The sequence below is a fragment of the Passer domesticus genome, chromosome 1 (genome assembly GCF_036417665.1).
Source record: "Passer domesticus isolate bPasDom1 chromosome 1, bPasDom1.hap1, whole genome shotgun sequence".
Lineage (NCBI taxonomy): Eukaryota > Metazoa > Chordata > Aves > Passeriformes > Passeridae > Passer > Passer domesticus.
Window position 1 is genome coordinate 1,217,588 of NC_087474.1, and position 72,089 is coordinate 1,289,676.

General features: G+C 44.1%; 2 long non-coding RNA genes across 2 annotated transcripts; both read right to left on the minus strand.

Annotated features, from left to right (window-relative positions):
• Positions 1-26,386: 26,386 nt before the first annotated feature.
• On the minus strand, positions 26,387-57,046 carry LOC135286788 (uncharacterized). The gene is made up of 4 exons (XR_010350838.1): positions 56,960-57,046; positions 54,309-54,549; positions 49,852-49,879; positions 26,387-26,707 (listed from the first exon to the last, which is right to left on the minus strand). It is a non-coding gene; the product is annotated as an uncharacterized LOC135286788 (long non-coding RNA).
• A 7,593-nt stretch (positions 57,047-64,639) lies between these two features.
• LOC135286794 (uncharacterized) lies at positions 64,640-67,789 on the minus strand. The gene is made up of 3 exons (XR_010350844.1): positions 67,512-67,789; positions 65,448-65,543; positions 64,640-64,924 (listed from the first exon to the last, which is right to left on the minus strand). It is a non-coding gene; the product is annotated as an uncharacterized LOC135286794 (long non-coding RNA).
• Positions 67,790-72,089: the final 4,300 nt, after the last annotated feature.

Sequence of the window (72,089 nt, forward strand, 5' to 3'; positions counted from 1 at the left end):
CTCCTGATAGCCAAATTAATTTCTAATTGCCATGGTCGCTATCTCAAACTGGGTCTTTGATGATTATGACTCTCAAATCCTTTCATTTTAAGGCAGGAAATAGGATTGGTTTGGGAGAGAGGGGGGAAGGAGTAGGAAAACAAACAAATGATGCAGCTTCTTGTGGGCTGGTGGAAAATGATTCATTTGGCCATACACACACCTCACACCCCAGGTGTTTTATCCAGCATTTACTGGTGAAAAAAATATCATGGAATCATAGAATGGTTTGGGTTGGAAAGGACTGGAAAGATCATCTCATTCCAAACTTCCTGCTATGGGCAGGGATATTTTCCACTATCCCAGGGTGATCCAAGCCTCAGTGTCCAGCCTGGCCTTGGACATTTCCAGGGATCCAGGGGCAACCACAGCTCCTCTGGGAAAGCTCTGCCAGAGCCTTCCCATCCTCAGAGGGAACAATTCCTTCCCAATACCCCATCCTTCCCTGCCCTCTGCCAGTGGGAAGCCATTCCCTGTGTCCTGTCCCTCCATCCCTTGGAAATATTCCCTCTCCATCTTTCCTGGTGACTCCTTCAGGTCCTGGAAGGGCACACTGAGGTCACCCCAAAGCTTCTCCTCTCCAGACTGAACATTCCCAATTCTCTCAGACTTTCCATCCCTGGGATCACCTTGGTGGGCCTCATGAATGCCTCCCCCTCCCCTTTTCCATCCATCAGGTGAAAACTCCACCCTGATGTTGACATGGAGCTTATTCTCAGGTCATGAACTTTATTAATAATAAAAAGTGAATTATTGAGGAATTCTCAACACTCTGCCTGCCCCAGTCGTTTTTTCTCACCTTGTACTGATCAAAAACTGCTCCAGAATTCCCCAAATTCCCCAGCTGCTTAGCAGGTGTCTGAGTTTATGGCATCACAGAAACATCCAACCCCCCCAGACTCTCCAAGACTCATTTAGAATAATATGAAAATAATGTAATCAGCTTCAGCATGCCAGGAAAGCAATACCCTGTCTGAGGGTGAATTCCACAATTCCAGCTGTCAGGAGGCTCTGAATTTCAAATACAGTAAAACTTTTACAGCCAAACCCCAGAGCCAAATTCCTCCCATCATTAATTTTTTCAAGGAAGCAACCAGTAGTGGAGTCTGAGGCGCAGATTTATTGAGAAAAGCATAAAAAAAGATAAGTGCATTAATAAATCTGGCTCACTTATTAGGTCAGCAATATTATGGATGCGATTCCCCAGAGAACCTGAAATGAAGAATTTGAATTAAGAATTAATTATTCTTAATTAATACTAAGAATATCCCTGTATCCTGAGACTTTTCCTTTCTCACGTATTCCCTAAGCCTGAACATCTGCAAGTTGTTCCCTGGAAAGCTGAGGTGGCCAATGTTCCTTTTGGTAGGAAAAGGGTTGTGGAATTAGGGAAAAAATGGTTCTGGAGGATTTTTCTTGAAGTCATGGCATTTTTGGAGGCAGGTTATAACAGCAATGACGAGGATCCCTGCTATTCCATGAGTAACATCTGAAAAATATTTGGAATTGGAGTTTTTTAGGGCGATTAAAGATATTGCATGGGAAAAAAGCCCTATTAATTTCTCTAAGTGCTATGTTTATTAAACTCATGTTATGGGAATACTGAAGTGTAATTCCCTCATGGGCAGTTTTTGCTGGAATTCTGATCCTTCCCATTGTTTTCCTCTAACTCTGAATGGTTGGTTCACCTCTTGTTCCTGAAATGTGGTGGCCAACACTGAATTCACTGAAGCCTTCATCCCTGTCCTCGTTTTCTCCCAAATAAAACCTTATTTAACCAGTGCACAGCAAGGTTTTAGAGGTTTATCATCTCTATGACTCTACATTCTTTAAAAATAATCTCATTTTCAGTAGTTTGATTATATTTGTTTATATTTGTCTGTACAAGCATTTCCTCCGTGCTTAATCTGATCAGAAAAAGACATTTAGGGGTTTTTTTTTGGGTAGTTTCAGTCTATAAAATGTCTCAGAAGTAATCCAGCAGTTCCATGTCCTCAAAAATAATCCCATTCTCAAGTGATCACTCTGAACACCGTGACCCTAACGACCAAATCAATTAACTGTGTAATTACACAAATGGAAAACTAATGAAAAACTGGGATTTTTCCATGCCTGTGGAAGAGGAACCCTATGTTTGTGTGATTGTTAAATGAGATCTCCAGTCCAGAATCCATGAGAGGAAAACTTCCCCATCCGTGGCTGATGTGGGCATCAATGTGGATGTGTGGAAGAGGAGGGGAATGAATCCATGCACAGCACCAAGGAGAGGGGAAATATTAATATTAACCATATTAAATATTAAAATCCATTTCACTCTTTTCCACTAAGGTAGGATTTTCCCCTGTATCTCTTTCCCACCACTTTATTATTTTATTTAACTTCCAACACACCTTGCAATGATTTGCGGATGTTTCTCTTACACAGAAAAAAAAAATCAAAAATAACTTCCAGTAAAGAAGGTTGGGAAATTTTTTTTCACAGTGAAAACATCAGAAATACAAGTTTTCATGTGTTGGGACTTGAATTTTGGAATTCTGACAGACAGAAGGGTTGATGGGCCATCTCCCACAGGTCCTTGAAACACTTAATTTTCAGTGTCTTAATGAAGTGTGGAGCACTCCCAACTGCAAATCAAGGGAAACTTCCTCAAATAAATAAATAATCTGGGATTAATCTGCTTTAGAGGGAAATTTATCTTATCCCAGGATGCTCATCCAAGACATTTGAGATGAAGCACCTCTGACTGTGCTCTTTTCTCCCCAGTGCAAATGAGTAGCTCAGAGAAAGAAATTATTTCTAGGCAGATAAAGCTGGAGGAAGATTAATAAGGTAAAAATGCTCAGAGCTTTGCCAAAGCAGGAACTCCGAGCTCAGCCTGGACACCAAAATAATTGGATATTTTCACATTAATCTCAATTATTTATCGGCTTCCCATTTATAAAATCAGGATAAATTCACGTCTCAGAGGGATTTTCCAAAGGTGATTAACACTGGAAAACCATTCAGGAATGCCAAAAAAAAAAAAAATTAAATAAAGCCCAGGAGGAAATGGACTGTTTTGTCTTTAGAATAGCCTTTGAACTATGGGGAGAAAATACTCCTGGAAGCAACTTGTGCAGAATAAACTCCAGTTTTATAAGGAATTCTGCTGCTCTCTTGGTATTGTTCTCACCATGGGAGGCTCCCATTTAAATATAGGAGGCTACTGGATCATTAAGCATGAAGATAATGTGCAATAAAAGGGAGAAAGGTAAGGTTTCATCAGCTGTTTTTATTCTGGCTTATCTTAATGACTGAGAAATTCACTTTGCACCTGGCAGTCCATTGGGGTTTTATCACTAAGTTTGTGTGCGTGTGTTGGGCTGTGTGTGCATTGTGGGAAAAACAGAATAATAAAAATTAGACAAGAAGAGACAAGAATTAGACAAGAATAGAGAGCACAAAATGTTCTGAATACTTTCACCTTCAGGATATTTTTTCCTTCTTTCTCAGGAATAAAATCTTAATTGTGGCCTGTTTTCCAAAATTATGAAAACAAAGCAAAAATAAAAGTAAATTCAACTGTGGTTGGGCACCTCCAAAACAACAGCTTTAATTATTGTTAGTAAAGGAGGCTTGAGATATTTTAAAGTTCTCGATCACCTCTGAAAATGGTTTTCATTGTCACGGTGGAAAGTTGTGATTCTGAGTGTCTCATTCGATATAGATATGATATACATTGTTATATATGTGATATATATGTATTTTATAAATGTGTGTGTTCAATATATATTTCTATATTTATATTTGTATAATACAGGAATTGTATTATGCATAATCAATATAGTTAATACTATGTAATATTAATGATATTATTATCATTAATAATACTATAAAGTAGATTATCTATATGTTATAAATGTGCGTCATTATATTTATATATTTTATTTTCTATTTATTCATTTAATTAATATATCTATATTGATGCATTCTTATATATTAATATAATACTTATACTATTACTTATATATTAATATATAATATATTAGATATAGTGTTATTTAATTTATACTTATATATCTTTCTTTATATATTTATACATTTGTATATTTATATACTTATATATTCATATACTTATATATTTATGTGTTTATATATAGAAATATATACATTTCTTTATATATTTTTCTATTTTTATATTTATCTTTACCACCAGCAAGTTCAGGTTCATATATATGATACATACAGAAGTCCTGGAATTCCTAAGCAAACGGGAAAAACTCCTCCCCAAATCTAAATCTAAATAGAAATACACTTTAAATAAAAATAAATATATTTTAAATATAAATATATCTATATATTTATATGCTTATATATTTATATACTTATATAAAATATATAAATTTCTTTCTATATTTACATATTTATGTATATTTTTTATTTTTATATTTATATATTTATCTTTACCGCCAGCAAGTTCAGGTTCATATATACAATACATACAGAAGTCCTGGAATTCCTAAGCAAATGGAAATAACCTCTCCCTAAATCTAAATCTAAATCTAAATCTAAATCTAAATCTAAATCTAAATCTAAATCTAAATCTAAATCTAAATATATTTTAAGTAAATATAAATATATTTTAAATATAAATATATTTATATGTTTATAAACTTACATACAAATATATACATTTCTTTATATATTTATATATTTATATATTTATATATTTATATATTTATATATTTATATATTTATATACTTATCTATTTATATACTTATCTATTTATATACTTATCTATTTATGTATTTATATAAAATATATACATTTCTTATTATATTTTTATATTTTTATATTTTTATATTTATATGCTTATCTTTACCACCAGCAAGTTCAGGTTCATATATACAATACATACAGAAGTCCTGGAATTCCTAAGCAACCGGAAATAACCCCTCCCTAAATCTAAATCTAAATCTAAATCTAGATCTAAATCTAAATCTAAATCTAAATCTAAATCTAAATCTAAATCTATTTTAAATAGAAATATATGTATATATTTATATACTTATATAAAAATATGTACTTTTATTTCTATATTTCTATATTTCTATATTTATATTTACCGCCAGCAAGTTCAGGTTCATATATACAATACATACAGAAGTCTTGGAATTCCTAAGCAATCAGGAACAACCCCTCCCCAAATCCTAGGAATCAAGACCCAGCAATAAACCACGGAATCAATGGCGAGTGCCCTTATTGCCATGGAAACCCAGCCAACCCAAACACCGGGAGGCCGCCATTCCCAGAATCCTCACGTGCCAATACAATTATTGTCCGACCCCGATGTCCCTCTCCTGCCTTCCCACCTCAGCTGAGGTAATAGGGACTGCAGGATTAATAACAGCATCCATCTAAATTTGGAGCTGCAGGGCCACGGGAGCAGCCTGGGTGGGAACGGGGCGATTTCAGTTTGTTTTGTGCTGTTTCCAGGCTCGGCCCCGTATTTGTCTGGCATTGCCTGGGTGTTGCCATAGTGACCTTTGATAAATCCATGTTATGGATGCTGTGAAACATAAAGCAGGGAGGGGAAGTCCATGGAATCAAGCAGGGGGCTGGGAGCTTCAAAGGCATTTTGGTCAGATTTAGTGCTCTCATCCGTTCTAATAAATGCTTTGCTCTTAATTAAAAACTGCATGTCTGCGAGCCTGGAAATTCATTCCACTTTGGAGGAGTTTCTATGGGAAAATCCATATTGTCCAAAGCAGTTGGCTGGATTTGATCAGTCTGTGTAATTTATATTTATTTAATGGGGGTAAAATTCTACCTTTGCCTCACCGTTACCGTTCTTTCTAAACATTTCTTAAATCAGGAGAGAAAATAAGAAGTTCAGGTCATTCCTCATCCTGAAGGGCAAAGACTTTGCATTTTTATGAGTGGCCACCTAAAAATTGGAAGTTCAGTCCAATCTGGGGAGAAATGAATATTGGGAAAAGGGTTTTCCCAAGTTCCTCAGGGAATGGTCACATTTCCAAGGCTGCCAGAATTCCAAGAGCACTTGGACACCCTCCCTTAGGGTGGAATTGTTGGGGTGTCTGAGCAGGGCAGGGAGCAGGACTTGATGTTCCCTGTGGGTCTCTTACAAATCGGGATATTCTGATTCCATGATTCCATGAACCACGAGCAGATTTAGTTACTTTGAGAGAGCTTATTCTACTCTAAGTCTTACACATTCAATCCAGGATACGATTCGACATTTAAGTTTTGAATGGCAAACCCCAAACCAAGTGCATCAACAGCTGTTGCTGCCATCAGGAATGAACACCCCATTTTATCCCTAAAAACTGGGGACATCCAAAATTTCACAGCGTGACAAAGGCAGGGCCCAAGTGAAGCTCTTGACGAATCTCTGGGCCTCTGTTCTGAAGAATTTAAAAGCCTGTATTCGTTCTGCACAATTCTTTAAGAAATTCACTGAAGCACCTCTCTGATGAGCTTCTGTATTCCTCCTGGGAGCACAGTTTATCCCAGCAATCATAAATCACCACCCAAAAATGGGGTGAATGCTCCACATGTCTTCACAGAGCTGCCAGCCAGAGCTGTGCTGATTAACTCAGCTGAGTGCTGAGGGGAGAATTAATCTCCCTTAACTGCAGCCATTTCAAATGTAAGCCCCTGCTTTAAGCCAGGTTTCCTGCTTTTATCAGGGAAAGGTCACTCAGGAGGGCACTCATCCCATCTATTTTGGGCAATTAGCTAAGGATGGATGAATCCCACAGAGGGGTCTGTGGCAACAGAGTAAATTTTGGGTGATGATCTCCCTCCCAAAGACCAGCAGCAGTGTCATGTTCTCCTCATTATTTATATTATCAGGGAGGGCTCTCCAGCTTTGCTGTCCTCTGCCTGGCACTGCTTCCTCATCCAGTGCTGGATTCAGCTGGGACCAGTTCCCAATGTTGTGTTTTGAGTTTGTTTGTTTGTTTGTTTTAAATTATAGAATGACAGAATTATTTGGGATTTTTAAATATCATCAAGTCCAACCCTTCTGCCTTAGGGACATTTTTTGCTAGACCAAGTTGTTCAAAACCTGATCTTAAGCACTTCCAGTGATGGGGCATCCACAACTTTTCTGGACAGCCTCTTCAGAGTGCTTCACCATCCTCATCATAAAAAGAATTCTTCTTTTCAATGTCTAAGCCAACCTCTCCCAGTTTAACTCCTGCCCCTTGTCCTGTCAATACAGACCTTGGAAAAAAGTCTTAGGATCATGGAATGGTCCTGTAAGGGTAATTCCTTACTGGATGCCAGGAAACCAGTTAAAAGCAGGAGTCATCTCATACACCTCAAACGCACAAAATCTTCCCCTGGAAATTCCTTGTCCTCTGCCATAAATCAGGTTTTACTGCCATGCTGGTGGCAAAGCAGGGATCTGAGGGTGGGATGGAAATGAATCCAAGAGTGGCTGGAAGAATTCAGAGGAAGCGTGAGCAAGGCCTGGAAATCACACACTGCAATGTTAAATTAAGAAAATTCCACTGTTTACCAGAAAATTGAGATTAGGATGGGTGTGAGTCACTGGCTCTCAGGGCTTCCACAGAACACAATCTTCTCATGATGGAGAGGTTGTTAAGACTTTGAAAAATGTTCTTTGGCTTGAGAAACTCCAGGGAAAACTTAGAGACCCTTCCAGTGCCTAAAGGGGCTCCAGGAGAGCTGGAGAGGGACTGGGGACAAGGGATGGAAGGACAGGAAAAGGGGGAATGGCTTTAAAGTGAAAGAGAGGAGATTTAGAGTGGGATATTGGGAAGGAATTCCTGGCTGGGAGAGTGGGCAGGCCCTGGCACAGGTTCCCAGAGAAGCTGTGGCTGCCCTTGGATCCCTGGAAGTGTCCAAGGCCAGGTTGGATGGGGCTTGGAGCAGCCTGGGATGGTGGAATGTGTCCCAAGATGAATTTTAAGGCCCCTTCCCGCCCCATTCCAAAATCCTACAACCTCATTCTGCCAGGCTGGAAAAAAACAACAGCAACAGAACCCCCAAACCCCCTAAAATCCTAAATTCTGTGTAGCAGAGGTGACAAGAAATGGAGATGTCAACAAGGGAAACAATGGATTTCCCAATGGAAGAAGGGTTTCAGTTGATACCAAATTCTATGGAGAAGTCCCCAAGTGAGGCAGCAGACAAGAGAGAGCCGAAAACCTTGTCTCTCTTTGTCCCGTTTTGTGCCAACAGAGGCGACTGTTGTTTTCTTTGTTTTTATTTTGCTTTCCAACCTGTCCCACCAGAAATGAGAAGCAAAGCCTTGCTCTAGTCACCAATAGGACACTAGGTGGCCCACAAGCCACACACAGGCTGTCCCACGCACTCCCACTCCCACTCCCAGGGTGGGACCCTCGGGAGGGGCTGCAGCACCCATCAGTGGGAGCTCTGCGTGGTACTGCCAGGGATATTGCCCATTACACGATTTGTACATATTTAGGCTTAGCCACCCTAAGCTGATTGCAGGTACTTAAAATTGCTTTTGTGCCATGAACACTTAACGCTAAACCTCTTTTAATTTGCACCGTGCTACTCAGAGAGATCATATCATTCTTCTGCTCCACGCAAATTCCCAATCTGGCAATCCTAGCCTGCTCGGGTATTTTTTTTAAATAATAATTAAAAAGAAGAATTTAATAAGGATTTGAGTTTCTTTATTGAGCTTTTATTGTCCAGTCTTGTAATTGAATCACTCTGCTGTGACAGAGAGACTGAGGCTGTTATTAGCAAATTCTATAAACAATGGGCTTGATCCCTTTATGAAAAAGCATTGTAGGGGGAATAGTTAATCTGGGCTCAAAAAAAAATGAAGCTCTGGGAGGGGAAGGAGGGGGAAATACAATTGCAGATTCCAAATATTTAAAACTGTTTCTGCACTTGGCCATTCCAGCCCCCTCCTCCCTCTACTTCCCTTCTCCCACCACCTGGCTGCTCAAATCCCTTTTTGTTCTTTGTGCCCTGAGTCTCTGAGGCAGAACTTGTTTGCAACACGATCACCAGGGAGGAAATTTTGTCTCCAGAGCAAAGCCTCCCATCTGAGAGGGCCACGTTGGTGCTGCTTTTCTGGGCAACTCTGGATTTTTGATGGCAAAATGTCATCAAAATGGCAAATTCCAGCACAAATGGAAAGCTGGGACTCCAAGCAGATCCAAAGGAAGGGGAAGTTGTGTTCATCAGATATTTAATTTGGACATCTTCATTGAAATTGGCCATTCTGGTCCCCCTTGGTAGCCAGCAGAGTTCTAGTCAGAAATGTTGGTGGCAGTGGATGCACTTCATCCCATTCCAAAGCAGAAAATTGGACAAACCTATGGATATTCCCTAATCATGCTACTCTTGAGCACAATATCCATGGGTTATAAAAGATCCAAGGGCCTGCTCTTTAGTCAGTGTGTTAGTGGTAGATATGCTTGAAATGAGTGTGGAATTTCTACCGGCATCAAGTTTTCCAACTGGAACCTTGTGTCCTGGGTGTTTATTTATGTAAATAATAAATGAGGATTTCTGCTGGAGCAACAGCTCCGTGCTCTGATGTTCCAGGGCACATTCAAGGTACACAGGGAGTCAGACAAACCCCTGGCTGTAAAGCTGATTTTGCCAACACTGGAAAAAGGTCACTATTTCATTGTCTGAGTCCTCTGCTCAGTTCATAACTTCTCCAGGGCAAAGTCTGCCCCTTGCTGTGCTTTTCCGCAGGTCACTCCAGGACCTGGATCTTGTCTGTGGTCACGTAGCACCACTGTTGAACAGCAGGTATTAATGATAATAAATAATTGATCAGGTCTGTGGTGATAATGAGGTTGAAGAAATGTTGATCAATACGTTATCATGAGAGTTCTAAATGTGAACTTTAACCCAGAGCCTGCAGAAATCAGTGGAGCTCTCCATGACATTTAGACCAACTTCCAATGACCTTGTTTAACCAAAACTAAGACCTTATTTTCTTCTTTGAGGCATCAAAGGTAAGGCTGAATGTGCATTTATGGAAGAAAGGAGATGATTGTGTGAATAATAAGCAAGAAAACAAAAAAGGGGCCGAAATATTAATATCTTGATGAAGCTGGAAGACAAGCAGTTATTTTTTTGTATTAAATAGGTACCTTTGAGTAAGGCAGGGAAGCTGGAACACCATCAAATTTGGGAAAGATGGAGGATTGGGTGAGGGTTAAGAAACTGGGAACAAAATGACAGCTGGTAAAAAGGATTCATTCTAGGGACAGCAAATCAGATTTGAGTTTTGTTTTTTTTTTTATGGAGAGTGGATCATATTCCTATTTTATCTTGGTGCATCTCTTCTGATGCATCAAATATGAAGGCAAAAGTGTCAAGGGGTATAAAAAAATCTCTGGTAACTGTGACAGAAGCAAGGGGAAGAGAAGGAAGTTTTTCTACCAAATACTGACAAAGCAAATAGCTTTAGCAATTTTAGCTTTATTTGAGTCAGATTTTTGGTGCAGAAATGGGGTTGGTGAAGGGGATGCAGCTGCTCAGAGGTGCAGCACAAGGAGGGGCAGTCACAAGTTGTACAAAGGGAAATTACAGCTGGATTAATGAAAAATAACCTCGAAACTCAGCTGGATAAGGGCACAGTCTGTGTATAGAGAGCTGGGAAAGTGTATGGGAAAAATTCAATAAGAGTGGGAAGCAAATCTGTGAATGCAGCCCTAAAACAGGAATGGGTGGAAAACTTCAGTGATAAAAGATTTTTTTGCTCTGAATTGTACTTGTATCTCAGTGAGCTACTAAAGCCTGAATGGAGAGAAAAATTGGCCTTTCCCACGAGGAGAAATGACCTGATTTATGAGTTCCATCCAAATTCTGAACCCTAATACATAGGTTTGGACAACATATAAATCTGAACACACATGCCAGGCATTTTTCCTGTCTAATGTATAGAAAAAAAAATTAAGCCAATTATTTTACTGTGATGAAATTGAAAATTTGATCTCGGGGTTTCTATGGTCACAGACCTGTTTATAGGTTTGGTGCTCCCCCAGCAGTTAAAGGGGAGCCTGGTGACCAATAGGAAAGCAAGAGCTCATTCTCCACATTCCATTAGCTTCAGAATTCCACATTAAACGATGGCTTTAGTGCCATGTGGTGAAGTCTGATATGAAGAAGAACAGGGGAAAAATTAATTTATGCTCCGCCGGGCACTTGCACACACATTTATGTGTGAAATATCTGTGTATTCACATATATTTTGCACAATTAACCTGTCTGGTTTCCTTTAGGAAATAACAAATGTTGATGAAGTGAAGCAAAAATTTTCAACTTTTGCACTGTTAAGGTTTGGTTCAGTCTGGATTTGGGGTTGGGATTTTTGTTTTAAATTGAACTCCATGGACGGCCTTGCTGCAATTCTAATTTTCTGGAGTCAGCCTGGAAACCACAAAGTGGAATTCTTTCCAGGCACTGTGACTTCCAACACGTAACCTAAATAACAATGCTGTTTTTACCTAATGGTCTAAACATCTTAAGTACTAAATGAGGGATAAATTTGCCATGAGGTCAAGAGTTAAAAACTCTGAAGTAAAAGAGCGTTGAGAACGCGCATGTGAAAGACAGCGGTAATATGATTTCCATACATCAATTTTCTTTTCAGATTACAATTCCACCAGCAAAAATTCCCTGGGTTTACGTTATGGCTGTTCCAAGTTTATCTTAAACCACAAACTAAAAAGGTTCTGGTGTTCATGTGCTCTGCCTTCACCTGGTTCTTCTGACAGAGCATGAAAAGCCAAATTGAACTTTCTTAGGCAGAACAGATCAGGCAAAAATTGTCTCCTCAGTATCAATAATCCAAAAGTGGAGGAAGTTTAAAAAAAAATTCCTAATTGAGCTTCTACACGTTGGAAAAAAGTTTGTAAAATATGTACTTTGATACAGAAAAAGAGTGAGAAAATTTAATTTTTTTGGTTATAAGGAGGGTAGAAAGCTGCAAAGCTCTGGGTGAAATAAAGAATCTCTAAAATTATATTGTCATCTTGGAATACTTGGCTTTGGTGAGAATATGGACATTGACACCTGCATGGCTTAAATTAAAAGGTGGTATCACCTGGTCCATTAATGTTTATGATATAAATGGAGTATTGCTCCCAGGGGTGAATTCTACTTTTCCCATGAGTTCTGCTCACACTAAAGCTTTCTTCTAAGGAAGCACATCCTACAAACCTGTCTAAAATTAACTCCAGGGTTGTGTTTTTAGGGAGGTTTCAGACTTACACTCGGTCTAAGGTTTTAATCCAGATGTGAAGGGTAAAACACAGCTTTGAACAATCCTTATTTCACTTTCTAGCATGGATTTTCTCCATCCTTGAGCCATTCCACATCAACTCTGAGGCCATTGCTGGGTCCCAACATTGACTGGAAATCTCCAATAATGGGGAGTGTTATGATTATCCAGAGTGATCCTGGCTGGACTATCTCCATGCTTCCCCAATTTAAGCAATTTCAGGTTGATCCGATTAGGTCTGGCACACAAAGATGGGGACAGGCTGAGTCAGAATTTGGCTGGAAGGTGAAACTTTTCCCTACCAGACCCAACCGCCGCCGCTCCGGGATGTGGTGCGGGTAATTCCAGAGGTGTTTTGCTTTTTCCAGTGCCTTTATTTTTCCCCTCAAGTTCCCTGCTCTGGCCTGGACACATCAATGCTGAGCTCTCACAGCTGGGAAGTCACTCAGTGTTGAACAACCCTGAAGCCCAGGCAGTGTGGTGGGAAGAAGGAATGAAGGATCGCTTCCAAAGGAGGTCAAAGGACCACAATCCATGCTCTCATCCTTTTTTCCATGGGACCAGCACTGACAATTCCTCTGCCTTCTCCTGCAATGCCTCAGCTGATCAAAGAAGGGAATGCTGGGAGCAGAGCATTTATGGAATAAAGGATTTATTGGAATAAAGGGTTTATCTCAGAGAGGCACATTCTGAATTCATAATTCCATGTTTTTTAAGCTGTTCCCTATCTTGTGCTCCTTAGTAAAGATTCCAATGAACTCCTACTGAGGTCTAACCAACTCTCCAATGAGGAGCACTTCAAGAGTTCCACTGGCACTGGGAAGTTCATCCCAATGCCATTCCAAGAGTGGAAGTGAGGAAAAACGAGAAAAAAAGGTTGAAATTTTTGCCAAAAGTTGCATCTCTTTGGCAAGGAAGACAAACCAATGTTTGCTGTTTTCCAAAATTCAGCATATTTTGATAGAAATGTTTCTACTTCAAAACACAAAGGATTTCCTGTGATTCAAAATGAAATTTTGCCTCATGTGTTTTACATAAAATAATGAAACAAAAAATTAATCCCACTTGGGCACCTCCTACAATGTTCTGAATTCATTGTTGTTACATCTTAAATTTCTTTTAGAAGAAAAAGGCATTTTGCAGAGGAAACAAGCTAGAAATATTTTCAAGCAGAAATTGGTGGTGAAAGCTCAGTGAAGAAGAGCCATGGAGACAAGAACCATGGGAGCTGCATTGATGGGAATTCGCTGATGGAGAGGAAATCTCAAGAATTAAGTAGGAACATGAAGTTTATATGATTTGAAACAAAAAATCCAAAATTTTGGGCAAGTTTTGCCTGCAATCCCAGAAGTTATCCTTGGTACACAAAACTTTTCTTATCCTGTCATGGAATCATTGTTTGATGTAGGAATTATCTCTTTAAAGATGGAAATAATGGAGAACAAAGAACCTGCTGGAGAGCACAAGGACAGAAGAGGAAATGGCAAAATTCCTGAAGTGGTGTGCGAAGTGAATTAAGCTACAGGGGGAACTTCAATTAATCAAATAGATTTTGGATAGCAACTGTAACCAAACATATCCCAGATCTCTCCAGTGGGAAAAAAAGGATCAGCCGGAAAAGATCTGAATTTGAAAGCTTTGGGTGTTTGCTGCCTGATCTGTAAATCTGGCATGGCTGATAAACATCTCCATGTTCAGGTGAGGAGAGAAGATTTCACCTGTCTAAGGTTCACATATCTCAGGGAAATAATTTAAGCAGACGATGACTGGGATGAAAATCTGGGATCTGACCAACCAGAGAAGAAGGTATGGCATTGGTTTTTAATTTTCCTGAGGAACGAATTGCAGGATATCAGCTCCAAAAACATTTGAATATAAATATTTTATTCATATTAAGAGCATTTCATCAGTGCCATGGGATTTTTGTCAATCCGTGGTGTGGTCTGGTCACAGAGTTCCTGGAAAATCACTGGAGACAAGCACATCTCCAAGGGATGATTATTTTTAGTTATGTTAGATACCTACTGGAATTTGGGAAGAAACATCTTCCAGAGATGTTTATTTCTCCATGTCCTATCCAAAAAACTTGGCAAGGATTTTTTCCATTCTTTGATGGACCAGCTTTCAAAAAAAAGGTGTAGAAGAAGTAGATGTTGCATGTTTCTGAATCAAGTTGCTAAAATAATTTATTTACAACTTCAATAACAAAGCCTAAGAAATTTACTCATTTGCCTTTCCCCAAATTCCAACTTTATTTTCTTAAGAAACCTGAAATAAAGTAGAATTTTTTGGTCAACTTGATTGAGTCTACCACCACTTATTCAGCCAAAATAGATCATAATCTAGTTTTTAAAAGCTGAAATTTCTGTTTGGTTCAAAAAATATGTATTTTGAATCAAATATTCTCTGACAGACACATTTAGGCCCAAACCGCACAAAATTATAGGAAAAACCCATCACGGACGTCTGGGAAGCTTTGGCAGCTCAACTGGCAGTAATTTTAGTGGCTGTAGAAGTGTCTGGTTGAGCATCTCCAGGCTGTGCTAGTCCTGGAGGTCAGAAAATAGCCATACTTTCCATGTTCAGGTGACAACATCCGTGAGTCATGAAAAACACATTCGTACGTTGAGGATTGAAGAGGGGAACATTCCAATCTTCCCCTGAATCCCCTGGTTCTTGTTGAGTTAAGAATCTGAAGGACCAGAAGGAAAAGTTTGGAGACCAGAAGGTCTGTGCTGGTTGTGAAGGATGTTCAGGGGAACAGAGGGGAGGAGCTCACATCACTCACCAGGAAGAAGGACCAGGTGCCTTTGCAGGTGGATTGAAGAATTCTGGGAGCTGTGTTATTTGAGTCAGGGAAGAGGAATGGCAGGGGTGGTGTCAGGTCAGCTGGGGAGAGTGGAAAAATCCAGCAGCACCACGGCAAAATCTAATCTGGGATATCTGAGAAGGAAATTTTTCATCTTCAACTCCCCTTTGCATTGTCATGATGAAACCAGGACAAAATTCCATAAACGGCTGGAGCTCCCTGGGTGTTTGGGGATCCCTGCTCATTAGAACAGTGTGGGTTTAATCTGAATGGCACCAAGAGCCACGACCTTTGAATTTGACTTGGCAGAGCCAGGAGGACTATCAGTGTTCTGGGAAATCAGCTTGAATTCAATTGCAGCTCTAATCTAAAATACCCGTGCCTGACCCGTTTTATTGCACTGAGCTCAGCACCAATCCAGGGCTCTGGGGGAAAATGCGTTGGAGCTCTCACGTAGCCTGAGGAGACATCTGGTTCAGCAGATTTCCTCATCATCTTGGGGATGAATTCCATCACAAAGATCCTGGGAAGAAATTAGATTGGAATTAAGATGGATTCTCACCTAACCCGACCCATCGAAATGTTGGATGTCTATTCAAAATGAACCATCTCAAGTCTGCAGACAATGGAAAGACTGGAATGTCCAGAGGAAGGTTCTTTCCCTATATTTTAGGTTCAGATTAATACTTTTTAGCTTTTTCCACTGAATATATGTGATGTAGAGAGTTCTGTTGACTAAACATCTAAATTTTATATTACTGTAGTTAGGTGAGATAATAAATCTATTTTAGGGCAACGCAAATCTCTTTTTTTGAAACATTCAAAGTGTTTTTGGTCACGTTTTCAGGTGTTCCTGATCAAAAGCACTTTATATATAATTAAGATGAATAATCTTAATGAAGATAAATAATCTTATGTAATTGCAAGGGAATGGAGACTTCAGGTAAAATTCCACGTGTCACAACACAAACATTTAATGTATCCATGGTGATGACACTGCTGAGCAGAACTTACCAAATGCTTCTGTTGCTGTGGGAAGGAGGGACAGATTCCGTCTTTCTGCAGCTTCATGTGACTCTGGAATCACGTTTCTGGATGCTGGATGCAATTAAATTCATCAGCTATAAAGATCTCAGTGCCCCTAACCACACGCTGACACATTTTCAACCGTCAGGTTTTACCAAGCCTTTTCCCAAGAAATTACTAATTTTGAAAACATTTTCATTTTTGTCTTAAGGTACCAATGGTTTCCATTTATTCTCATTCACTGGAACTGGATGCAAACTCCTGTGCTCATTTTATGACTGATTACGGCACAAATTCTGTTCCAAATATGAGGAAAATCTCCTTTACTTGGAGGGTGAAGAGCATTGGGCCAGGTTGGAATAGAAACATTGTGGAGTCTCCTCTGCAGAGTCAAAATACAACTGAGCACGATCCTGTGGAACCAACTCCAGGAGAACTTGCTTTAGGATGAGGGTTGACCTAGGTGTTCTCCAAAGGTCCCTTCCAATCCCAACCATGCTAGGATTGGGATTCTGGGAAAACAGCTTTGGTTTCTCTGACATTGTGAGATTCAGTCAAAAATTGACAGGATACACTCTGGAATACATCAAAATTTCGGACATACTCAAGATGAATACATATTCTCTGTAAAAGTTTGGTTTGTAGGTTTATTTAACAAACAGCTCCCACCAGTTTCATCCCAAATTTCTGTGATATAAGATAAAGTTCAACAATCCTTTGGCTCTCAGACGCAAATTACCCATGAAGAGGTGCCCCCTGGATCTCAGGTAAAGGTGAGCATCATCCAAACACACATTCTGAGTCAGGGCAGGCTGCTCAAATCATGACTTGTGAGTTAAAGGGAACTGGGTGCCAAGAGAAGCTGTGGCTGCCCCCGGATCCCTGGAAGTGTCCAAGGGCAGGCTAGACAGGGCTTGGATCACCCTGGGATAGTGGAAAATGTCCCTGCCCATGGCAGGGGTGGAACTGGATGATCTTTAAGGTTTCTTCCAACCCAAAGCATTCCCAATTCCATGATGTGGGGCTGGGTAATGCTAAGAGTGAAGGATCTATCACCCCATTATCATCTCAAGTCACCTCAGGTAAAATATGAAACAAAATATTTTCTTCATCCCAAATGAAATGGAGATTTTGGGCTGAATTCCTTTGTACAAGGGTGGGAGTTTACTGCTCTTTGGAAAAGCTTCCAGTCTCTGGATTTAACTCTTTTTCAAAGTCCCTTTCAAAACTTCTAAGGAATAAGTATTTTAAGGTACTTTACAATATTTGCCATGGCTGAGTGTCTTGCCCTTCCCATATGACACTCAGCACCTGTGTGAGGGCAGCTGGATGGAGCCCCTGAGGCAGGGATTGTCTTCAGACCAAGCTGCCCACATTTATTTGTGCCTCCAGCAGGGAGTTGGGTGACTAAGCTGCCATCAAAGACAGAGCTTGGCTGGGGTGGGAGATCTGCTCCTCTCACCAGCATCCCTCTCCATTGTCCATGTTCCCACACCAGGACTGGCTCCTCTTCCTCCTCCATCTTTCCAAACCCCTAGAGAATTCACCTACATCCTGTAACAGGCAATTTTTTCTCCCCATTGAGCAGACCACTGCAGACCTGTCAGCCTCAGGACTCACTTCCAGGGTGTCTGTCCTTCCCACATCTCCCAAGCACCCATTCCCAGCATTGTTTCCTAATTGTGTGCAGATTTCTGACCAACAGCCCCCCTCTCTTCCACTCCTCTTCCTCAACTCATAATTGATCAGACACTGAACAGCTGCTGGCTATTTTCTCTTCCCGAGAAGCACACAGTAATTGTATGTATGGGCTCCAAATCCCTAAACATTTGGAAAGGAGAAGGACTTGAACAGGAGCCAGTTCTTTTTTCAGTGCTGGTACCAGCAGCAGTGGCAGGCATTTCAATCAGATCAGGAGGGGTAGTGAGGGTGGGTGTGTTGGGGTTGTCAGATTTGCTGAGATTCACTTGGAGTGGGAAGGAAAAGAAGGGGAAAATGCTCAAGAGAGAAAAAACTGAAACCAGCAATCAACAAACCAAGGCAGCTCGCACAGTTGGAGTCTGTCCCGGCTGCAGAGCACTGAGATTACTCCCCAAACCAAAGGGCATTGTTTGTGTCCATGCTCACTCACATTTCCCAAAGTGTGGATTGCTCCATGCCAAACAGGCCAGCTTGATCCCGGTTTAACCTCGGGGTGATCCATTGGGAGCATTGCCATCTTCAGGTCCTGTTCCAATCCCTCTGGAGAGGAAGAGGCCTCAGCAGAGGCAGCTCTCACCTGTGCTGGAGGTGTTTCTCCTGCTCTTGTTTGCTGTGTGGGAAGTGAAAGCCAACGCCTTCCTCATTAGGACATCTCAGCTTTGGGACAGGAGTTGAAGGGATGAATTCAAGTGACCCGTGTGTGACAAAGCAAATTGAGAATGTCAGAAGCAGAGTATTCAAGCCAAAAGCAAAAAAAATTGCACTTCACAAATATTCCTGGGCTGTCTTAAAAGAATTTTCATTCATATGGCTAAAGCCATCTCTTCACTAGGCTGCTTTCCCAATACTGACATGGAAATCTAAGGAAGAATGAGAGCTACCATGGCAGTGGGATACTCCTCCACCCCTGCCAGGAGTAGGGATCCCTTCCACTATCCCAGGGTGCTCCAAGCCCTGTCCAGCCTGGCCTTGGACACTGCCAGGGATCCAGGGGCAGCCGCAGCTGCTCTGGGCACCCTGTGCCAGGGCCTCCCCACCCTCACAGGTATTTAATGCCCTGATATTTAATCTAAACCACTCTCCTTCAGTGTAAAGTCATTCCCCCTTGTCCTGTCCTTCCATCCCTTGTCCTCAGTCCCTCTGCAGCTCTCCTGGAGCTCCTTTAGGCCCTGGAAAGGGCTCTAAGCTCTCCTTTGAGCCTTCCCTTCTCTAGGTGAACATTCCCAGCTCTCCCAAGCCTGGATCCAGAGCTGAGGGGCTCCAGCCCTTGGAGCAACTCCTGGATCTGCTCTGGACTCATTCCAAAAAGTCAGAATTTTTTTTGTGTCATCTTTATTTGATCTGAAATGTAAGGGTGAGCTACAATAAGAACAATATCTCATATTTCACACTCTTTACAAAAATGGGTGAAGCAGAGGAGGCTTTGATTTGATTTTCGGGGGTCGTGTGGAATCCTGGAATCAGCCAAAAATGCCAACCTTGGAAGGCCTCAAATGGCTCAGCAATGAGAGGTATTTTTGGGGGCTCTGTAAATTTTCCCTTTCCTGAAGTGGTGAGGTAAAATTTGGGGTCCATTTGCTCTGAGCCTTCACTGTCCTGCGAGCTGCTCCATGAAACACCTGACAGACACTGACAATGTCCTCAGTCTGTCCTGATCTCTTCCTCCAGCTCAGACTTGTGGGAGAACTTTTTCTTTTCCCCCCAAAACAACCATAATTATTATTGAACTTTGATTTTTAGAAAGAAATATTCAGCTCATCACCAAGAAAAAAAAAATAAAATTGCTCCTCCACCATCCAAATCCTTCCCTGTAGTTCTGTCATCTTTGTAAAATTTGAACTCCTAGGGAAAAGAACACAGCCACTGATGTGAAAATTGACACCTGAGCTGCTGCCATTTCAGTTCAAAAAAAGACAAAACAATATTGTAATTCCAGGAATAGCTGCTAAAATCTGATAATTTTTTTGCGTGGGCCCAGTAACCCTACACTGGACATTTGTGGCTACTTCCTAGAGAAAGAGGAGAAAGCAAAGAAAATTCCTCCTGGACAAACGGCACATGTAATACGACAATTGGCTCCACTCCTAAGAGGTTCTCCATGCCAGCCATACAAAGAGTGAAACCTTAGAAGGGAGATGTGATTTCTGCCTTGGACTGAGCTTGCAGCATGCTTAGACCTGGCTCAGGTGTAGCTGCCTTCCCAGGTAGAGCACAGGAGTCCTGGAATCACATAACTGGAGAAGGGGATTAAGAAATCAGCTCTGCTGGGAATATAAACGATGCCCACAAGGCAGCTTAGCTTTCCTCAGCCTCCCCAAAGTGCCCTCAACCACACAATTGTGACCACACAGAAGGGTTTCTCTGTCACCTTGGGGCCAGTGTCACAGTTTGGGTCCTTGAGGGAGTTTAAACCCCATTTGAGACCAGTGCTGAGGGTTCCTCCTCACTGCTGATGGGCTGAAAAGCAGCCAAGCCACAAACCCTGAGCAGAAATCTTTCCTTGCAACGCCGAGTTCGTGTGAAATGAAGGTTGACAGATACAGCTTGACATTTGATTTTGGACAGAATTGTAATTTTGCAAATGCTGTGCTCCCTCCCCCAGTCCTGGGCGCCTGAATAAATGAGCAAAATGAGGAAAAATGCTTACAAAAAGCACATTTTTACATCAGAGAGAGACACAGCCCCCACTAAAACACTGCAACCTAATTTCTGCCTGCACGTGTGGGTTGGATTTTGAAAATACTCACATTTTTTAGCATATTAATCTCTTCATTTCATTGAGCAGGCTCATCAACAGTTTGTTAAGGAGTTATAAGAATTAAGGAAAATTAAAAGTTAAGGCAAGGCAATCAGTGGACCTGCACATTCACTCTGCAGAGGATTCATGATTTCCCCTCGTGTGTGTGGTGAAGGGTTCTTGCACTTGACATCAGCCATATAAAGTCATGTTTTCAAATTCAACCCAAATGATCACTGGGAATTAAGAGAGAAAGAGATTGTGGGACAGGCAGCACGAATTTTGGGAAGTCAAATCAGTATTAGGGTGACTTGAAAGACTTGTCACCTTGGACTGTGGCAGCAAACAAGAGGAAGCTCCAATAAAGACCTTGGAAAGAATGTTGAGCCCTTCTAAACTGGAAGGCCAAAATGCAGCTGGAAAATGAGGCTGGAAAGTCTTGATTATCCTCCTGTGGGAATAAACCCCACCCAGAGGGAAGCAACATGGAAAACACCAGATGTGGCTGATGTGAGAGGAATCCAGATTAGGTAAAGCTCTGCTGTGACTGGCGTGGAATTTGGTCCAAAGCAAAGGACAAGGTTGTTAACATCAGCTCTTCCCTTTAATTCTGGAGCTCTGGAAACCTTTCATGGAGGATGGGGAGGATGAAATGGAAGGAGAACCTGATACATTCTGAAGAAATGTACACAAGAAGAAATTTATCCCAATTCACACTAAAATCTTGTCATTTGTGCCCTCAACTCTCTTTATATTCCCTTTATCCCAACCAGGATTTTTTTGAGGATAAATCCTTGAATCTATTGCAGGATTCCACTAAAAGATGAGATGAATTCTGTGCTAGAGGCCTTTGGTGAGAGTGATTTTAAAGAGACTGAAACAAAGATCTCAGGTCCTGGAATTATAGAAAATTCTGGGTGGGAAGGGACCCACCAGGACCATCAGGTCAGACAAATCCCACTTGTTTTTCAAGATGTGCAAGATCAGGTTGGTTGATTTTGAGGATGAAGTTGATTTTTTTTTGGAGGCTGATTTTTTTTGCTCCATCTGGGACTACAAAGACTCTTCCTGTGCTTTTGCCACCACATTTGAATTCTCTGGTTTCAATAAAAGGTTGAAATTGAACTGCAGCCTTTGCCTCAGTGGAGAAACCAACAGGAAAATTCCTTCCTCTTCCAAGCTGATGGATTTCATCTGGTTTGTAGGTACTCAATATCATTATGTGTTGTACCCCTCAATTAATCTTGGGTGTTATTGACCTTTTAATTCAAAACAAGAGGAAAGAGGTGATTGTTTATTTGCCTATCTGACATCCAGGATTCCAATTCCATTGTCCAGAAACAGACTCAAAATGGACCTGGTTCTTCAATTCATCAGACCTTGCATATAAACAGGGAATTACAGCAATGCTGCAATCAAAAAGTCCATTAATTTTCCCAATTAATCTGATTGTCACAGATAAAGTGTCATTTTACTTTGATCCAACCCATCATTATCTGATTTCTCCTACCTTATCACTCCCTCCTTATTCCATTTATTTGATGTTTCACTCAACAAAACACACAGACAGGTTCCTCTCTGCTGCACCCCAAGCTTCTGTCCCAAAGATCCAAAGCAAATTTCAAAGCTAAACAAGGTTAAAAATAGGTAAAAACCAGGCCAGTCCAGAAGGGCATCGGCACATGTTTACACGGCTACAATGATTTTCCTTTCCATCGAGGCCACAGTTTCCAGCTCTGGCTTGTCAGGAGTTTCTTCAGGATAATTATCCCATCTCCACAGCCACTGGCAGCTGGAGGCACTCTCACCCTCCCAAATTGCACATTAATTTGGAAGCGGAGAGGACGTCACAGGGAACCCGAGGCCAAGGGCAAATCCAAACACCTTGGATCCACCACTTCATCACGGAGCTGGCCAGAAACCTCCCTCAAGTTGCCAGAGAGGGATGAGGCCATGGAATGAGCTTCCCACAGATGGATAACGTGGGAGTGAAAGCGCTTACGAAAGGACCTGTTTGAACCTTCCCCAAAACACAGCAGAGCCACCGCAGCAGGTTGAGGAGAATTCGGGGAATATTTGTGCTACAACTGACAGGAATTCACTGCTCTGGGGGTGCAGAAGGGAATTTTTTGGGGAACAAGTCCAAGCTGTGCTGGTGAGGGACTTGAAGTTGATTCTGCTACATCTCATGGGATTTTGTTGACCCCAGTTTCTACAAGAGAGGGGACATGACTCATTCTCTCTCTTTGGTCACTTCATTCTCCACTGCAGAAGAGTTTCCCACTCAAAATTTCATGGAGACTGGAACATTTCTGGAGGGAAAAGACAAAAATCTTCCTTTTTAAACATTTAAATGAAATAAAACAAGAAATATAATCAGTAGTTTTTGTCTAAATGTCCTATACAAAAAGACCAAAATCAGCTTTAAATCCCATCATGTTTTGAGAGGATTCAAATTTGTACACCTGATAAATGAAAGGGAAAAAAATATTTTATTCTGAAAATATGGCATGGGGTTTTTTCATTAATTTTTGTACCCACAGATCCTGAATATGAACAGCCATGGAACTTTAAAAACATTCCTTGATACTCATAATCTGCACGGCATTTTCCTGTAGAGTCCTCCCATGCATCTCCAAGGAAGGGAGAGGAATATTTTAAATAAACTGACAAATAAGGGACAAGGATTGAGGCCACCTTGTAGGGAGAACTGACCTTCGCCTTCTGGAGTCCTTTTGAATTCCCAGCCATGAGCCATTTCCAGCCTATTGAACTGTGATCCATAATTTGGTTTTCCCACCTGCAGAGCAATGAAGCACTGGCTTCCCTACTACAGAGGATGCTCCCAAAGGGCTCCCAATGCCTCTGGAGTAATAATAATGGTGTTGTGAATAAATGACAAGCATCACATCCTCTTTTTTCTGCTGGCCATGGGCAGCTTCTTATAATGTTTGACAACCCTTTACATAAAAATTTTCCTAATTTCAAATCTAAACCTCTCCTGGCACAGCTTGAGGTCATTTGCTCTCCTCCTGTCCCTGTTCCCTGGGAGCAGATCCTGCCCCCCTGGCTGTCCCCTCCTAAAATGGGAGAGACAGAAGGCCCCCCCCCGAGCCTCCTTTTCTCCAGGCTGAATTCCTACAGATCTCTTCTTGTCCTCCAGCCCCTTCCTCAGCTCCCTTCCCTTCCCTGGACATGCTCCAACCCCTCGATGTCCATCTGGTCATGAGAGGTCCCAAAGTGACCCCAAAAGATTTGAGGTGTGGCCTCAGCAGTGCCCAGCACAGGGAAATGATCCCTTCCTTACACCTGGTAGCCAGACTATTGCTGTTACAAGCCAATTATCACTTCCCAGCACTTATCAGTGAATCCCTGAAGCCAAGGAGAGAAAGGAGGAGAAAGACCTTTAGTTGCCTTCCCTTTAAACATCATTTCCTATGCATGCAAGTAACATGAACACTGCAATTACACGGCCAAGCAGGCTGAAGACAGAACAAGGAGGGGGGAGAAAATAGGAGGAAAGATTTACAGCTCTTCCAAAAAGATGGAATTGAAATATGTAAAAGAGGGCAGAGCCAATTGCCAAAATACTGGAGGTTTTCTTTTCCTTCCACCGAGCATTGTGAGTGGTGTTCTGAAGGGGGAGGAGAGCGGGGAAGCGTTGGAATCTCAGGGTTTTCATTTCACCATGAAACTTTAGCACGAGAAATTTTAATTGTGGATCCTTGTGGACAAGACCTTGAAATCCTACCCAGCCAAAGCTTTCTGGTCCCGGAGTGTTCTTGGAACTGGCCGTGGCTCCCAGTCACTTGGGTGCTTTATCCAAGTTTGTTCCCTCAGCCCGTCCGCGGGACGCGGGACGGGTTTGGGGTTAACTGTTTGTTGGGAGCCTTGGACACCCCGTGGTTCAGAGGCTGTTCCACTGCCTCTCCTGCAGGCAGAGCCTTTCTATCTGTTTCTGAGGATATCTCTGTGGGAGTTTGCTCTTTTCCCTGTTGGAAAGCAACGGGCCTTGAACGCTGTTGGCACCTAATCAAGAAACTCTGGAGGAGGAACGCGAGCGCGGCCGCTCCGAGTAATTGATTGTGGCTACTGGTTGACTGCAGCAGGATTTGTGATAGTGTGAAATCCTATATCTTGGAGGGCCTCAAAATTATCAGGGTATTTAATCACGGGCTGGGCATGTCTGGGCTGTATTTATGTGTATCACCATCAGAGGGTCACTTGGGCAAGGAGCTGAGATAATGGAAAGAAAAAGCGCTTGGAAAATAAGGCAATAAATCCTTGTGCTGAGCTTTTAAATGTACAGAACTCCTTGGGAAGCACCAGTAGCCAACTAATGCACCTCCCCATGATTAATCTGCATTTTAGAGAGTGAGTATTTTGGTTCAGGTAGAAGCTGGAGGTGCCTCTGTGACATTGATACAGACCAGATGAAAAGTTGGCTTAGTTGCACTGAAAGGTGGGTCAGGAATCCACAGGAGAAATCCACATGAGCTCACATTATTTGGAGATTTCTATTTCCCAAGCCCAAATATATTATAAAAACAGTCCCTCCTGCAGAATTGTCCTGGTTCCAGATCCCCCAGAAAACCTGCTGAAAGCTTTCAGAAGCCTGAAATCAAAAGGTGTTTTAGTTCAACATTTAGCAAAACCTTGTTTGTGTTGTAAGGAGATTTTTAAAACAATTCTTGAAGAAATACCAACATTTCCCAAGCCTCGATATGGATTATTTTTAATTCTTTTCTATATTTTCACATAATTCTTCTCTTTGCTTTTTCTGGGGGGGGACTTGTTTTTCTTTTTAATAAATGCAGTGATTAATTTCACTTCTCCAAACTATTTTTGTCACGAAGTTTCAATAAATCCAAATTTCAGGAAGCTAAACACCTTGATAACTACTTGGAGAACGTTTTTAATAGCATTGCTAACAAGGTTATAAAAGTTTTACAGAGATGAATTTTTCCTGCCATCCCTCATCCACCTTCCTTCTGCCAATAGTTACAAATCTGAGTTGCAAAATCATGCAGGGATAAAAACATCAGGGCCAAAGACAAAAATCAGATGGCACATTTCAATATTTGCTAATCCTATACATATATTGGATGTACTCGTAGAATCGCAGGATTCACCTGCTCTATTTTTATATTCCCAGAATTTCAAGTTTGGGTGATTCACCTCCACTGATTGTAGAGGTTTAGAGAGAATAGGTCAGGCTTGGATGTGTAAAAGAAGGGAAAACCAAATTTTGGGTGTTTTAGCATTCTCTGCTCCTCCATTCTTAACAATCCACAAAAATTCAGGTTCACCTCTAAGGAACCACACCCCAAAAATTTAATTATTTAATTATCCCCCGTATTCAGGTCCAGCACATGCCCGTGAAGAACTACATTAAAAACTTACCCTTGACTGGGGCAAATGCTTTTAAACACTTGCATTAAAAAAAAAAAAGTATTAAAATTCATTTCCTAGTGTTTCCTACTTCTACAAACATCTTCCTTGCTGACCTAGGAGTCACATCTTGGCTCATCTGATGGCTGGAGTGCTGCTGCTCTTCTGAACAAACCCCTTGGAGAAGTTGCTCCTGACTGATAAACCAGTGGAGTTTAAGGACTGGCTGGAGGACATGATCCTGATATGCCAAGAATAATTCTTGGCATTGGTCACCAAAAAAGCAGGAGAATTGCCTTCAATTCCTACCCCAGTCCTGAGGGTTTGGAGCTGCAGTCCTACACCAGGTCTGGACAAAAGGCACAGGAACAAACTAATTTTTTGTCCCTTCATTTTGGGATATAGCTGAGCAAGGAAAAGAAGGAAAGGCTGCCCAGGGCAAGAAAAAATAGTCAGAATTTTTAATGGAATGCTTAGAGAATTCACCTGAAAATCCAGAGCAAGTAAAGAACTGGAGACTCCATGGCTTCCACAATAAACAGCTCATCAGTGTCAGCTCGTCGTGTTTGTTTCAAACTGACAAAAATTTGACTGATTTAGGACAGAGAAATATTCCAGTCTCTGTCAGCCAAAGCTGACACATCTGATTTCCCCCATATTATCTGTCTTTCTTTCTGTCTGCCTCCGATGTGCTGAGTCATTCCTTTTTCACAGAAAGCAGCATTTTCTCCTTGAAACTTGCACTCTCTGCTGAAAAAAAAAATTTAAAAGTCATGGAAAATGTAGCCGTAGTACTGGGAACTGCTGTGCCAGATTCCCACTTGGCCTGGATCTCTATACCTCTGCTGACCTCAATAATAATTTTGCTTGAGGGCAAGCAAAGAACTTGGTGTTCAGTCACAGAGTGACTGCAGCTGATCTGCTGAATAAATCAGAGCACACCAACCAGCTGCTCCCTAAATTCCCAGTAGCCCATGGCCAGTGGATTACTCCCCTGCAGTGGCACTGCAGTTTAATTGGAATCTTGCATTATTATTGGTGGTGCTGTTATTTTTAAAGGGTTTGGCTTTTCTCCAGGGGTCTTTGCCAAGTTGCTCAATACCGTCACTGGCATCAACCCGAAGCTATTAAGTTTTTCCTGATGTGAGCATGAGCTACAAATGTGGATTATTTCAGGGGAAAAATAGTGAAAACCCACTCCTTTACAGGCGCTTGGTTTTCAGCAGGGACAGCTTAGAATTTATCCTGTCACCGAGAAATCCACCAGCCTCAATTGTATCCCAAATTTATGCCCCCAGATACATCCATGACTTTGCTGAAGATCACAAATGAGGTTTGCACAGTTTTGCCTTCTCTCAGGTACCCAAGAACCTTTCAGTTCTTCATTAATTGAAGTTAACAGAAAGTTTATCCTTATTTTCCACAGCCAGGTGCCATTTTCCAAAGGGAGGGGAAACAGCAGAGCACCTTCAAGGCACTTCTTTCATGAAGGCACAGGAAAAGAGGTGGCATCACTCCCCAGCCTTGCCCAGCTTTTCCATGGTTTCTCTAATCCTTAGGATAGTGGTGCTGGGCAGGCTGAGCTTGGAAACACTAATAAATATTCAGCTTGTCTGCTTTTTGCTGAGTAATGGAATATTTCACGTTCAGTTGGAGTCAGGAGCGGATTTGGGGCAGAGAGGGAGGCAGAGGGGGTGTGGGATTGAATTGCTTTCCCTGCTGGGACTGGGGTTTAGTTTTGTGGGGTTTTTTGCTGTCACAGCTCTGAAAGACAGAGGAAGGAGAAATGAGGAGTGGGGCAATATGAGGGAAAGACAAGAAATATTTCTGTGCTGATGCTGATTAGCTGATACGCAGAGGAAAGAGAGAGAGAAGGGAGCACGTTAACAAATCTCTATTTAAATCCCAACTTCCAAGTGAAAATGTGTTGGCTCCTTCTAAATCCCTGCAGAGATTTGGAGCCATGGAAGCCAGCAGACACCCTATGATCATCCACCCTGACCTTTCTTAACTCAACCTCGAAACTTTACCCAGGGATTCCTGGAATGGAAGGAATTATCCCCACTATGTGCGTGCATTTCTAAGATGCAGCTTTAATAAACTGATGATGGGGATCAGATTCCCGGTGATGCCATGGGCTGGTTCCCGTGTTCCCCTGCAGGAATGTAACCAATGGCTTGTGGTTGAGTTAAAGCACATTTATCCCTTCTTCCTGCAACTCCTCCTAATTCTGCTGCTGCTGACAGAGCTGCCTGGTCCTCTCAGGCACGGGGAGATTCATACCCCCATGAATCACGGAGCAGAGCTCCAAAGATTTCCCAGTTCTTCCCCGAGCTGAGCAGGTCAAGGTTGACCAATTTTTCTCTTGTCAAAATTCAAGCTTCAGCCGCAGGAATTCCGTGCTGCAGATCCCCTGGGATGCCATGCCTTGGATATGTGAGGATTTGCATTCTGGAGTGTTTTAAAGCCCCAGGTAATCTTGTCTCGTGATCCAAAGACAAAGGTAGGCCTGTGGATATTCTGAAGGAGGATCCAGGGATGAAGGTGGGTCAAAAGGCACAACCCTCAGCCCATGCAGCAGTTTTACAGAACATTTACTCCCTGTCTTATCCATTCCACTCCCGAAAAGTCAGTTTTGTAATGACAGCTCCACTTTCCATGAAATGTCTTCTTCAGCTACCTCAGAATTTCATCAAGCAGAAAATTAAAATTTGGCCATTTATCCAGGACTTCCCACCAGAGCAGCAGCTGCAGAATTGCCAGTTCTGGGACAAAAATCCCCAGCTCTGCTGCACTGGAAAAATGACATTAACAGAGCCTGGATGATTTGTGGATGCACAGAATCATGAAAGATTGAGCTTTTGCAGGTAAAACTCTCAGCACAGGGAACATAAAATCACGGTCATGCTCATCCTGGACTCGGGGCACATGCACAGCCTGGAAGCCACACTCACATCCCTGTCTGGGCTTTTCCAGCTGAAATATGGGATCATTCCACTCTGTCTCTCCTTATCTCAGTGTTAAGCTGTGGAATGGGGGACTCAGCTCTCCTGAATGTGTAAAACAACAAAACTGGAATTGGAAGGGTAAGATGAGGTTCTTTCAGCTCTTGGTGAAAATATCTGCCTTTTCCACTCACCAGGTTCTCCCATTTTCTTTGCATAAAAACTGTTTTCCTGCCCTCTCTGTTGAAAGTCACTTTGACCATTAACCACGGAATCTGGGTGGGACTTTTAAGTCTTAGCTGGTCACTCTTGCCATTATTTTTATTCTGGGGAAAAATCCAGGCACCTCCAGAAAGGAGGAATCACTCTAGGGATGCATCTCCCATTCCATGCACTACCAAAAGAACCTTGGTCAAATGAATAATGAAGCCAGGTGAGATGAATTTGACATTTAGGATCCTTTTTCCCAACAGAAATCAAGGATTTGTTTCAATTTCAGCATCACATGCTGCACGTTTGTAGAAATACTGGCTTTTGACCATTTTCTAGCTTAAGAAAAATGGGTTTCATCATGCCAGAATAGCTTCTTAATTCTGCCAAAATTGGAGAGAATTTAGATTTCTATATCTTCCTGAGTTATGACTTTTAACAGATGAGTGAAGAATAATAATTTCTCATTCACTGATTTGATTTCTTATCAATTATCAGTTTCTAGTCAGGACTGGAAGTTGCCAATTTCAGCTTTACTTAACATCAGGCCTGTCCTGTGAAAACTCCTTCTCTCTAATTCTGGTTAGAGAGAGAGAGAGAGGGAGAGAAAAAAAAATTACCCTAAATTTCTCATTAATTAGGAACCATTAATCTGAATCTTCTCCATATGCACCAATATTTGCTTTTTACAATTGCATTGCTCCTTTGAGTGTTCTCCATGCATGGCTACAATTAATAATTTGAATTTTTTTTAATTGCTATAATTTGACTGGGGGAAGGAAGTCTCCCAAGTGTGGAATTCCAGATCTAAAAGTCTCCTGAAGGAAAAAAGGGGGGTTCTAGGTCCACCAAGGAGATATTTGTGGACTCCCAGTGCTGAGGTAGATTTCTTCAGGAGAAACTCCCAGGGATCAGATCCTCAGGTGATGGGAACCAGAAATTCTTCCACCTGTCCAAAACCCATTTTATATCACCTGCTCCTACCAGGTCACTGTGAGATTGGCAGTTGATTTTATCATTGAATTTTGGCAGTTGAGTTTATCATTGAATTTTGGCAGCTGACATTATCACTGTTTTAAAACAGGAGACAAAATTTGTTTGAGTCATTGCAATATTTTGTCCTGTCCACAAAGGGGATGTCAACTGAAATAATTTTAATATTATCAAAATGTCTGTATTCCATAAAGCAAAATCATCCTGCTCAGTGCTCCCTGTGTGGTGCAGCCTTTTCACACAGATGTTATTTGGATCCCATCCTGATCTTTAGGTCACTGTGGAGAGGAAAAGGGGGAAAGCACTTTACCTGGGAAAGTAGAGAGCAAAGAGCAGCAACTTGATCATTGCAATCAGGAATTCACAGGCTGCTCAGAGGCTGAGCTGCTGTCAGCCTAGAGATGAATTATCGAGCTCATGGAGGTGAAATGGAAGAATAAATGTAATTTATCCATGGATCCACAACCTGCAGGAGGCCCTTCCTTCAGGAATGCCCATCCCCAGTTTATCCACGCACACACCTCCCACTGCAGGGATGTTTTCAGGACTCAAAGTGCTGTGATCAATCAATTCTTTGGCCACCACCTCTCTTCCCCTCCCCTCAAGGGGGGCAGCAGTCAGTGTTTTATTCCTTCCAGCCCTCATTTAAGGAACAAACCCTCTTTGTCCAGGGCTCCTGCAGGTTGCAGCAGGCGGGAGGGGTGGGGGATTCCCTGCCAGGGTCTCTGGGGCAGAGCCCACAGCTGATCCCCGAGCACACCACGGACCCTGGTGTCACAGAGATCCCACAGAGCAGCCAGGCAGCCCCGTGTTATGGGAGCTGGCCCCACATCCACGCCAAGATTCTGGATTTCCTGGCGCTCTCAAGCCCTTTGGACCACGGGGATTATACATTGCACAAGGTATCAGATGCCAAAGTGACTTTTGAAAAAAAGGAAACAAATCAGAATGACCTGCTCAAGAAAGGATCCTATAGGAGTGTTTTTAACAATAACAGAGCAGGAAACCTTGCCTTCTCAGACATTTACCCAGCTTCTCTGCCTGCTGGCATTCCTCAAGTGCACTTGGACACACGCTGGGCCACCGAGGGCTGGGATCCTCTCGGATTTCAGAAACCGAGCAAGGTCAGCCCAGGGCAGAGGTTGGGTGAGATTCCTCACAGCGAAACCCCCACTGCCCATCAAAGACGGTGCTGTTCCATCCACTGGCAGTGAACTTTGTTTCAGCCCAAGGTTATTCCAGAACAGCTGGAATTGTTCTTCTGGACAGTGGGTCACACCCAGGTCCTCCTGATTCCACTGAGGACTTGGTACAGTTTGCACAACACTGGAATATTCACCCAAAATGGCCCTGTCTAAGGAATTTTTAACTTCCATTCCACACTCTGCAAGGATTTTGATTAATAAAATGCTACACAAAGTATCCCTCTTACTGACTTCCCTTTTCCAGGGAAATCCTTGCACACTTTCCCTGCTTCCAGCATGAGTGGTTCTGTCAAACTCAGCTCAAACTTTGCCCCAGGCAGCAGCCACACAGATATTCCAGGAGTTAAACTGTGTTCAGTGGGATTCAGGTAGCAAAAACAGGGATGTTTATGGTGTAGAAATCTACCTGAGCTTGTAATTCTCAGCTCTTCTTGGAGTCAATAAAAGAGGTCTTTGGATGATCTGGTGAATGCAGCCACTTTAAAGTGAAGAAAATGCTGCTGTTCCATCAACTGGCCAAGAAAAATGGTTCAATAAATTCACTAAGTTTGTTTATGGCACTCTGCAGCATTTTCAGGAGCCCTGAAGTCAGTTTTAGCATGATCTCAGCCCTCAGGCTGTGGGTTGAAGAACATTTTAAACCACCATAAAAGAATCAGCCATATTTTCCTCTGTCCTGTGCCATTGACTCTCCCCAAAGTCCCCAAAAGCTCAGAACCTGAAAAGGAATTAACTCCTCATTTAGGGTTTAGCAGGGAAAACTCAAACCAAGCAGGATTAGAAACACAAACAACTGTAAACAGGACGCTCCACCTGCCCCCTCTGGTCCCAGTGGCCTGGGGAGCCTCTCTGCAGAGACTTGTTTTCATTCCAGGAACTGTCAGCAGCATCCTGGATTGCAAATTATTCCACACAGCCCCCTCTGGCACCCTGGGGAATTTGTCTTTGTCACACTGGAGCACTGCTGTGCTCCCCAGTGCTCCCAGCCAGCTCCCTGCTTCTCCTCCAGGCTCTTCCTGGCCGTGTCTGTATCTCATTCTCTCCCTGCCCTCCATAAATGGCTTTTTCCTAGGAATGCTCTGCTGCTTTCAGGAGGGTTGTAATTTCCATTTCCTCTCCTTGGCCCAAAGGGGAGCATCCGATACAAGACAAACAAGCAGAGTTGTCTCCTGCTGCTCAGCTGCAATTTTTGTAAAGAGCTGTCGATTATAGCACATCCACAGTGCCATTCCCCCTTTTTTTAAAAAAAAAAAAAAAAGTTCACTTTCCAGCTGTCCTGTTCCCTTGCATGGATTTATTTTAAGGCTGCTGCCTGACATTAACAGTGCAGAGGAGAGAAGGGAACATGTAGCCCCTAAGGGACAGGATTGCAGTCACCTTGGGTCAGCCCAGACTGATACTGATCAGGATTTTAAGCTCCAAATCCATCATTTTGCCCAAGGCCAGAATTCTCAGGCCTTCCTTGGAAGCACCCAGGCTGGGAAGTCCAAAATTTCATTGGAAAAATCAGGATTATGAAGACACCTTGAGCCATCTCAGTACTGAACCACTCCCAAGTGCTGTTAACAAACAAATGTAAAATAAAGACCCAAAATTTCTTTTATCCTCAGAGACAGCGAGGAACCCCATAAAATGGGCATGATGGAACTCACAGACACAGATTACAAGAGGCAATTTTGGCTGGAATTTCTGGGATTGGATGAGAGACAGTGAAATGGTGGTACCTGCAGATACCTGTACTAGCAGTGAAGGAGAAGCTGGTTGCTACAGCAGTGATGTGTGTTATTCCAAACCCCACATCCCTGATAGAGAGTGCAGGGAAGGGCACGGAGCTGGGAAAGGGAGAGATGTGGGAAGCCAGATGAAAAGTTTTATTAGGTGATTATTAAACTCTTCTGCAGTGCCAAGCGCAGCGCAAGGCTGCCAGCTCGTCTCGCTGCAAACCCAAAATTAAAATAATGAGAGGGGCCCTAATCATGGGCTGGGTGGTGGCTGATTTTCTATCTGGGCTGGGTAAAAAGCTGCTCCTCCCTCATCAATCCAAGAGGGAAACTTGGAAGTGGCAGAGAAGCTTCTCGCAAGGACAATGAGTCTGTGTCTGAGAAGGGAGCTGTTCCATTTTTTGTTTCAGCCCAAGGTTATTCCAGAACAGCTGGAATTGTTCTTCTGGACAGTGGGTCACACCCAGGTCCTCCTGATTCCACTGAGGACTTGGTACAGTTTGCACAACACTGGAATATTCACCCAAAATGGCCCTGTCTAAGGAATTTTTAACTTCCATTCCACACTCTGCAAGGATTTTGATTAATAAAATGCTACACAAGGTATCCCTCTTACTGATTTCCCTTTTCCAGGGAAATCCTTGCACACTTTCCCTGCTTCCAGCACGAGTGGTTCTGTCAAACTCAGCTCAGACTTTGCCCCAGGGAGCAGCCACACAGATATTCCAGGAGTGAAACTGTGTTCAGTGGGATTCAGGTAGCAAAAATTGGGATATTTAATCTGGTAATGAAAAGTCTGGGAAGAACCCAAACTATCCATCAGTCAGGACAACCAGAATCTGGCTCCTTTTCCTGGGAATGGAGGAGGGTGGGACTGTCTTGACCACCTACTCATGGAGCCAAATTCTTTTGTTGTGCCTGCTTCCCTCCACAGACGTGGAGAGGGCAGCCAGGAGCTCTGCAGAGTAGGTGGTTGGAATGATTCATCCCTGTCACACCATGAAATCCCATCTGGAGCATCTTCATCCTCTTTGTGCCCTTTAACAGGTGAGCTAAATGCAATCCACTCTTCGTGCATCAGATCCAGACGTCTCCCATGGAAAGAGACAGGGATTTATGGAATCACAGAATGGTTTGGCTTGGAAAGAACCTTAAAAATTATCCAGTTTCAACACTGTGCCATGGGCAGGGACACGTTCCACTGGACCAGGTTGTTCCAAGCCCTTTCCAGCCTGGCTTTGAACACTTCCAGCCAGGATGGGAGTCAAGAGCATCAGCTGCAAACAGGCATTCCCAATGTTTGCATCCAGACTGAGAGCCACCACGAGCCACACGATGATCTAGACTTAAACAGATTCAGGTCTTGGTTGAGCCAAGCATTTTATGTCACATTTTGAACATAAATGTGGCTGCAGGGTCATATTGTTTGGCAGTGGCTTGTGAAAACAGGGTCTGAGATGAGGCACATCTGCTGTCACGCCAGTGGTGTAACCCTGGACACTGATCCTGAGACATTTGGGGTAGGTGCTCCCACCCATCCATCTGGAATCTCCTACAGAGCAGGCTGAGACCTTCTCAAGTGTGGATCTCATTCCTTCAAAGGGCTGGAACAAGCTTCCCTTTCTCTGACCACACCAACCCTAGGATTCTGCACACTGAGCTCAATCCAATTTTATATAACACTGGCAATACAACCCTGCCTGCGTCTCATCTCTGGGGACATTTCTGCTGTCTTAACTGAATTTCTTTTCTGCTGCAGGAAGATTTCTCCACACCAAGCTTTCACTTGCCTCAGCCTCCTGTTCATCTCATTACCCTGGAGGTGGTGACCTTCTCACATCCTTGGACCAGGTCCAGGGACAGGAGAAGGTCACCATCACCTCACCAGGTTGGCACGGAGGCAGCACAAGCCTCCCTTGACCTATGATGCCGTCCACCCATGTGAGCACAAGCGTTCTGTGGGATGTGTGAAGCGGCTTTAGGATCCAGAGGCAGATTTCCATGCCTAGAACAGGCAGTCCTGGTAGTTCTCCAGGAGATGAAAGGCAGGAATATATAGCGCCGAGCGGAAAGGCAGAGCCGCTCTCGGGGAACTGCGTGGGGCTGACGTAATGTTCTGTGCCGTGATATTCCCAGTAGGAACATCTGAGTTTGGGTCACAGGTTTGCCGGGAGCCATCTTGTTAACGTCATGGCAGCTTGGAGCAATCCAGCCTCCGTTTTTCCACTGCTTGTGTGTGGGAATCCGCGGGGCTTCGCCTGCGAGCACGGAATCAACGTGCCTGGTGCTGCCCCTCCTGAAATCCCTGCTTTGTCTTGGGCCCTTCCCAGTAAAACCTTGGATCACCTTAGTGGCTCTGCTAAGCTGTGCCTGTAGCTGGACAATTTGTGGGGTGGATGGAGAAAGAGACCTCAGGGCTTCAGCACTTGCAAATCCCACAGCAAGTTCCTATCTACTCCCACTCCTGCAGGAACTCCATGGAAACGAGCTCAAACTGTGCAAATTGGCTGCAAAGTGTTTTTCTTGAGTCAGTAACACAATACTTTTTCTTTCTCGACATCAAATATTCGCTTCACCCCCAAACAGCCCTTGCCAGGTCCCAATGTGATAAGCAATTAGTTTGGTTAAGGCTTCTTTTTTTAGGAGCTGAAGCTGTGGGAGTTGCTGGTCTTGGAGGAGATGTGAAATCTGCTGTTTCCCCATCCAGAGCAGTCGTGCAGAACTCCACCACCTCACCTCCTGGACACGGAGAGCCAAGGCAGCTGTTGGGCATGAAAAGCCTCTGGAGCCTGCCATGCATCAGAAGCTTTTCCCGCTTTGAAGGAATTTCTATTCCTGATCTTTACAGCAGGAAAAGATTTGGATTCTCAGGTCATTTAGGCTCAAACCTACAAAAGTCTTTCCTTTGAAGCTCTAACTCTGCAGGTGTTTTCACCGAGACTCAAAATATCTATTTCATAAGCAAAGGTGAAGAAGAAATTGTCAAAACGTGCTGGGAGTCAGAAATTTGAGGGCCATCAAGGTGCTTTTAGGGCTGGAGCACCTCAGCTATAAATAGAGCACCAGGCTGGGAGAGCTGGGATCGCTCAGCCTGGAGAAGAGAAGGCTCCAGAAAGACCTTGGAGCCACTTGCAGTGCTTAGAGAACCTCCAAGAGAACTGGAGAGGGACTTTGGACATCCCTTTGGACAAGGGAGAATGGCTTCCCACTGACAGAGGGCAGGGAGAGATGGGATATTGGGAAGAAAATCTCCCCTGTGAGGATGGTGAGGCCCTGGAATGGAATTCCCAGAGAAGCTCTGGCTGCCCCTGGATCCCTGGCAGTGCCCAAGGCCAGGCTGGACAGGGCTTGGAGCAGCCTGGCATAATGGAAGGTGCCCCTGCCCATGGAATGGAGTGGGAATGGATGAACTTTAAGGTCCTTTCCAACCCAGACCAGCCTGGGATTCCAGGATTTTTTGAAAACACAAAGGTTCCCAACTTCCTTCCAGGTGCTCCTATTCCATGTTCCCAGCACAAATGCTGCACTCGTTTTTAATTCAGTGTCTGAGGTGGTCAGTCTTAAAATATGCTCAAATTCCACCCTAGGTTTGGGATCAGGGAAGGGAAGGGAAGGGAAGGGAAGGGAAGGGAAGGGAAGGGAAGGGAAGGGAAGGGAAGGGAAGGGAAGGGAAGGGAAGGGAAGGGAAGGGAAGGGAAAAGGATAATTCCAGCTATAGCACTGAATAAACTAAAAACCCACACAGAACATCAAGGAAAAGAACAAACAAAAGTATTAGGGCAAGTCAGCAACATCAATGGAGACATTATTTCCTCCATTATTCTGCCTCTAGGCAGAAAAACAAATCAAAAATTATGAAAGTCGTGTCAGCAGCAGAAAGTTGGCAGGAGCCAGTGCCTGCACGGAGTGGTGCTGGGCTGCACAAGAAAAGCTGCTTATCATGTGGAATCACTTACTAAGTCCTCAAATTTGACTCCCTCCCTCCTACTAGAGCAGCCTTTCCCTCAGCTGAAAGGGTGACTGTCCCATGATGGTTTTATTTTTCCCTACAGACTCCAAGATTCTCCATTCTGGATGCAAAATGGGTGCATCTAATCCGAACCAGGGAGGTCCTGTCATGAGCAGACTCATTTATTTCTTCACTGGCAAAGCACAAAAAGCATCAGAATAAATGGGACAAAGGAAAACCAAGTGGTTTAGGGGGGAAAGTCCCTGGGCTGGGAATTCTTGTGTGGCATTGGGCAGGTCTTTCACACACTTCAGGAGTTCCTCTGACTGTGGCTCACTCCTCGACACAGATATCAAGAATAAAGGTATTTCTATTTGTTTAGACAGCAAGATTTGAGCTCAGATGAGTTCCCAGATGCTCTCCTGGATATAATTCTGACTTTTCTAGGAGACAGCAGCTATTTGGTGGTGTCCAGGCACAGCATCCATTTTTCCCAACTCCTTTTTTCCCCCTGGCCAGGAGTCTCCTTCTGCTCCTGGTGCTTATGTTCCTCCTTGTTCATTCCTCTCAGATAAAGTAACTTTTACTCAAGGCTGGAAAATCCTTGTGAACCTTTTACTTCATGGCTTGGGTTCGGCTCATCTGAAAAATTAGAGGCCACATCCTCATGTAGCATGAAACGGGAATCAGGCCAGTTTCCAGCAGGGAAAAATCCAACCCTCCCTAGCAAGAACCACTCGGATGGACCCACGAGGGTTTAGGGGCTGTCACACTTCCCTTTTAACATCACCCCCAACAAAAGGAGAACACAGAAAGGCAGCAAGAGACTTTTGGAGGGAGCATAAATAAAATTCCAGTCGCAGCAGCGCCATTCCCAAGCCTCAGCCATCAATAAATGCACCTTTAATTTGTCTCCTGGCCCTATTATCCCTCCCACACGGTGCTTTAATTACTTGGTGCCTAAGAAGCATTTGGGACAGCGAGGTCTGTCACCCCTTAAGCTGCCTGCCCGACTCTTCATTTCATGAACAAGATACACACAACTCCTTTAGCCAATGGCAGCCTGGTCACACAAGTATTATGTTTTTCCTCTCGCTGTCTACTGTTTCACCACTGGAGGAATTACACAGCCAAGAGCCCTGTAGGAATAATGGCTCTATTCATTTCCCCCTGGGACTAATTCTTACAGATGGCAAGCACTGTGATGGGGCAAATTAGCTTCTTATTTCATTGGGAGGCTTAAAGTTATAAGCTCATTTTGTTGTTGTTTACGGGATAGCTCACGGCAGGACGGTGCAAGCCTGTACATTGCTGCCGGGAGGGAAGGAGGCAAATCCCGTGCCAACGGAGCTCAGAGGGTAGGGAAGGGGATGCTAGGAGGGCCCTGTCACTGCTGAGCCCCAGCTCGGGCTGTGCTGGGCTCTGGAGCCTGGGCAAAGCTCTCTGGCTGCCGGGGCTCCCAGTCAGGTGCTGAGACCAGCAGGAGGCTTAGCACTGCTGCAATCCAGGATCACGGCCCTGGCACTTTGGGAAATCGGGATTTGCCAGTGTTTGTGGGGAGAGGGGGTAGAAAAACAAGCAGTTTTCACTGCTTGGAATGATTTGGAGCTGTGCTGCAGATGAGAAGTGGGGAGAGCTTTGTTTACCTGGAAAGGCTGGCCAACAGATGGATGCAGGAATGTTTTCTTTCACAGTCATTTTCCTCTCGAGACAGCAGCAGTCTCAGGACTACAGAAGATCCTTGGAAAGGGAAGGACATCTTTTTCCCCTGTGGTCATCCTTGTGTGGCTGTGATTACCCAGTGAATTAGGTGCCACTGAGGTACCTTTCCCAGATGGCATTTCCAGACGGAAATCCCAGACTGAGCCTTCCCGTACAGCGCTTGTCTAATTTTCCAAACAGAACACAGAGTGATGTGTCCCCAGCTTTGAGTGAATCAGCATCTCCCTGGAGATTCCAACTGACACCAGTCACCAATCTGGCCCATAATGTGACTTTTTATGGGTTTCATGGTCAAAATCGCTTCTCATCAGTAGTGATGCACCATGAGGGGTAATAGAAGATGTTGGATGGGATTTTATTTGGCAAAAGCCCTTGAAAAAGTGTCTCACAGAGAAACTGTCAGTGAAACAAGCAACCATCATTCCTCAGTCATCATTCCTCATTCCTGGAAGTGTCCAAGGCCAGTCTGGATGGGACTTGGAGCAGCCTGGCATAGTGGAAGTTGTGCCTGGGTGGAAAAAGTTGAGGTTTAAGGTCCCTTCCAACGCAAATCTTAGAATTACGTGATCAATGCTGTTATTAAGAGCTGTTTTCCTGCAGCTGCTGGTCTGGATAAAGGATTTATTTTCTGCGGTGTGTCAGGAGATGATAAGGGATGTGGGACCTCTCCACGGAGAAGCTTAAGGACTGTGAGCCCAGCGAATCCTCCCAGTGAGATGGTTCCAAGTGCATGACAGACTCCAGCTTCAGACTCTCTGTCCTTTCTAGTGTTCATCCCTCTTTACTGCAGTATTTTGAGGGATAATTTCACCATGGATATTCCTTCTTGTATTGACTCATTCCCTGATCACGGTGAACATGTTTCATTATAAATGGGGTGTCTTGCCCAGACCTGCACATCTACATTGTAGATGATCTTCATCTCCCTTCCAGCATCCTCATGCTCTGGGAATCCTCTTGCATTCCCACCACATTCCTGACGCCCTTCCAATGCCCACCAGACACCTCCAGGCACAGCTCCACACTCCTGACACCCGTGGTAATTCCTCTTCCTTGTCTGCTTCTGAGACACTTCTAGGTGCTCATAAAAATGTGAACTTTTATTTTCTGAAATAGTTCAAAATATTCAAGAAGAAAATCACTGTTGGCAATATGAAAATAACCTGAAAATGTTTTTTTGAGGGAAGAGGACACAATAAAAATATGTAGATAGAAATAGAAAGCCCTCACATGTATGAAACAGATAAGGCCTGTTGTAATAATTTAAGGAATTATGACAGCTTTTACAGCATAGAAAACAGTCCTCAAAATGGAAAGTCACGACGACATGAAAATTCTGTTTTCTGACAAAGGTTAACCCAGAATGTTTCCATCCCACAAAATGCTACATTTGCATATGCTCAGACACTCACATATGTTTGCAAAATGCAGCCTGCTCCAGACACAGCTTTTTTCTGTGAGTGAAAAAAAAAACATTTCAAAATACCAACCTTATTTTCATCACAGAGCTGTCTCTTCAGGAAGTGCCAGCCATGAGCAAAGACAGTGGTAGAAAAGTAAAACTGGTTGTTCTGTAAAGCCACCACACCATGAGGTAACGTTCTGGATGGTGTAAATTACTCCAGAGCTCCAGCTACTTGGAGTAAGTATGGAAAGTCAATGGAATGTGTGGGGCTACAGCTTCTCCACAGCTTTTCTAGACACATCCACCCCCAGCACCTTGGCTATGGAGGAAAAGGATTCCACCTGTTCCTCAAACTGATGTTTTTTTGCTCTAATGTGCAAGTGGGTGGTGTTTTTTGAGCCACCTGGAGCTCAGCAGCACCGTGATGGATGTCCGTGATGCTTTTCCTGCTGTGGCAGGTTTGCCCTTGGATCTTTGGAGGGATCTTGGTGTCTGTTGTAGGGACACCACATCCATTTTCAACCAAGACGGGAAAAGAAGGAAGAGGGGAGCAAAAAGGAGGAGAAGGAGAAGAAAGAGAAGGAGAAGAAGGAGAAAGAGAAAAAGGAGAAGAAGAATAAATAGAAGGAGAGGAAGGATAAAAAGGAAAATGAAGAAGAAGAAAGAGAAGGAGAAGAAGGAGAAAAAGGAAAATTAAGAAGAAGAAAGAAAGAAAGAGAAGGAGAAGAAAAAGGAGGAAGGAGAAGAAGAAGAAGAAGAAGAAGAAGAAGAAGAAGAAGAAGAAGAAGAAGAAGAAGAAGAAGAAGAAGAAGAAGAAGAAGAAGAAGAAGAAGAAGAAGAAGAAAAAAGAGAAGTGGGAAAAAGAGAAGGACAAGAAGGAGAAAGAGAAGAAAGATAAAGAGAGGAAGGAAAAGAAGGAGAAGAAGGAGAAGGAAAAGGAGAAATAAAATCCGCACACGTTGATTGTATTGAATCACAAATGCCAACACCACGCTGTGGTGGAAATTCCTCCCTCCCGATGCCTCCCCTCCTGGCTTTCTGTCTTCACTTGGAGCCAGTGGTTACTGGAACCACCAATTCCTACATTTTGTCGGGCCAAGTCCTCTCCCATGTCCACCAGCACTGAGCCCCAAGCCCTGGAGGGGAAAGCCCAGGCTAGAAAAGCCCTGCAAACCTCTGCTGAAAGCCCAAGTCAGCAACATTTGCGTGGAGACCTCCCCACCTCGCTGGATTAATGATTCCTGTGGTGGCCTCGTGGCTGCTTTTACGAGCAGCAGAGAAAGGGGAGGAGGAGAGGAGGCATGGCAGCTGAATGACAAAATCAAGGCTGGCTCTGCCAGGGCATTTCCTTATGTAAGAGGAGCAACGGGATGGTTTCCTACACCCCTGTGACCAAAGGAATGCGGGAGCACACGGCTCGACCCCGCCGGGGAAACGGATCCCGGTGGAGTCGGGAACATGCGTGGGCTGGCCCAGGCACCGCCAGGGAATGAAGGAGCTGCTCCAGAGCTTCCCTAGCTCCCGTCCAAGGGATTAAACCATTCACTCCAGGGTTTGCAGGGAAAAGCCTGGGGGAGCCAGCCAAAGGCAGCATGCTGTAAGCAGGCAAGGAGTTCAACTCAGGATTCCTTGTTAAAGGAAGAGAAGGGAACAAAAATAAAGTCGAATTCCTGCATCTATAAAACAAAAGTCTCCATGTTTTTCCAGATTCCAGGGTGAAGGGCTTGTAATGCAATGCTGCCGCTTTCTGTGTTATTTTATTTTTATAAATATATCTCTCTCTCTCTCAGTCTTCCTCATCCTAACCTTTCTCACTAAGATCTCCAAAGCTGAACTGCTGTTGTTACTTATCCATGTAATGCCCACTGTCCTTGAAGAATTATTAAAAAATTAAATTACAGAATTATTAAAGTGATAAAGCAAATATTAACGCACTCCGACCAGCATCTATTCTCGTCCCTAGGGCAAGAAATGAGATTTATCAGCATTTCACTCCCCAAAAGTTCATCCCCAGTTAGGGGGATTGAGCCCTGATGATCTCCTGGCATCCCTTGCTTTATTATTTCTGCTGGTAAGGGCAGATCTCACTGGCAATTCTGGATTCAGGAAGTTCATTCTAGGAAATTAATTTCCCTCAGAGCCCATTATAGAGGGAAATAAGGTGCTGGAATCAGCTGAGTGCACCTTGCTCTGGTTGCTGACCACATTCCAGATGTTTCCTCATGGAGTTTGCAGCATCCCTGCCCTTTGGGGAAAGAGAATCTTGTTGCAATCAGGAGATACAGCAGGAAGAGCCAGGGTTTTATGGGATTGGACACGCAGGGGAAACACTAAAACCAGCTTTTCTTTGAGGGTGAAACAGGACTAGCAGGTCTGAGCTTGGGTTCTAAAGGGCTCTTGACTTGAGCTGCTGGTTCCCATCCAAACTGCTGAAATGAAGTGTTTGGTATCCCATCACAGCCCATTAACTCTTCATGGCTGATGGGGCAGGAGCAGGGAAGCAGGAGCCGGGAAGCACCACTCCTGCTCCTCACACAAAGTTAGGAGGAAACTAAACAGAGACATCTTGGTTTAGGTAACCAGAAATCCACCATCAGTATCTTTTATTTCTATGTGAACCATTGGAAAAAGAATTTAACATAATTATTGAGGGGAGTATTCATTACACAAAGTGATTTCCTTGGAGGAAGTTTAGATCTTGACACAATTCTGCCCTCATCGCCCACGGTCAGACTCACAACAGTCCCCAGACTCTTTAAATCTTAGAATCAGGATCATGGAGGGATTTGGATTGAAAGGAACCTTAAAACTGTTGCTCCAGCCTTTGCTCTGGGCAGGGACAGCTTTCATTATTCCAGGTTGCTTCAAGACCAGTCCAGCCTGGCTTTGAGCATTTCCAGGGCTGTGGCAGCCACAACTTCTCTGGGGAAACCAGTGATAATTTTCTATTACTCCATTCTCTAATGTAAGAGGAGTTGCTACATCAGCAGTGAAGGACTGTGCATGAGAAAATATAAAGCCAGTTTTGGTCAATCTTTTCCATTTCAATAATTTCCCAATAGTCCAATGAATAATCCTTCTCTGTAAGCTTCTGTTCTGAAAACTGCACCTAATCCCAACACACTGCATCCTTCCTAGGAAATCCTGGAGTGCTCAGAGGCGTTTATTCCATGTTTGTGCTGTTCCATGGAGTGTCACAGCCAGCAGTGAAGTCTGGCCATGCCTGCTGGTGAATGAATGTCCGAGGCAAGGGGCATGCAGGATTTCTGCAGTGTTGTGTTTCAGTTTATCCGACCTGGCTGCACGGGCTCTTCTCAGATCAAGTGAAAATCAAACTGCTCCTTTGTTGGATCCACATTCTGAGAATCCAAGCCCCTCTTTTTCTCCTCTGAGCCAAGTTCATGTCCCAGTGATTCCCCCAGTCAGCTCTTTCACCTGGGTTCCAGAGGGAGAAAAGCAAGTTGTTTCCAGAGAAAGGGAATGACAATGGGCGGGCCAGTTTCAAGCTGGGATAGAAATGCAGCTTAATATGCTGTCAAAAATGATTTGAAACAGATCCCTTCGTGCCAGCTGATAAAACTGAAATGTTCTGCTTCAGGCTGAGCCACCGCAGGTTGGAAGCTGACTTTTTAACCTTTTCCCATGGAGAAAAAAAATCAGAAAAACACACTTTTGGGGGGCAAATTTAAAAAAAAGTTAATATTCAAGCCTTGCCTTGAAGCATTTATAAAATTCCTGGGGTGAGGCAAAGCAGTGGAGTGTTGGTGTCAGAGTGAGAGGACAAGGCAGGGCTTGTCCCAGGGAGGGACACTGCTGGTCCTGATGCCTTGGGTTGGATGCCAAAATTCTGGCAGCAGAGTGCCACACATGCCAGAGATGGCTTTTAGGAATTACCCACCACAGCCTGCAGTGTTTGCCAGAGCAGCTCATGGCCACCACAACGCTCTTGTGCACCCAGCTCCTCCATCTGCCCAGCCCAGAAAGCAGGGTGAGAAGATCCCTTGTTTGATTTCTCCTAAGCTGATCATTTACTCCACTTGTGCTCCAACATCAAGGTCTAAAGAGAGATGACCCAGCTGACAAAGTTGAAAACAAAAGTTAGTATTTAAGCCTTGCCTTGAAGCATTTATAAAACTCCTGGTGTGAGATGAAGCAGTGGAGTGTGGGGTGCTGGTGTCATGGATGGGACACTGCTGGCCCTGATACCATGGCTGGGATGCCAAAATTCTGGCAGCGGACTGGAAAGGCTCTTAGGAATTATCCACCACAGCCTAGAGAGTTTGCAAGAGCAACTCATGGCCACCAGAACCTTGGTGTGCATCCAACTCCTCCCCTGCCCCTTGTGCTGCCCAGCCCAAAAGGAAAGTGAGCAGTTCCCCATGTTTGGTTTCTCTTAAGCTGATAACTCACTCCATTCATGCTCCAACACCAAGGTTTAAAAGGAGATGACTCAGCTGGCAAACTTGAAAAAACTTAATATTGAAGTATTTATAAAACTGGTGTGAGATGAAGAAGTGTAATTTTGGTGTCAGAGCAGGAGGACAAGGCAGAGCTTCTCAGGGGACACTGCTGGCCCTGCTGCCATGGCTGGGATGCCAAAATTCTGGCAGCAAAGGGGGATGGCTTTTAGGAATTATCCACCACAGCCTGGAGTGTTTGCAAGAGCCACCACAACCTTGGTGTTCATCCAGCACCTCCCCTGCTCCTTGTGTTGCCCAGCCCAAAAAGGAAAGTGAGCAGATCCCCCTGTCTGATTTTTCTTAAACTGATAACTCACTCCATTCATGCTCCAACACCAAGGTTTCAAAGGAGGTAACCCAATGGGCAAAGTTGAAAAAAAAGTTAATATTGAAGCCTTGCCTTGAAGCATTTATAAGACTCCTGGTGTGAGATGAAGCAGTGGAGTGTCGGTGGCAGAGCAGGAGGACAAGGCAGAGCTTCCCAGTGGGACACTGCTGGCCCTGATGCCAAAATTCTGGCAGCAAACGGGGATGACTTTTAGGAATTATCCACCACAGTGTTTGCAAGAGCCACCACAACGCTGGTGTTCATCCAGCACCTCCCCTGCCCCTTGTGCTGCCCAGCCCTAAAAGGAAAGTGAGCAGATCCCCCTGTTTGGTTTCTCTTAAGCTGATAACTCGTTCCACTCATGCTCCATCATCAAAGTTTAAAAGGAGATGACTCAGCTGGCAAACTTGAAAAAAAGTTAATATTGAAGCATTTATAAAACTGGTGTGAGATGAAGCAGTGGCTCTGCTCGGTGGCAGAGCAGGAGGACAAGGCAGAGCTTCCCAGTGGGACACTGCTGGCCCTGATGCCATGGTTGGGATGCCAGAATTCTGGCAGCAGACTGGAAAGGCTCTTAGAAACTATCCACCACAGCCTGGAGTGTTTGCAAGAGCCACCACAACGTTGTTGTGCATCCAGCACCTCCCCAGCCCCTTGTGCTGCACAGCCCAAAAAGGAAAGTGAGCAGATCCCCCTGTCTGATTTCTCCAAAGCTGATAACTCGCTCCACTCATGCTCCACCACCGAGGTTCCAAAGGAGCTGCCCCCGCTGACCTCCAGCAGCATCCCCAGCCCCGTCCCTGCCGGCTCCTCGCAGCCCTGCCTGCCGAGCCCTTGCCGATCACTGCAGCAGCAGTTTGTATACAAAGCTGTCACCACTCTCAGGAGTGGGTGGATTTTCCAGCTCATCTGTAACCTGAGTGGCACTTCAGCCCCGGGATCTTTCTTCCCAGTGTCAACAGCACACAGCGGCCGAGCTATCCCCTTACACATTATCTTCGATCAAGTTGATGGACAGGAGGGAGCAGAGCCAGGAGTCATTGTGACAAGCTGGGTGTTTTTACAGGCACAATGGTTAATGGGCTGGTTAATGTAAAGGATTAGCCCCTTCAGCCCCGGGACATCTGAGAGGGGAGGAAGGGGGTGGTGCTGCTCAGCCAGCCCCGCTAGGAAATGCCACGATCGGCTCGTAACCAAATGGAAGTGAATCGGGATAAAAATCCTGTATGGTGTCTTGGGTTTGGCACGAGGGGATGGTGGTGGGCACCCAACAGAAAACACAGAGCCTAAACATCACGGTCTGCAGGGAATGAGAACGTTCCCAAAGCTGCCAAAGCTCCAGGAGTGTTCAGACAGCACTGACAGGCACAGGATGGGATTTCTGGGATCGTCCTGGGCAGGATCAGGAGCTGGAGTGGATGATCCCTGTGTGTCAAAGATCAGCACTTGGACTGGATGATCCCTGTATGTCCCAGATCAGGATTTGGACTGGATGATCCCTGTGTGTCCCAGATCAGGATTTGGACTGGATGATCCCTGTGTGTGCTGTGCAGGGTAGGAGTTGGACTGGATGATCCCTGTGTGTCCCAGCTCAGGAGCTGGACTGGATGATCCCTGTCTGTCCCAGATCAGGATTTGGACTGGATGATCCCTGTGTGTCCTAGCTCAGGAATTGGACTGGATGATCCCTGTGTGTCCCATCCAGATCAGGATTTGGACTGGATGATCCCTGTGTGCCCCATCCAGATAAGGAATTGGACTGGATGATCCCTGTGTGTCTCAGCTCAGCAGTTGGACTGGATGATCCCTGTGCATCCCAGCTCAGGATTTTCTGTCATCCCCTGATTCCCTGAGCCACACACTGGAGGAGCAGGGAGGGATGAGAAGGCTGGATGGACTCTCCTCATCCTCAGCCAAGGGATAAGAAGGGAAAGCTCAGCTGTGCCCTGGGGACATCAGCACTGCTGTCCCCAAACCTCCCCTGGCAGAGGATGCCGACAGCTCCATCTCTTTGTCGGGGGCTCCAAAAAGCGGCTGCCATGGGGAATTGCTGTGTGGAAAACGCACATTTGCCACTTTTCCTGAGGCAGCAAAGCCTGAGGAGCTGCCCCGAGCCCTTCCCTGCTGCATCCCCGTTCCCTCAGAGCAGCATCACTGCGAGGAGCCCATGGAGTGCCATTGTATCAGCCCTAAGTGCCCGAGCTTATGGGATTTAGGGCCATATGCTCGCATGGCTTATGTGCTGAGCAGCTTAGAAACCCTTCCTCCAAATTCCTCAGGCGGGCTAAAACCTCCTGCCTGACTGGCTCAGCTTACAGCAGCGAGACGGTCCTGGAGAGACCCTCCCTGAGAGAAAAGGGCTGGAGAGACCCTCCCCTGGAGAAACAGGGCTGGAGAAATCCTCCGCAGGAGAAAAAGGGGATGGAGAAACTCTCCCCAAGAGAAAAGAGGCTGGAGAGACTTTCCCAGGAAAGCTGCTGAGTTCCAGAAAAAAAGGGGCTGGAGAAACCCTCCCCAGGAGAAAAAGGGGCTGGACAGACCCTTCCCAGGAGACAGGGGGCTGGAGACACCCTTCCAGGGAGAAACAGTGCTGGAGAGACCCTCCCCAGGAGAAAAGGGATTGAAGAAATCCTCCCCAGGAGAAAAGGGGGATGGAGAAACTCTCCCCAGGAAAGCTGCTTAGTTTTAGGGGGAAAAGGAGCTGGAGAAACCCTTCCTGGGAGAAAGGAATTGGAGAATCCCTCTCCAGGAGAAAAGGGATTAGAGAATCCCTCTTCAGGAGAAAAGGGATTGGAGAAACCCTCCCCAGGAGAAAAGGAATTGGAGACACCCTTCCCAGGCAGAAAAAGGGACTGGAGAAACTCTCCCCAGGAAAGCTGCTGAGTTTTAGGTGAAAAAGGAGAGACTTTCCCCATGAGAAAAGAGGCAGGAGAGAACCTCTCCAGGACAAAAAGAAAAGGGGCTGGAGAAACCCTTTCCAGGAGAAAAGAGGCTGGAGAGACCCTCTCAAGAAAAGGAATTGGAGAATCCTTCTCCAGGAGAAAAGGGGCTGGAGAAATCCTCACCAGGAAAGCTGCTGAGTTCCAGGAGAGAAAAGGGCTGGTAGAAATCCGTGATTGTTTGAGCTCCCTCCTAACATCCCAGTGAGTCACTCAGAGGTGGAAATCTGGGGCAGCACAGGGCTGGTGTCACTCCTGTCACTGATACAAATCTGTCTGTGGCCAAATAGGTTTCAGATATGACTTAATCTATAATTATTTAGGGTTTTTATCACGCTGTTGGGATTTCATCATTTGGTCAGGCCAAATCCTGTCACCTGCACAGCAAAGTGATGTTCAGCTGTGCCTCCGGGTACGAACTACTCAAAAAAATGAATCAATTTAAGTTGGTGAAAACTCACAGAAAAAAAATTTATTTCTTTCCTTTTCTTCTCTTCCCAAATGGCACTATAATTTTGGCAGCAAGAAATTAGGATGTAAAAGGTAGTTTCTGCTTAGCTGCTTTTCTTTTTCTAATCTCCATATATTTTTATTATTATTTCATATTCTGAAGGTGAAGGGGGAAAATACAGGAAAATATTTAAAAAACAAGCTGATTTAAAAATTATTATTTTTTAATAATAATTTTATTATTTAAATTCGTGCCAATTCACTTTAGCAGCATCATGGGACTCACTGAAAAGTGACAAAGAGATGGACCTGCACCAGGACACTTCACCTGAACCTTGGGATTTGATGGCAGCAGGGATTTGAGTGCAGACAGGGGAGCTGATGGAGCCTGGAGCATGATTTCAGAGCTGAAAAAGTATTTTTTAATATTAAATTTATATTATTATTTTGTCATGATGACCTGTGGTGACACCCACCCTTCGTTTCTCCATTGGGGGTCCTTCTCCCTCTATCCCAGACATGATTTAAATTCTGTAGGAAAGCAAAAGTGGTTTCTCCTTCTGGTTCATGGAAAAGATCCAAGTTAGCAGAGCTCAGTTTTCTGCTGAAGACAAGTCCCAGCCTCACAATTTTCTGTGTGTCCATCTGTGCAGAAAGGCTGGGACGTTGCTGTGGTGAAATTTGAGTGTGACAGAGGAGTCAGAAAGGAAAGGGCTCGTTCTGTTCTCCAGCAGCTTTCAGAAAATGACCCAGGGGCAAAACCCCGCACCGTGTCCATGATATTTAACTTTAATTGCCATTTTCTAAGGGGAACCCATTGAATTTTGGACACTGAATGGGCCAGGGGTGGTTCCAGCCCTACCTTACAGTGCGAGTTGAGACATCTGCTGTGTTTTAGGGAATAGGGAATGTTGTGGTAGGCCCAGCAAAGAACAAAGTCCTCACTCAGCCAGGGAATCCTGACAGTGATGGAGCTGGAAATCTCCCTGCATCAAAGAGCTCAGGCACAAAGCAACAATTATCATGGTCACCGCAGATCAAGGCACCAAAAGATGAAAGGCTGGATTCTTATACATATAGAAATATAAATATAAATGTGTGCATTATTCTGCCTTGATAAAGGGACCTTTAAGTGACACCTAATTACACACAGTTATTATAAAACCTGCACAAATCAGTGCAGAATGGTCAGTGCACAGGGATGAGACAAAGGGAGCATTTTTCACATTTTCCATCAATTCATAAATAAGGTAAAGAGGTAACATCACATTCCCAAGTTACAGAGGGAATTTGTGACAGAGCTGTTCATGAAGCTTGGGGAACCAAATTTTGATTGAGGTCCTGCTCTTTTCAGGGTATTTTTGTTATTTCTTTTCCTGTAGAAGTCATTGAAACAAATTTATATTTTAGCAAAGCCTGGAGCTGTTTCAGCTGGAAGTGGCCTTTCTACAGAAAAATAATGTCCCAACTCTCAGCATAAGTGGGGAAAAGAAAACAAATATCCTCAGGAAACAGGTCCAACAAATTTATCACTTCACTGATAAAGCAGTTAGGAGTTTAAACTCACCTCATTTGTAGACCTGGGTTGAATTCACCTGTAAAGGCAAAATAAAAAAAAATCATATAGAAATCACAGTTTTCAGCAACCTTTGCAATATTTTCCTTTGCCAAGCAAAGCCCACCTCAGTTCTGTGTTCAAATTTAAACAGTGTGAACCAAGATAATATTTTTATTTAACAAAGGAGCAACAGGTGGGGAGACAAAATGCAGGATAACAGTTGAGGAGTACAGTTAATTAATGTGAATTTGACTGGATCCATCCAAATATTGGATTTAAGCCACTGAGCTATGGGGTTCTGCACCTGGATCTTTCAGGTTGCCTTCCACTCTAAAAAACAGCAAAACTGGTTCAAGATAAACAATTATCTATAGGACAAAAAGTGATACTTATTTAGGATTTATTTATACAAAACAAGGTGAGATTAGAAGGAGCAGATGAGGAAAAGGCTGAGAAATGATGAGGGCAAAGCAGAAAAATAATTGATATCAAAGCCTTGGTTCAGCAAAGGATCCAAAAATGAGCTGCAGGTTAAACCCACACTTAAGTTCTCACATGGAAATTGAGGGAGGTCCTTAATTACACAAGAAAATGTCACATTTATGCCAAAAGAACTGAAACGCTTGTTGGTTTCGGTTAACGAAACAATTAATTCAATTTTTAGCAGCCATGTTGTTGAGACAATCCCTGAGTCCTGGAATCTCCTGAGCTGGAAAGGACCCACAAGGATCACCAAGGTTGATTTTTACCCAGATGAGTTCTTAAACTCTTATAAATTCAGCACTAAGATCAAATGGATTTTTAAAGCCCTTCATCACACGCATCCAATAAGCTCAGATTCCCAAAAACCCCAATAGTCTCTCACAGGCAGAGCAGGACAAATCCCATGGGCTGAATTCCTTCCTTCCTCAGGGAATGGGATGGGATGGGATGGGATGGGATGGGATGGGATGGGATGGGATGGGATGGGATGGGATGGGATGGGATGGGATGGGATGGGATGGGGTGGGATGGGGTGGGATGGGGTGGGATGGGATGGGATGGGATGGGATGGGATGGGATGGGATGGGATGGGATGGGATGGGATGGGATGGGATGGGATGGGATGGGAGCTCTGATTGAGTCATGGCTGCAGAAATCCAGAACCGAGTGCTGCACTTAAAAACCCCCTTTTATAGAATCCCAGAGTGGTTTGGGTTGGAAGGGACCTCAAAGATCATCTCATTCCCATCCAGCCTGGCCTTGGAAACCTCCAGGGATGGGGATGCTGATGGCTGGGTGATGTTACTTTTCTAAAGAAAACAATAAAGTAGTTTTTTGTTTGTTTTTTTTTTTTTTTTTTTCCTAGATCAATGCAAAGAAAGTGGATAATGGTGGCCTTGCTTCTTGAAAAAATGGGCCAAACATAAAATAGTGATTTGAGGTATTTTTTTATTTAATAATTTTTTCTTGCTTAATAAAATATTTATTTAATTATTTTTATTTATTTTTTTTAATTAAGTAAAACGTCCATTTCTTCTCAGTATAAAGCCTTAGAGTCACAACAAACAATCTAATGGGTCCATCTGGGACAAAAATAAAAACCATTTAAATAAAAATGAAAACTATTTTAAAATATTTTTTTAAATTAAAAATAAAATTTTCTTGTAATTTCTGACTTCAGGAAACCATTGACTCCATCACTGCTGGGCACTGGATTCCCACACTGCTGAGACATTCCATCCATGGGGCAAGCAGCTTGTGATTCATCCATGATCCCAACTTCTCTCCTCCAAATTACCCTTCCATGTTTTGACATCAGTCATGTTCTACTCAAACCAGACCGTGCTGGTAAGGCAGGGAGGGAATGGATGGATAATGACCTGGATAAATGAAAACTGGCTTGTCAGGTCATGGGGATCCACGTAACTGCTGATTTCATCCCAAATAAAGATGTGACCTGTAATTCAATCCAGTGCCTGCAAGCAGCACAATTCCCCTAAGGGGGAAAAATTCCATTTCTGAATGCTGGATGTGGAGGCTGTGCCTTCCCTCTGGTGCAGGCATCTGCTCTGGACCTATGGGATAGGTGACAGCAAGGGGGACAAGGATTTCTTCAGCTTTTTGCCTTCATGACCCCATTGTGGAGAATGAAATTAAAAATTAAATTAACTGCCTGATAACAAGGTGCTCCCATTGCCAGAGGAATTCCCTCCCAAGGTCTCCACTCCTGCATCGATGAATAACTTTAATGTTGAGGCTGTTTTCACACACATGAGAGCTGCTTAAGGGACAGTGGTTTTTAACTTGATTTTTGACTTGGGTTTGATGGGAGTGAAGTATTGTATTTGCAGAGAGCCCCGACAAAGGGAGGAATGCTGAATCTGACTCCATGTTCTCAGAAGGCTAATTAATTATTTTATGATACTATATTATATTAAAGAATACAGAAAGGATACTTACAGAAGGTCAAAAAGATAATAATGAAAACTCATGACTCTTTCCAGAGTCTGTCACAGCTTGGCCCTGATTGGCCAAAGAGTCAAAACAACTCACAGCAGAATCCAATGAAACAATCACCTGTGGGTAAACAATCTCCAAGCACATTCCAAAGTCACAAAACACAGGAGAAGCAAATGAGATAATATTGTTTTCCTTTTTCTCTGAGGCTTCTCAGCTTCCCAGGAGAAAAATCCTGGGTGAAGGGATTTTTCAGAGAATGTGAACGCCACAGAGAAGGGGTTGGTTGAGAGTTGCAGAGCAGCAAAAGAGAGATGAGATGGGAAGGCGAAAAGGGGAAAGCAGAGGAATTTGTGGGATTTGCTCGAGTTCATCCACTTATTATTAAAGGGCAAATGAGAAGCGACAGGGAGGTAACGCTGAGCAGGCCTCGGCCATCCCACAAAACATCTCCCATAATTTCAGGGAGCAGGAACTCCAGTTGAAAGATTTTTGGAGCTGGCCACGGCGCTGTCATGGGATTGGGGAGAGGAAGAGGAGGGGGGAATGGCTGGGGAGGGGGCAGAACTCATGGAGAGGAGTGGGAGCAAGGCTGAGGTCAAGGCCGAGGTGTTGGGGGCAGCTCCCGTTACATGGAGACCAAATCTGCTGCTGGGTTGGGATGCACTGGGACAAGGAGCACGTCATAAACTCCAGGCTGGAGTGGGGTAGGGCTGGGAAAGGCTGAGTCCCCTCCAGGGTGGCTGCTGAGGCCACATTACCTGACATTTCCCCCGCCCCAGCGCGACGTGACTCAAGTGCCGGGGGTTGCATTAAGGAGGTGTGAACATCATGAGCCTGGAAAGCAGCCAAAGCTTGGGAAGGTCAAGAGAGGAATTTTTCCACCAAGTTCAACTGGACTTTCAATCAATTCCAGCTTCACCCTGTGACTTTCCCTACGTGTACCCAAAAAAATGAGGTGACGTGCCACGTAACGAGTGAGACCACACAGGGCTGACTCACTCAGGGCTCCTCTCATGCAACGTTTGCTGAGGACATCTGGGAACATTCTGTTTGAGCTGCATGAAAAAGGGGTGTCCAAAAAGGTGTTTTGCTATTTTTTTCAAAGGAAGAAGTGGCTGAACACAGGCAGAAAGTTGTTCAAAGTATGGAAAGGACATGAAAAATTAGGACTGGAAAGATGACAGCAAATGATGGGCAAATCCTGGGATGAGTTTATGGCTTTAGGGACATTTTCAGCCACTGAGGGGAGGTTGTTCAGACAGCCAAACCTCAGCTGCTGCACCCTCACTCAGAAATACAAATCCCTAACAGCCCAAAAGGTGCTGGCAGGGTGACAACACTGAGATCAGCGAGGGAATTCCATGTTGTGATGGAGAAGCAGTTGCTCCATTTCCTTGGTAGGTCCTCGTCTGGTTGGGCTGCCTTTGCAGATCTCACCCCAAGTGCTGAAATTCATCTTCAGCTTTGCCATCAGCTCTCCAATAAATTACCCTGGAGAGGTGTTTAGAGACCCCATAGCTCGCAACGTGCTTGGGGAAAAGCACTAAAGAATGATGAAGAGCTGCTGAAATTTTATGTTACAAATATTTTTACAGCTTTAGCCCCTATTTTTAGTTAACAAATCATCTATGGACCAATTATAATTTCCTTCACACGTATTAAGTACACAGAAGAATTCGCCAAACACACTGGTGCTAACCCCAAACATTCAAAAAACATGAGTCAGCCCCTCTCACTGCCTTCCCCCCTCCCACCCTGGGCTTATAATGAACTTAAACTTCATCAGACTTCGGCAAAAATAAATGTAGGCTCTTTATTTGCCTTCTTATATTCGAAATTTTTCCATTTTGCCTCTTTAAGGTTTCTTCTGCACCTCTGAGGATTAGGTAAAAGAAAACAAATGTTTTCTCCTATTTACTTGTCTTCTGGAGTGAGGGATGCCTAAAAATCCCTCCAGGTAAAGATTGTGACAACTCCTGCAATCCCTGGATTTCCCCATTTTGGTTGGGTCCATGTGCTCTTACCTTGGTTTTCCTTCATTATGTGGAATATGTAAGTGAAAAAAAATCATATGATTACTGCTCCATCTTCCCAGTGTGACTGAGGGCATGGTCAGACCTTCAAAATGCTGGAACAATTTTAAACCTTCCAGCTTTTTTAAAGGGAAGGTCATTTTCCTTTTCTCCGAGCTGGTCATGGGTGATCGAAGGCCTTTATTCCCTTTCCCAAACACCAACACCATGTCCAACACCACCTGAGATGCTCCTGAAAACCAAAACACCAACAGTTTTATTTTTGTGAAGACCTATCTTTAAACATCAGCATTTACTGATTTATTCACATTGTGCTTTTTTCTGAATTCCAAATATCCATAAATTAATTCTCTGTCAGTTTCCATTTTGCTGATGGGGTCACATTGGAAAAAAATGCTCAAGGAATCCTCTTTTCCCTTAATTTCACTCATTCCAGAGGATCACAGTTAATGTCTGTACCAGAGGAAAAGTCCCAGCCTCATCATCCAGCACTCAGGGATGTGAAGCAAAACCCCACAAGGATCCCAACCCCCTTTATCAGTGTGCACCAAATCCCTTGGAAAAGCAGGAGCAGAGACCTGGAGGAGTGCTCCTGGATAACCAGAACCAAGGACACCTGGGGAAGGTCCAGATGCTTTGCAGGACAAGAAGAGCTTGAGAGAAAAGTGGAATAGGATGAGCTTAACACCTCCAAATCCAATCCTTGTCTTTCCAAGGGATCTGGAGATAATAACAACTCTTATTTTAAGGTCATAACTTCAATGATTTTTAAATCAAATATAGATAAAGACATCAACTGTGTCTGGCTTTCCACATGGCTGGAACTTCAAAGAGGATTTTGGTGCTCTTTGCACTTTGGGACTTTCTTTTTATGTCTTCAAACAGGGCCACAGAAACACTCAGCAAACACAGAATCATCTGCACAAAGCTTCTTTCTGGACCAGTGCTCTGTGGCAGACACTGAAGTCAATCCCTCCTGGCCTGTGTGGTTTTGTGAGAATCCAGGAAAAAAAAAAAAAAAAGGAAAATAAAAAAAGGTAAAAAGCAAAATTCACCAGATCAGCTTTCTAAGCAGTGACTTTCCCTGAGCTTTCCTAGAAACCCTGCTCTGCTTTTCCCATCTCCTGCCAAGCTGTATAGAATTGGATGAGCATAATTTTTCTTTTGCTCCTTCCCCATGAGCCTGTGCCAGCGCGAGGAAGTTTATTTTTGTAACTTAACCCCCTCTTGCAAAGTGCACTTAAAGCACCTGGCTTTCCATTTTGAATTAAACCAGAACTGACCCTACTTTGCTGAAAATGTGGCTGTTCTTTATTTGACGTGCAGGGCTTTGAGTCAGCTGTAATGGGCTGGGGTTAAGAGAGTCTCTGGTGAGGAAAATTTGGAGAAGAGAGAGCAGCTGGAAGTAAAATTGATTTTAAAAATCCCTGAGATGCTCAGAGACAGCCCTGTCTGACAGCCTTCAAATTCTACCTGCTGCGAAGGAAAACCCATTTGGGGTGTTTTGCTTGGTTGGCTTTGCTTTTATTTTTCTTTCAAACAGGTTTCTAGAGGCCTTGAATGAAATTGAACCTGGAGGCCAGGGAGGGAAGGGGTGTCTGGAGGCTGTAAAGGCAGAATTGAGTGACTTGCACAGACTTCAATAATTTGCAGACATCTGATATTAAAATGAGAGAAATCCCACCCCCACATGCACGGCCTGGGAACTGTGCCCTGCAGACACTTTTAATGGCTCCTGTGGCTCCGTGCACCCCAACCTTCCAGGAACGCCTTTTGCCGGGATATTTATTGATTTTTCTGGATCTAAACAAAAGCCCAGGAAAGCAGGGCGGCGGGAAAACAAAAAAAATTAATAATAAAAAGATAGAAATAAGATGAAAACCAGCTGATAGCTCAGCCTCAGGGAATTCTTAGGGCTCTCTGCAAAGACAGACATCCAAGGAGACGTGGCAGCCTTGTGGATCTGGGAGAAGCAGGTCAGGACGTCAAAGGGAGTTAAGAAAGTTGGAAAAATCACTGAGCAGGAGTCATTAAGGGCACCCATCACACTAAGCCTGGTAACTAATCCTGAAGCCTTATCTGCTCCCAGTGAGAAGCCTGTGATCAAGAGCAGAGGATAAAAATTGTAGGCTTCAAAGGGGAAAATTAGTTTATATCAGAATCTGGAGCACCCAAGGCCTAATAATTAACTAATTTGGAGGTTTCTGTCATTGTTATTGCTCAGTAAATTAATGCCTTAATGTTGGAAAAAGAATTCTCAGCAGAACAGGTTTGCAGATCAGAGGTAATATACTGAAACGAAGTATTTAGCTCACTTTGATTCACCCCTCTTCCATTCCTAATCCTCAGAATGATCCCCTGACATGGATTCATTTATGACAGGATCCTGTGGAATCAGATAATTTTCCCTCTAAAGGAAAACATTAAAAAAAAATATTTTATATAAGATTTCTGATTTTAAGTGGGTAATAATGACTGAAATGAACATCACACCTCCTTTTTCCTTTATACCAACCCCAGTTTTCACCCGGACAATGAGGATGATGCCGTTGCACACTTCAGATGATCAATAAGCCACAAAATAAAAGTAATTTTGTAGCAGTGGAGACTTTGAAACCACTTCCTAGAGCAGCCAGACTTACCCAGTGTTGTCTTCAGCACCAGCTCTGTTCTTTAATTTAGCTCTGGATCAGTCACTCTGCTCCTAGAATTCCATCTTTTGATTCCATTCCCTGTAAATGATGAGCAATGCTGAATTCAGAATCCCTGGAGCAAGAGAAACAAGGGCCCTTCTTCACAGCTTTGGGTCATTTTGAAACGAGTGGCTTTTCCAGAGGCCCAAAGGAATTCTGCCAGCCTGACATCACTGCTTGTCCCAGGGCTGGGGGTGACCAGTGACATGCCACCCTGCCTGGCTCATGAAAGGCCATCCCTCAATGGCAGATGAGAAATATTTTCCTGAGTCCTTTTTCATAGTTTTTTTCACAAAAACTGGGTGTAAGGCGAGAGCTCATCCACCCATCTGTGAATTCTCCTCATCTCTGACCCTGCTTTGAGCACGAGGTTGGACAAGGTGAGCTGAAGCCTCCTCTGACCTGAATCTCCCCGTCTTATGGTCTGGCTGCCAGGGAAAATTGTCTTGGGAATGGGAAGGAAGGGAGACAATCACTGCAGGTGATTGAGGTTCCCACATGCAGGGACTTGGAGGGAGTCTGGCAAACCAAAATAAGGAGAGAAGAGACAGATTCCCACCAGGAATCCAGGCAAACTCAGCTTGGAGGGGCTGAACCATGAGGAGACAGCCATGGAATCAGGGAAGTTGGACAGGACCACGCAGATCATCGAGCCCAACCATGTCCACCAATAAATAATTTCTTGTCCAGAAATCTTTTAACACTTCCAAGGACAGCAATTCCACCACTTCCCTGGGCAGCCTGGTCCAATGCTTGAGCATCCTTTCCATGGATAAATTTTTCCTAATATCCAATCTAAAAAACAAACTCCATCCCATATCCTGCCGGGAACAGTGCACGGATGAGTCACTGCAGACGTTGCGTTTGGGTCTTGCTCCTGAGGCTGTTTGATCCCTTTGCTACTTCCTAACCTTTGTCCTGCCTCCCAACTTTCCATTTGTGTCTGCGCCGCCGTTCCCGACCTTCGGCTGCCGTGCCAAATTTTTCTGTGACTGTATCACTCCATATCTGAGCTGCAAACCTCAACCACAGCGCGGTCCCCTGCTTCAAATTCATCAAGAGAACATATGGAGAGCTGCTTTTTATATTTGGCCCCCAGCAATAACCTCAGAATTTTCCCACATGCTGAGATGAGACATCGTTCATTTTTAGAATCCCTCTTTTCTCTCCTTATTTAGAGATGTTTCACCATTGGCTCATTGGGTTTTTTTGTCAATTCTGGGGTGGTTGGGTCACTTGGTGCCATCATGGGGCAAACAGAACAGTGAACTTTTATTTCCACATTATTAATCAGATCTTTTTACAACCCCAAAGGTGCTGTGAACTGTGCTGGGGAGTTTTAATTATTCACTGACCCTCAAAGACAGTAGGGAAAGCTAAAACTGTCCTGTTTTTCATGCTTCTTGTTTATTCATCAAGATTTAGGGGGGAAAAGGAAGAGGGGGGAAGGAGTGAATGGCATCTGTGACTTTTCTGCTGTGAATAGCAGAGCAGAGAAGGCCACATTCAAAATTTTGAATATATGTCCTTTTTAAAAGATTAAAAATGCAGCAGGAGCAAGCTATCTATGGAGCAGGTTGAAGGGGACTCATGGCAAAGATGATCCCATGGTCCTGTTTAGTAAAATAAAAGTAAAATCAGGAAAACCAGGGCAGCTGCTTCTCAGAGAGGGGATGGGCCTTTGATGGGTATCCCTGAGAAGGAAAGGCCCACCCCAGGCACAGCTGAGCTTGCTCAAAATACAGATAGAACTGACAGACAGACAGACAGACAGACTGTTCCTAGAGGGACCACAGCTCTCCAGCCTCCTGCCAGAAATCCACGAGGCCAACGTGTTCCAAGTACTGCTGAGCAAGGCCCTACGAAACGAGGAGAAATGACCACAAATATGCCTGTGTTGGAAATTCCTGAGGAGCTGGCACTGCTGGCAGTACTGCTTGGAAAGGGAGCAGCCAAATCCATGAGGAGCATCCTCGGCAAGGGGGGAATTTGCAGAGAGCGGCCGCGCGTCCAAGCCAATCCAGCCTGGAGCCGTTTGGAAAAGGGAAAAATTTTCTTTTTTTACAAAACAACTTTCCAATTTGTGCACATCCCTCCAAAGGAAGAACCCACTGCTGGGGGCATCTGCAGGGTCTCACAAACCTCTGCTCTCTCTCAGTGGATCAAAACCCAAAGTTGGAGCCTTAATTCAAGGAAATCACAACCTGAGAGACAGAAAGTGAGGAAAGGCAGTCAGTATTAACCAGAGAGTTTTCCAAGATCTGGCATCTTGCCTTCTCTTTAAATATAAAGAATGTGGGGGGAAATAGACCCCCTTTTTTTTTTGTGCTTTTTATTCTGAATCTGGCAATGAAGATACCATGGAGGATAATTCCACAGAGAACTGGGGGTTGAACAAACATATTCCAGAAAGCAAACATATTACAGAGAACAAACAGAAATCAAATGTATTACAGAGAACATATTCCAGCCTCCAGGTGCAGCACATGGGTGCCATAACCTCAGGAGAGCTATCTCCTGCTCCTTCTGTTGTCCATCCTTCCTCAGAATCTGTGTTTAGGGTTGGGTCCCAAAAGGAGCCTCAAAGCCCTTGATAAGGTGTCTGTTCAGACACCATCCCAAAGTGAACACAAAGTCTTTCTCCATCCTATTTCAACCAACACCCCACTGATCTTTCCTGCTGCCACACCATGAAGTCCATAGTTAATATCATCGTTAATAGATTCAGGGAAATGCTCTTTTTTTCCTGGGCCACCATGGAGGGATGGTGTGGGAGCAGTGGTCAGGCTGAACTTTGGATTCTGCTTCCACCAGTACTGAAAGACCTGAAGAAACAGCAGGTCTGTGATGAACAGCTTGGACATGGAACATCACTCTGTGCTCTTGTATTTCCATGAGGACTGAGGAAGAAATTGCAGTTTTCCACATGGAGGTAGGGTTGCATGGCCTTTCTCAATTTGGGAAATGGGATTTTAGTCCTCACTAATATTTTTTTTCCTCTCTGCTTCCTGTCTCCTAAACTCCAGAGCATCAACCTTTTTCCTCGCTGTGAAAAGATCCAAACCCCCATTTGTCCCAGATAACATATTTTGGATTGTTTGATACCACACTGCTGTGTTTCCAATTAGGTTTCCTTGCTTTTATCTTTTTCTGTGTAATCTATTCAGTCCCTCCCCCTAATTAGAACCTTATTTGCCTTTTCCCCCCTTTCAACAGTGTTTATCCTTCACATTGTTCCCTCCATCCCTGCTCAGCGAGACTGACTTCTGTTATCTTTGTTTTTTAAATATATGTTTAGGTTTTATTGGCACAGACATTTGTTTGAGCGGTCCAACTATTCATTACAGACCTCATGATTTTCCACAGTAAATTTTCGAGACAATCAACACAGATCAACATTATTTCGTGTCTCATTCCACATTCTTTCGGAGAGTTATGTGTTATGAACAGCCCAATGCTTCAGATTATTACCTTCCATACACAAGATACCCTCGGAATCAGAGGATATCTGATGATATTCTGATGGCTAGACTTCCAGATGTTTTATTTTATTTATCCTACTTGGCTTGTTTTCTAGGACTAAGTCCAAACCAGCCTCGAATCTCAGGGGTTGCTCAACAAATTCTGTGAGGGGCTGTGAAAAGTTATAAAGCAGAGGGGGGAAAAGTCTTTGCACAACAAATAATTCTGCAAACTCCAGTATTGTCCTTGTGTATTTAAAATAAATGTTGATGAATAACATTGTAAGAAGATTAATAAGGAATTTTAACATGGACTTTTGGGACAGCATGGAAATTCCCAAAATAAACTGATTTCTTGCTGACACAAGTCAGGAAGAAACTTTGCAAGGGCAGCTTTCCCTAAGTGTTATTATTAATATTTCTCCTTTAGAAGACGGCTCTTTGGGAGTCAGGAGGGGTTCTGGATGTGTATTTGAGTCAGGATATCAGCCTCCATTCCCAGAAAATAAATGGAGCTGAGAAGAGAGGAAGAAAACCACGTGCTGTGGTGCCCTCCTGCCCATGTGGAGCCCCATGGAGCTCAGAACCGAAGAACACCTTCCTGGAAGGAATTACCACATCCACCTGAGCAAGAGAGCACGTCCAGAGGTAAACAAAGAGGTAGAAGAGGCCCAAGGGACTCAAAATTCGGCAGAATAAGCAAGCCAGTAAGTTAACAATTGACAATTTCACCTCAGTATATAAAGACATTGACACATTTCACTTACTGATAGGCAAGAGGGGTATTATCATAAAATGAAAATTTTATGAAAATTTAATAAACATTTTGGTGAAAACGTTTTATGAAAAAATTGTATTAAATTTTTCTTCCCTGAGAAGAAACCATTTCAGTCCACTCTACTTTCCCTGTAGTTCCTCCCAGGTTTTGGTATCAAATGAGGAAATTCAGGGGTTTGGAATTAAGGATTTGCATTTAGGTGGGGGGATTTTTACTTCCAGAAAAACCTAATTCCACCAGAAAAATCATCAAATTAATGATGGACACCATCATGGGTTGGTTATCCCGAGAAAAGCTGGATTGCCTGGCAGCTTTGGAGTCATCATCCCATTCCCTGGACCACTTGGGCTGGGGACCTCCCCAGGGTAGGAGGAATCCTCTGATTCTGGATCTGGATTGGGAGGAAGGTTTGTGGTGGTGCCAGTCATCCAGATCCAGAAAAAAGGGATCTCATTTATCCCAGTGTCATCTCTCATCAATGGGAGATAAAAGCCAACCCTGGAAGTGTCCAAAAGTTCTGTGGGTGTGGCACTTGGGGACATGGATTATTGGTGGGCTTGGGTGAGGATCTTGGAAGGTTCTGCCAACCTTAATGATTCCATGATTCCACTCTGCTTCCTTCAGTGGAAACCGCAAGTTCAGTCACAGGTGGATAATCCCTGCATTGTCCCTCCACGATTCCCATGGATTTTCAGCTCCCAAATCATGGATATGAGCTGAACCAACCACATAACCCAAGCACCCAGCCCAGCCTTGTCAAGTTGCTCTGGAATTCCTCTCATCAGGTTTTGTGGCCTTGATTCCTCACAGCCAGGCCCTCCAACACCAGCAGGGTTCTTGGGAAAGGCAGCAAAATGAGACAAAAAAGACAAAAACGCCCCAATTTTTGTGAGTGCTCAAGGAAGTTTAGAAGCCTTTTTGTAATTTTAAGCCTTTCCCCCCAATTTCATGTAAATCTCTTTCTGTTCTTTCAAACCAAGTTCAAAACTCACAGGCTGAAATTCACAATACCCAAAAAGAAAAGGAAAAAAAAAAAGAAAAGGTAGGAAATTTGAGGATTTTCCCACCCCACCCCACTTTCAACAGCTTCCAAACCTTTTTACTACGACGGCCTGAGAGGGCTCTTTATTTTTACAGCTGCTGCATACCTACTTCTCCTCGCTGGAAGACGCACACGCAGCTCCAGCGATCCTAATCTTTTCATTCCAGGAAAGGAACCAGCTGTAAATCCACTGGAGCAAGATCAGGATACAGCACCAGGGCTGTTCTGCCCTCCTGCTGCTTAAGACTTCCCCTGAACCTCTCTCACACTCAGCCCTGTCGTGGCTCCAGGAGCCTGTGTTTTGAGAATCCCTTCCCATCTCCCCGTCCAGCCCTTAAAGACACTGGAATTTAGGATTTTCCAGACCTGGTGAGACACCCCTGGAAAGCAGCACTGGAATCAGGTTGGGATGGGTGGGGGTTTTGGTTTCTTCCAGGCTGAGAGCACCCGAGAGAGGGGCTTGGTTTGCATCCGCTCCCAATTTCCAAACAAATGGCAGGGATAAACTTACTCCATGCCCCCTCCCTGTCCCTGGGTGATGCAAATGAAATTTATTTAATGATGTGCAGGGCTTGAAAGCACAGCTTCTTCCCACTTTCACTCCAAGCAGGATTTTTCCCTATCCTTGCTGATGTCTTGTCATAGGGCAGACTGTAAGAACAACAAAAATACTGGCATTATCTGAAAAAAAAAAAAATCCTATAAAGACTGAGAATTTCCCTGCAGCCCTGGAAAACTGCTCACGGAGTCACCTTGTATCCATGAAAACGTCACCTCCAGGGTGAGTCTTTCCCAAATTTTCGCGGTAACCTGGTGCGAGTGTGTACAAACACTCACAATGAGTGCTTAGCAACCCCTCCTGCCAGCCCAGGCAGGGGCAGAGGGAACAGAAATGTGTGGGGAGCTCTCCAGCTCTTCCTGCAAGGAAAATAAAGCAGCAAGGAACGGTAAAACCTGGGCTGGGCTGACGCGGAGGAGGTGGACCTTTTTTCCTCTTTCCCTCTTTCCCTCTTTCCCTCTCTCCCTCCTTCCCTCTTTCCCTCTTGTCCCCTCTCCCTCTTTTCCTCTCTCCCTCTTTCCCTCTTTCCATGCTGTGAACATAAGCCTGGCTTTGTCTTTTTGGACTTGGCCAGTCTGATTTGGGTTCCAGAGACCCTCTGTCCTCAGTAAAAGTGGCACAAATGAAATATAAAAATAAATAAATGAAAATTAAAATAAAATAAGTATAAATATAAATTTTAAAATAAATATAAATTCAAATGCAAATATAAAAAATATAAATGTAAATAACTATAATTATAACTATAACTATAACTATAACTAAAGATTTATTAAAAATAAAAATAAAAAAATAAAAATAAAAATAAAAATAAAAATAAAAATAAAAATAAAAATAAAAATAAAAATAAAAATAGAAATAGAAATAATAGAAATAGAAATAAATAGAAATAAATAGAAATAAATAGAAATTAATAGAAATAAATAAAAATTAATAGAAATAAATAAAAATGAATAGAAATAAATAAAAATGAATAGAAATAAATAGAAATAGGGGTGGAGGGATGTCTGTTGTGTGTGGTTATAGGGAAGGAGGAGGCAGCCCAAAGTTCAGGAGATCTGCAGGACTTTTCCACACGTGTGCTGTCATTTCTTATCCTGTCTGCATCCAGGGTGTCCCAGTAAGGGGGAATGTGGCCATTGGCCATGGAATTGGATCATCACTCTCAGGGCCAGGAAATGAAGAGATTCTGAGCCCAAATGCCACAACACAACCCCCAAGGATCTGCTGACTGTCCTCCAGAGATGAACAGGCAGGACAACACCCCACTGAGGGCTGGCCATGACATGACCCAGTTTTCCCACCTTTGGGACATCCACTTTGATGTTTGGTGGCAGTTTTGGAGATGGGGGTGCCTATATTCACTCAGGAATGATATCCTAACATGGAGATGATCCAGTGCATTCATGGGATACAATCCTTTGTCACATAAAAATATTCAAAGACACGGATTCCAGTCTAAGATCTGCTGGCCATTTGTGGGCAGCTGTGACACTCCTAATCCACCACATTTAAAGGAAATAATGTCTTTTCCCAACCTTTGTTGGCAATGTCACCTCATTGCTCACTTGGGGACAACAGTGCCTTGCTCAATCCTTCACCCTCATGGGACACCTCAGCACAAAACCTGTTTTTTTTGGTTTTCTGAGAGGCCAGGAAAAATAATTTCTTCACTGGGGTAGAGTTATGGGAGATGGGCATGTGTGTCACCAGGATGATGTTAATTTGTCACCAGCTTCTCTTCTTTCCCGGAGTCTCCTGAATACATTAAACTGCCTTAAAATCCAGAGCCTGGAATGTGAAATGTTACTGAGTGGGTGTTAATGATTCCCAGTCAAAACTCAGCGACAAGGCGCTGTGCAGTTTCTTAACAAGCATTTAATAAGCACAGCAACCCTTGTGAGTTATGTTTGGAAAAATCCTTCAAATATTTGTGAGTTGGAATATATTTTAAATTACTACTCTTGGGTAGCTCCTCCTGCAGACATCCTTCTTTCTCTCGCTGGAATTCCACTCATGTTCCTTCCCAGGTAACTCATCCAAATGGAGAGTTGACCGCAGGACACCCTCAGAGCTGGAGAAGAATGGCAGAATCTCAGATATTCACCTGCTGAACAGTGAACACCCTTAGCAGACCCTCTCTGCTGTCCCTTGAAGATTGATTTAGCTGAGGACATTTAAATTTCCTCCCATCCCAGCATCATTTCAGCCTTGGGATTAATACCTGCCTTAGCTCCGTGCCATAAACCCATAAAAAGTCAACCTGGACCACACAACACCCATTTCCTGCTCCTGCATCCACCAATTCCATCCATGATTTGTCTTTCCTGCTCATGCCTGTGCTGTGCTCCAGCCATACAAATGTCAGCTGAAAGGGACACCAGCTGCTCTGCAATCCTCAGAGGCAATTTCTAGGCACAGCTCATAAATACCAGCTCTTAAATTTGGCTGCGTCTGAGCCTCTCTAGCCCGGCTCTGCTGCCCTGCTCTCCACGTCTGCAAGGATTAAAGCTCCCCCCAGCCCTGCCCCTCCCTGTCTTTGATCCTTTTGTCTGGCCTGAAGAAATCCAAGCTGAGATAGAAAGCATGTGGGATACATCAGCCTGGTAGAAAGCTCCTCCGTGTATTTGCCTTCTTCTGGAGGAGTGAGATTTTTGTGGTATGATGCACAGAGCCAAACCTGCCAGCATTCCCTGGAAAGCAAGGAGAAGGGAGGGTGGGGGGGGGGGGGGGGGGAAGAAAAATCTGAGCTCATTATTTGAGACCTGAACGTGTCATTACACAAATATATCCTCGTCATTAAACAAAACACCCACCCAGCTGATTTCCCCAGTGCCACCTTGGTCAAGGGGCCCTGAGGAACGGGAGTTGGAGGCTGGGAATATTGATCCATCTGGAGGGTGAGGGCTGGGCTTGTCCGTGCTGGTGAGGAGGAACAGCTGGAGGGAGCATTCCCCAGCAGAGCAACAGCTGGATGCCCCTGCCTTCATCCCAGCCACATCTGGCAGAGGCACAGCAGCGCTGCCACAGCTCCTCAGGATCCCCATTCCAATGCTGCTTCTATGGATTATTTCCCTCCCAAAAATCTTCATGCATCCCTTTCCAGTGCTGCTTCCATGGGTTATTTCCCTCACATCAAATCTTCAGCTCCGCTTTCCAGTGCTGCTTCTATGGGCTCTTTCCCTCCCAAAAAATCCTCATGCTTCCATGGGTTATTTCCCCAAAAATCCTCAGGCTCCCCTTTCCAGTGCTGCTTCCATGGGTTATTTCCCAAAAAATCCCCAGGCTCCCCTTTCCTGCACTGCTTCCAGGGTTTTTTTCCCTCCCAAAAAAATCCTCAGCTTTTGGCTGTTTGTCACCCCGAGTGTCCCCTCAGGCAGTGACACAGCACAGCCCTGGCTTCTGCCAGAGTGACCAGGAGCCAGGGATTGTGTCCTGTCCATCCTGCAGGAATGACAAGGAGCCAGGGATTGTGTCCCATCCATCCCATGGGAATGATGACCAGGAGCCAGGGATTGTGTCCCGTCCATCCCGCGGGAATGACCTGGAGCGGTTCCAAGCCCAGCAGCCAGCTGCAGCCAGGGGTGCCAGGGCCATTCCAGGGGCAGCAGCTGCCTCATGGGCTCTGTCACAGGACGTTCCTAAAGCCACCGGGTTCCCTCCCACGTGGAATACCCTCCTGGCTGGAACAAACTTTGTGTTTAACCACACAAAGGATCCCTCTCGGCTCCCCCTTGTCCCAAAGCTCTGACAAATCACTTTGCCCTCCTCGTGCGTGTCACAAAGGGCTTGTCACCCTCCCTCGGTGACACCATCCCTTCATGACACCATCCCAAAATCCCTCCTCCCGTCCCTGCCAGCCAGCCCACAAACCCGGCTCCCCCGGGATGTGTGGATGACCTCTCCCTGCAAGCATCCCCATCCCACCACCGTGCCTCAGAGGAGGGGTCAGCTCTGCAAGCCCTGAACCTCCTGTGCTTGCTGCAAAGCCACAGGGCTCTTTGACCATCTGAGGGTTTCCTTAATTAAAACTAGAAATCAAATTCTCAAAATAGATACGGCTCTATTTCGGGCTGAGTCCTGGGTTTGATTTTGTCCTGGTCAAACTGTCTCCTTCTCTTCCACTGGCTGGGAGCCTTTGGCCCCCAGGGGAATCAACTTGTTATAAAAGTGCTAAACAGCAGAGAAATAATTCCTGAAATAATGGGACACAGGACACAGGAATCAGCTAAATTGCTGGAATTTTAGTGCTCTTGCCCACGATGCATTTGTCACCACAAAGTGTGGAGTGCTCAGGGCCTGAAACACTTCTGGCACAGCTAAGGACAATAAAGCAAAGGCCCTTAAAATCATGGATATTAGAAAACCAGGAATAACAGACTTTTTATTCACACTGGGGAAACTGAGGCAAGACAACTGACTTGTCAGAAGGAGGCTTAAAGCCTCTTCAATGCACTAAATCCTTAATCTTCATTATAAATCAAATTACAAACGGGTGAGCAGGAGTATTACTAACATTGACTTCTAATTTAATTGTTTGGAAAAGCTCCTGGGAAAATCTGGGCCAAAAGAAAGATGTTCCCAACCTCTGTTTTTACAAGGCTGTAGGCTGAGGGGTGCAAAGCCTTCCAAGATGAATGCAATGCAAACATTATCTGTACCTGGAACAGAGGTTGTGTCCAAGGAATTGTCCAAGGCTGGACAGGGCTTGGAGCAGCCTGGGATAGTAGGAGGTGTCCCTGGCCATGGCAGGCCGTGGAACAAGATGATCTCTAAGGTCCTTTCCAACCCAAACCATTGATTTTATCATCTAAATCCTAAGCTGTTGGAGTTCTGGCTGCTGAGAATTCCAGACTTTCTGTGCTGCCAGGCACTGACCCCCAGGAGAACACTGCATTGACCTGAGGCCGTGGAGAAGCTTCCAAAATGGAATGACAGAACTGGGATTGTGGGTGTGGAGTTTGAATAGAAGTGTGTGATATCACAGGGTGGAAAACTTAGAGACTGGGGTTTTAGAATATAGTAATATATGTGAAGCAAGATGGAGGTTTTAGGGCAAAGGCTGGTCCTTCTTCTTCACCTTCTTCTTCCTTCTTCTCCATGGGGTTGAGTGGTTTTGTGTAATTGGAAAAAAAGTCCATATTTTGGACTTCGAGTGATTAGCTATTGTGTTAAAAGTGAAAATAATTTAGGTGTCAGTTCTTAATTGGATAGTTTAGCCTTAAAAGGCCTAGTAACCAAAGTCTTTTAAGGCTAAACTATCCAATTAAGAACTGACACCTAAATTATTAGATAGTTAGCCATTTTGTGCCTTGTTAGTGAAATACTGCAGAACTCACTGCTGTGAGACTGTAACATAGATAAGAAAAAATAAAGATCTAAGCTTGAATGTGAAATCCTGTCTTGAGAGCTCCAATCCCTACCTTGACAGAGGTAGAAAAAAGAAGCCGAAAAGTGGCACTATGCTTTCCCTAAAACCCCACAACAATCCCTGAGTGGCCTGAGGACATAAGCCATCAACTACACCACCCATCCAAAGAACCAGGGGATAAAATCCAACCTCAGCTGTCCTGGGAGGCAAATTTAGGGCAAATCTGGATGAGGATAAAACACCTCAGACTGGGTGAAAACCAAAATCAGGCTTGAACAGCTACATTTCACCTTTTCCCAGCCTTGGGATGAGAGAAGGGGAAAGGAAGTGATTTAGGACATGGAAGGGCTGGAGCGTGTCCAGGGAAGGGAACAGAGCTGGGAAGGGTCTGGAGCACCAGGAACAACTGAGGGAGCTGGGAAGGGGCTCAGCCTGGAACAAAGGAGGCTCAGGGGGGACCTTGTGGCTCTGCACAGCTCCTGACAGCAGGGGACAGCCGAGGGATCGGGCTCTGCTCCAGGGAACAGGGACAGGAGGAGAGGGAACGGCCTCAGGCTGGGCCAGGAGAGGTTTAGGTGGGATATTAGGGAAAATGTTTTCCCTGAAGGGGCTGTCCGGCGCTGGAACAGGCTGTCCAGGGAAGTGGTTGAGCAGCCATTCCTGGAGGTATTTAAAATATGTGTGGATTCGGCACTTGGGGACAGGGTTTAGTCATGGCCTTGGCAGTGCTGGGGCAATGGTTGGACTCAATGATCTTGGAGCTCTTTTCCAGCTGAGAATGACTCTGTGATTCTCTTTGCTTTCCTTTATTTGGTTTGCTTTGGTTTTCCTCGAGGTTCAGAAATGGGGATGGCTTTCTCCACAAATCCACACTTAATCAGGGTCAGAGCACCGTGCCTCTTCCCACTTCCCAACCACTGCGTCTGCTCTGCAGAACACCATTAATTAACCCCTGCACCAGAGCAGGGTTTGGCTCCTCTGCCCAATCCCCGGACAATTAAAGATGTTAAGGATGACACAGCCCCTGGGCGTACTGGGAAATGGGCTCAGACCACAAATTTGTTTCACGTCAGTCACCACCAACACTCCAGAGCCTTTGGCCACTGCTACCAAAACAGGCTGCTCCAAACTAGAAGAAAAACAGGAGAGGGATATTTTCTATTTTTCACAACAAAAGCAGATCCAACTTCTTCAGTGGTGCTGCTTGGTTGTCAATACTGGGACCTTTCTCAGAATCTCCACAGATGGAATAAAAACAAACATTGACTTTTCTTTTCTGGCCAGGTGTAATCAAGACAATAACAGAATGTGTTTATCTGGTGGACTTCATGAATTGCTTTCTCAGCCATCTTTCCAAGGTAAATGCAAGTTAGAGGGAATTCTGTTAAGGGCCAGATCCAGCCCTGGAATTCCCACCTGGATCCCAGCTCAGTGACACTGGATGTGATCAGCAACACAAATAACAAAGCAGCAAAGCAAGAAATCTGAAATAAAGGCTAAGACTAGACTTAGAGCTGGTTCTTGAGAGTAATTTTTTAAATTCCACATTTTATGGGAAGTGTGGGATCAATCAGGGTTAAAGCAAAGGTTACATCTCACTCTTCCCATCATCCACACTGACATTGCTGAGCCTGTGCTGAGCTGCACATAAAGTGATCAGAAGAGGTCATTAATTACTTCATTAAAGTGCTTTGCGCTCTCTCTGGGTGAGAATGTACCTGGGAATTGCAGTGGGATCAAAGGCAGGAGAAGTTTGGAGCCAGTCTGGACAATGGAGAAGCAGAAGAGGCCCTTGATGGCAGCTGTGCCTCATGAGCCATTCCTGCTCAGATTCTTGGACTTCTTTCAGGATCTTTCCACACCCTTCCCCTTCAAACACAAATATTTAAAAGTACAAATACAACACTGGGTGATTTTTAAGATCCCTTCCAACTCAAACTGTTCTACAATTCCATTCCTAAAATCACCCCTGACAAAGGGCACCCACCATCACCAGGATGAGCCACACAAAATCACCTTTTACTGAGATCTCCTGGTGCTGGTGAGACCATGACACACACACTGCACCCTCTGATCTCCTTTACACTCTGATACAATTCCCATATCCTGCAGCTTTAGGAGGATCAAGTCCAGATTCACAAATGTCTCCTTAAAACACAGGAGCCATGTTTAGAAAAAAAGAAAAAAAAAAAAGAAAAAAAAAAGAAAGAAGTCCCACTGCAAAATCTTCTGCAAAGACCAAATATGGTGTATTCTGTTTCCTTCTTTTCACCACTCACCGTGGTCTACCACAGCTGGAATTATTTGTGTGTCTTCAGTTGTCCCTAGGAAATTCCCAAGGAGAAAAACAGCCAATAACCCACATCAGGTTTCATGTAAAATCCAGGATTTGGAATAGGTGAAAGAACTGAGGGGAAGTTCTGCTCTCTGATGAGCAGTAATTTTTTAGTTATTATTATCCCAATTAGTACCCCTGAAAAGATTTGACTTCTGTCCTTGCCAGTGGATCCAAGACAGACAATAGCAGAACAAATTAAGAAAAACAATACTTTGGGACTTTTCCCTTCAGTCACGCACTGAATCAACCCCAGCAGGGGAGGCTGGAGGAGATTCCTTCACTGTTGCTGTGGTCTATAAGTGCTGCGCTTCACCAGAGCCTTTGAGGTCTCCACTGCAGGACTTTAATCCCACATTCCCAACAGCATCCAGCACACAAACGTGCTCTGTACCCAAGGCTGGTGGAAAAGAACCAGTCTCCCAGAATAATTCCCAATTCCTCATTCCTCTGGGTCCTGCCATGCCACGGCCTCAGGCTCAGGTTGTTCCATGTTCCTTCCCCTTCTCCACGGCCCCGTGTGAGGTCCTGCTGGAGCTGAAGCTGGAGAACAGCCAAGGTGACAAAGGGACACCTTCCCTTGGAGCTGTTGAGTGGAATGTCCTCGGTTTATGAACACTGGGGCAGTTCTGGGGCCACAGCCCTCGCAAGCACCATCAATCAGGGATTTTCATTTCCCACCCTCCCTGCTTTTTATGGCACCTCCCATGTCTGGGCAGGAGAAATGCTGTCGCTCCCAGCAGGTCGCTGCAGGTCACTGGAGTTGCTGGGCTGGGTGCTGAAATTATTTTTAATGCTCGGAGTGGAGCCTCCAGCAGATTCCTGATGAGGATTTTGGAAACCTGAGAATGAAAAAAAGACCTCAAATGTTCCAGCTCAATCCAAATTTTGTGAAAAATAGGATTTGTGTAACCTGGTGTTAGGGTGGATAGGTTTCTCACGGATAAAGTTGTGCAGATATTCCCAAAAATAAGTCCAGGACAGTAATAGATGGGAGTCTGTCGTACATAGTTCTAATATCTGAGGTATTTCTAATTTATTGATTTATTCAATATAAATCAATATATTTATTTATTTATTTAGCTACTGTTTTATCTATCACCTGAACAGTTCTAGATGTCAATGCTGAGATTATTGATTATAATCTCAGGGGATATTCTCAATTTTAAAGTACCATAACCAAGAAAAGAAACTAGTAAAAATACCTGAAATACCAGTTGAATTCCCTACATTGCGCATTCTCACGCTTTACTGGACATCTTCGGATATTAGAAATTAGAATTTTATAGGAATTCAAATAACAACAGGCACAAAGCTACCTAATCCAGAGCAGGAGTAAGGACTGTTCTTATTTTATGGAATAAGTCAAGAAATATCCAGAACTGATGTGGTTATTATATCCTAATGCTTTGGAGATATTATCATTTACTGGGATTTTCCCTTCAAAATATTTCTGACTTAGCAAAATTATAACTTTTTATTTAGAGCATGACAATCCTGCTTGATTAACCTGTAAATCCCACTCAGATAAGA